Below are 67,413 nucleotides of genomic sequence, written 5' to 3'. Positions count from 1 at the left end.
TCAGCTGTTTGGCACGGCAAGCCTGGGAGGGAGGAGAAGCGGAGCTGCGGCGCACTCCTGGGCAGAGACAGAGCGGAGGTGAGCTGGGGCAGATGGGCCGCAGCAATTAAGGGGGGAGGCGCAGAGGAACCGCTCCCTGCCCCAGCTCACCACCGCTCCGCCTCCGCCTCCCACGAGCACACCACTCAGCTCCGCTTCTCCTCCCTCCCAGGCTTGCCGTGCCAAACAGCTGATTGGCGCGGCAAGCCTGAGAGGGAGGTGGGAGAAGCGGAGCTGCAGCGCACTCGTGGGAGGAGGCGGAACGGAGTTGAGCTGGGGCGGAGGGGCCCTGGGGAGGGCCGCAGCAAGTAACGGGGGGCGCAGAGGAACCACTCCCCACTCTAGCTCATCTCCGCCTCCTCCCCTGAGCGTGCCACCGTCACTCTGCTTCTCTCCCCCCCCTCCCCCCTTCCAGGCTTGCCGGGCCAAACAGCAGATTGGCGCGGCAAGCCTGGAAGGGAGGGAGGGAGAAGCGGAGCGGCGGCGGCGGACTCAGGGAGGAGGCGGATGCAAAGCGGAGGTGAGCTGGGGCGGGGAGCGGTTCCTCTCCTTACCCTGATATAACGTGGCCTCACCTATAACACGGTGAGATTTTTTGGCTCCCGGGGACCGCATTATATCGGGGTAGAGGTGTATTGTGTTATTTTGACAAATAAAATATGCAGAATTTTAAAATATTGTGCACAGAATTTTTATTTTGGGGTGAAGAATTCCCCCAGGAGTAAAATATGACAGAACAGTATTATTGTTTTTTTTTTTTTTTTTTTAAACGAAGCATCAGTAAATTTCTGATTTAATATCGGTATTTTGCTCCGAACAGCATGTTACTGGCATGCCACCAATTACATAATCCTTTGGAATGTTTGCTTCATTTAGGGCAATTGGAATACTTCCAAAATTTTGTTTCTAAAATCCCGAATGAAGGATTGTGTCTCTTGATACCAGCTTGTTTTTCTTTCATTATTTAAATTGAGACCTGGAAACACTTTAAAAAATATCTAGCTAGTTTACTAGATCCAAACATCTCAGAGAAGATACTTCAATGTTCTACATTTTAGTACTGCTTGCAAATCTGCAAAGCAAACACCCAGCCTATCATTACCACCAATCCACAGTGTATACTCTGCAAGAGAAGTCATACCCAGCCATTCCCGGTTCTAAGGTATTCAGGGTACCAGTTGGTTAAAGCCTGTTCCTGCCCAGCTCCCCCCCAAGACTGAGTGTCTTTGTCTAGGTAAATATATTCTATCTTTATATCCTATAGTATATAGTGTAAACATTTCATAAAACCACATAAGAGTGGAAAATGTGAGACTACAGTCTGCATGCAAGCCTTAGTACTGATCAATGACAGGTACAACATATTACTATCAGAGCACATGCTAGGTATAACACCTTGAGAGAGCCATCAATTACAACACTGGAAAGAAAAAAAGAAAAATATAAATTTAAAATACTAATATGCACCTTAACCACTATTATGGGCACTTCACTAAAATGCAAGGAAAAACTGAGAGGAATCCCTGGCAACCCTAAGAAGAGAGACTGGGGATTTAGCTAACTGTTTTTGTTTGCAGCAAGACTACTAGATTTACCTAGTGTAAAATACATCTACAATTGAACAAAAACAAAATTTAGAACTGTAATAATGGAAAGCCAGCTCAAAACCGATGGTACTGAGTCTCTTCATAAAAAGAGAAATTGTTTCAGACTAAAATTAGAACTTTTATTTAAAGACAGGCATGACAGCAGGACGGCAAAGTAGAGTACAACACTCCTGACAAATACTTTGACACATACTGAATAGAAAATCATCCAGAAATACCTTTTCCAATCCATCTCATATTGATTATGTGCTTATATGGGCCCTTCACCATATTATCTGAACACTTACATAGTATTTAAAAATAGGAGTAACAACCCCCTCCCCTCTCTTCCTTCCCAGTCTGTAAAAAAAATAGCTCAATTAACTTTTTAAATGTTTGCTTGTGAGTTCAGTGGAAGAGCTGTAAAAGTTCTGTCTCCACATTTACAAACTTCCACCTATTGGTCAACACTTTTATTCTTCCAGTGGAATGTAGCTATCATGCAAGGTCATCATAGAAAAGGCAATCTCTCAGGGAGAGGGGAGAGAGCACCACTCCCATGAAGAGCTTTGAAATTTAGGACAGATAACGTCTCTATTCAATGGGGAGACGGTGCAGAGAATGGACCACTGAAGTGATCCGTTTGTGACAATTTGCGTTGCTAAGCACCCCCAAGATAAAACAGAATCATAACTTAACACCTTTGGCCAAAATACTTAGCAAATGAATGACAATCAGAATTTAAAGTCCTCAATTAGATGTCTGAACAATTAGCGTAGTCATACTTAATTAAGAACCGTGAAAGTGGGGCTACGTTACTGTGCAGAATAATATTTCAAATAAATTAAGCATGAAAATAAAAATATGAGACACTAGTAAGGACAAGTCCGTTGTGTTTTTGTTTTTTTAAATCTATAAAGGACTCATCCACACATGATGCACACTCATATATGATGAAGTCATAGACTATCCTATGGTAACCTTCTCCAAAATTGTTTAAATGTGATTGCATAACCCAAATATGTGCGTGCGTGTGTGTGTATGGGGGGGGGGTGTTTGCTATATGGACAGAAACGCCTTGTTTAGACTAGAAAAAGTAGGCCCCACAATTTATCAGTGGAACCACTCTAACACATGCCGTTAACAATGACATAAACTGTAGTGTAGACAGGACTTATGCATTTTTACCCATGTATCATCTAACCCTTGGAATGGAGAAAGAAAGGTTACTTATCTTATAGTAACTGGAGTACAAGATGTGTAGTCCCTATGGGTAGTCACTGTGGGTGTGAATGCACTCTGTACACCAGGGACCAGAAACTCTTCAACAGCAGTGTTCATTGGTCTGCACTTGTGCCTTCAACAGAGGGCATAAAGGGCAGCACAGACCAACTGCCTCTCCAGCTGTGATTCTAACATGGATCCCAGAAGGACCTGAGCAAAGGAAGGCAGTCTTGAATATTCATAGGGACCACACATCTCAAAGAACTCTAGTTACTATAAGTTAAGTAACCTTCCTTTCTTCTTCAAGTGCTAGTCCCTATGGGTATTCACTTTGGGTGACTCCAAGCAGTGCTCGTTAAGGAGGAGGGCACAAGGAAGTTTGTTACATCACAGAGTGCAGGATTGCTGTGCTAAAGGAAGCATTTCACAGCCAAAGTTTGGACCAGAGCATAGTGCCTGGTGAAGGTGAATACAGAGCCCCAAGTAGCTGCTCTGCATATCTCTGAGAGCAGGATTCCCTGTCATGAGAATACTGACAGCACTTGGACTCTCATAGAACGGGCCCTGACAGCTTGAGGAGAATGGACTTTCATATGATCATAGCACAGAATGATGCAGGAGGAAATCCACTTAGAGACTATTTGGGAAGAGACAGCCTTTTCCTTCACCCTTTCAGCAACAGTGATAAACAAACCTTGGGGACTTCCAAAAAAGGTGCCATTCTGTGCAGGTAGAAGGCTAGAGCCCTACACAAGTCCAAGGAACAGAGTCAAGTCCCCTGCATGCTCAGGTTTTTGAAGGCGAACAGTCTAGGTAAGGAGAAACTCAGAAGGTATTTTAGGTATGAACTTTGGATGTAGTTACAAAGAAAACTAATTCTAGTGAAAAATTGTATAAGTCAGGTCCGCTATAAGGAACCCAAGCTCCCCAACCCTTCTAGCAGTAACTGGCATCAAGAAAACGACATTTGAGGAACGTGCAGGAAGGAACAGAAAGCCAGAGTTCAAACGGTCATCTCATGAGAGCAGAGAGGATGAGGCTCAGATCCTAGGCAGGGACTGGTTTTGCAATTGGAGAGAATGTCCTTATGATATCCTTCAGGAATTTTGCAGTAATAGGATGAGTAAAGACTGAGGAGCCTTCCGCCACTGGGTGGGAAGAGCTAAGAGCTGCCACATGTACCCACTGGGACCTGACAGACAAGCCACATGTCTTTAACAAGAAAAGATACTCCAGAACAAGAGGAATGCCCGACCCCTCTGATGAGTAGCCATTTGACATGTCCGGGACCTATTTGTCCATTGTAATAGTGTGCCACATCAGAAGGAAATGGACCACATGGCCTCTGAAGGGGACAGCAGCAGACATTGTGGAGACTGGCTGTCAACCCTCAGGTGCTACGACACAAGAAGCAGCTGAGACTGTAAACTTGAGGATGTGGTGCAGGGTGCCTATGCAGCTGGATCCTCTGTCATTTCCTTGGGGGTTCACACATCCTCTGTTGGAAGAAGATGGTGGTTGATGTCAAGGCAGAAAGGAGACCTGGAGTTAGGGTGACCAGATCATCACACTAAAATATCGGGATGCATTGGGGTGCCATCAGCCCCTCCCAGTCAATCCCCACTCTGCCCCCTCCCCGCTCGGGCCCCCACCCCCACGCCCTTCCTCATCCCCCGGCCTGCCGCTGGCTTGCTGCGTCCCTCCTCAGTCCCCCACCACCGCTCGCCTCCCCGCCCGCTCGCCTCTTCACTCCCTCGCCCGCCACTCACCCCTACGGCACTGACTTCTTCTCTGCTGGGTGGGTGCTCGCCCAGCCCCCGCCTTTTCCCGCCCCTGCATCAACCTTGCCCCGCCCCCATTCCCCCCCCTTCCCCCCCCTTCCCCCCAGTCCCCCCCCCTGCCCTGCCTCTTTTCCGCCTCCTCTCCCAAGAGCGCCGCGTCCCCGCTCCTCCCCCCTCCCTCCTGGAAAGCGCTAAGCGCCGCCAAACAGCTGTTAGGCGGCGGGAAGCACTGGAGGGAGGGAAGAGGGGGGACGCAGTGCACTGGGGGGAGAGGGGGAGAAAGAGGCGAGGAGGGGGGAGCTTGGCTGCAATTTTTCCTCATGGGTGCTCCAGCCCCGGAGCACCCACGGGGTCAGCACCTCCCTCCCGCTCGCCTCCTTAGCTGAATATCGGGACAAATGGCGTCCCAATCGTACATTGATCGGGACGCGGGACAAAGGGTTAAATATCGGGACATCCAGTCACCCTACGTGGAATATTTGCTACAGGGTGCCGAAGAATAAGTACCCAGAGAGCAGAGAATATGCAGCGACTTGTTGGTTTTATCCCTAATGAGATTGTGACCTTCAAAGGGAAGGCCCTCAAGGGTGGTTTGGACATCCCTGCGGAACCCCAAGGCCAGAAGCCATGATACCCATCTCATGACTATGGATTGTGACACTGCATCAAAGGACACCTGGAGACAAGAACTTGACACTAGCTTTCTCTCATCCAGGATGGCCTGGAACTAAGGTCTGTTTTCCTGAAGGAGCTTGCTATAATTCAAGAAGTCATACTTAGACACCGAAGTTGGTAGTTTGCTATTCAGAATGCTAAACTAAGCTGACAAAAACATCTTTCTTCCAAAGAGGCCAAGTCCTTTGGTATTTTTATTCAGTGAAGTGGATTTGGGTTGAGGTAGCTGGCTTCTTTTTGTAACTGCTTGGACCACCAAGGAATTGGAGGTAGGTGGGAAAAGAGAAATTCCATGCCTTTGGGGGGAGCAAAGTAACATTTCTTAGCTCTCTTTGGGGCACAGGTTGCAGTAGTATGCAAGATAACTCTGGCAGGTTCCATGATGGCCATGTCAATCTGGACTACCAATTAAAATGGAGACGTAGCCTGGAGGATGTGCAAGAGCATGTGGGCTGGATCCTGGAACTCCTCTAGTGGTATTCGGAGAGCATCTGTGATTCTCCTGAGGTGATCCTGGTACTGTTTATAATAATCTGGGGATAAAGGAGATGCTGGTGATAGCGCCTCATGTGGAGATCACAAAGAGTTTCACTGGTGGATCCAGCTGCTCCTCCTCCATCAGCTGCTCCCTTGGTGACTATGGTTCTTCGTCTAGTGGTAACCACTACTGGATGCAGAATATAGGGTCCTCATATTCAGGTGCCTGGAAGTATGGTTCCCAGGGACCTCAACAGAGATATATGATGGGGTGTAGGGGTACTGATGTGGACCCCCACAAGGAGTACCATTAGTCCCAGGACAACAAATGCTGTTGGCGAGGACATGAGGGAAAGCGAGTGCATTTGGAAGCATTCTGGGGTGATGGCTCTTTGTCGGGTAGCTGGAGGGACAGTCAGTACAAGCTCATTTTTGTTTGATGAACAGAATTCTTCATGTTCCAATGGTGGGGCTGGTGGCGTAGTGGGATGGTTCCTACCAATCAGGAGCAAGGACAAGCAGGAAGTGGAGAGGATCAGGCTGACCTCTTGCTCCAGCTGGTTCACAGTATTGGCAAATGAATGGAGAGTCGATGGGGTGGAGACCTCCTGGAGCAGGATCAGTTCAGAGAAAATCAGAGATGTCAGGTCTGCATATATAGCTAAATCTTCCAGAAGATGACAGGGCCTTGGGCTGATTGATGTCTTTGGCTTTGTCTACACGATTGGTGCTGTATTAGAGGAGGAGGATCTGTAAGTGGCTGGCACCACTGAAATGAAGGAGTGGGGGAGAATCCCTTCTGACTTTATGCAGCACAGGCGTTGTTAATGATCCTTCAATGTGTAGCATTGGGGCACTGGAAGCTCCCAGTACCATCAACACTGCCTTTTTAGTACAAGCTCTGAGTGCACCTGTTCCAGGGTGCAAAGTCTCAGGCGGTGCTAGAGGAAGAGGTGAGGGGCTTGTCCCACTCATGCTTCTGCCTCATGGAGCCCCTGTTCTTGGTGAATGACTTTGAACCACTGGTACCAGATGGCAGTGGAACACTGCCCAGTGACTCCAAACAGGTTGAAGAGGAGCAGGAGGGTTCAGGATACAAGCAGGGTCTCATGGAGAGCTACATGAAGTGTTTTCAGAGCCTGAGTTCATAAGACTACCTGGTACATGGAGGGAAAGAGCAAGAGATGCCACACCTCAAGGGCATGTGAACCTCCCCAAGGCAATACAGGCAGTTGTCATGCAAGTTGCTCACCAGGAAGACCCGGGGCAGGCCAGGCAAAGCTTAAAGCATGGTACCTCGGGCATAATAGATAAACAAGACAAAGGGGAGGTAATGGAGGAGGACCCTCAATCCTCCAGTAATTAGCACTAAAACTAGACTAAACTATCTCAGCTAAAATATTGTAGGTTCTAGGTAGGAGAATGAAGAAGAGGAGAATGGACACAGAAGGTTCTGGAGAGGTGGTCATTCTGTGCTGCCCCTTCTGCCCTCATTTGAAAGCATAAGGAGGTGCAAGGTGCAAACCAACAGACACTGCTAATGAAGAGTTTCTGGTCATAGGCACACAGAGCATTCATAGTGAATACCCAAAAGGATCAGCACTCGAAGAAGTGACAAGTCATTGGCGTAGACTACATACCGACACTTTTACCATCCTATCATGTAGACTGCTCTGAGCCACTATAGCCACCGGGGCGGTCAGATGATGGGGAAAATTGCAGTGAGATTGTGTTAACATACAGGGGAGCAAGGTTTGTAGAGTATAATGTAGTGGGATTCTGGCACGTAAGGAGGGAGCAACCATGTTAGGGGAGATGCAAGTACAGGAAATGAAGAAACCAGGGAAGCACTAGAACATTATTGCTTTCTCCACCCACCAGATCTCAAAGTTTGCTGAGGAAGTAAGTCACTCTGCACTGAGACTTTGCACGTCTCTTTACTCCTGGGGGAATTCTGCACCAAATATTTTGTACACAATATTTTAAAATTCTGCAAAATTCTGCATATTTTATTTGTCGAATAACACAATATAATCATGCCAGTTTCAATTATTTGGTAATTTATTTCAAAATACCTGTCAGCAAGTATATCTGTAACAATACAGACAACATAAAAGATTCAGGACATGTTTTTTGACAAATAGATTCCTTACTAGGCATATTAAAACTGAACTTGATGCATCTTTGTTGATAGTTATCTTCTGTTTCAGTGAAATTACATATTTCATTTAAACAAACTCATTATATAAAAATATGCTGTATAAAAGTACAGTGGAACCCTGATTATCCAATCTAATTGGGATCGGGGCCAGATTGGATAACCAAAAATCCAGATAAACTGGAGAATGGGCAACTGGGGCTCCCACCATCAGGCGTGGACGGCAGGGGCTCCGGCTGTCACAAATTCTGCATGAAAAAATAAAATTCTGCAGAGAACATTAATTCTGTGCAAATTCTGCATTGTGCAGTGGCACAGAATTCCAGCAGGAGCATCTGTTGGATGGAGAAAACAAGGAAACACTAACCAAACCCTGCCTTTTTCTCGTGTTGTACCCCAGCGCTCCTTATATACTACCCCCATCATTCCCTACCCCCAAACTCCAAGCACCTCTGCTACCTTGACAAATTCTTTACCCTCAAACCCAAAACCTCTCAATCCATCACTTGCTGCCATTGCCTCCATAAAAATCCTTGTCCATTTTCCCCCATGCCCACAACTTTCATATACAAACCTTATACCTTGAATTTTTAAGGTAGTAAAAACTCATTATATACTTGCACAGTGAAGCAACGTATGCTTATCTTAATATGTCTTGCTGAGGTCATAATTAAACCTTTGCATTTCTTTGTGATTTGGAGAAACTGGATGTGTGCTTTCTGGGTAGTTATATATGGGAAGTGAAAGTCTGTTGTGGAAGTAAAGAATCTAACGCTTTGTTTACAAAAGAATTTCCTATTAATGTTATTACACATTCAGCTGAACCCATGTTAGCAACAGTGGGAGCTTAAGCAAAGACAAGGCTCTAGCAGCTTTAATTAACATAGCAGTAAAGCCAATCGAAGCCACTGGAGCCTTGTCTACTAGGGAACCCCAACTGTGCCAATACCAGTTGGCATCAGCAGGAATTCCTTTGTTAGAGTTTTTGAAGGTTTGGGACTGGTGAGACTAGAGCAATAAATTACATGAACTGAAGCTGCTCTGGGTGTTAGTGTAGCCTAACTGGTGATTTCCTGGATTTTTTGTGACTGCGTTGAAAGGAAATGCACTTTAGTAAGCTTATGCTCAAACAAATCTGTTAGTCTTTAAGGTGCCACCGGACTCCTCGTTGTTTTTGTGGATACAAACTAACATGGCTACCCCGACTTTAGTAACATTCTCTCTCTAAAACAATTAAGTGCACGTGTGGGTGTGTGTCGGCATATCAATCAGGATTAAAACTTAGTTCAACATGTTATCTGTCAATGCAAGAAAGAAAAAAAGTTGCTATAATATGGCTTAACCACAATCATGTTTAAATGTGGTTAATTTTGTAGGCAGGTCCCAAATATTTGTTTTTTTCTACACTCTGTTTAGAATGCACATCAACAACATTAGCAAAGAGTGGGTTCTAGCACCATTACGCATACATAACGTAAAAGACCACTATGCCCACCCAAGACTTATAATTTTTATTCTTTCATTACCACTGTTGCAGCAATACCAGCTGGCAGCATTAATATAAACTAACCAACCTTTTAAACACTGACTGTGTCATCTAACTGCCCAGAACTTCCTAAGTGTCTTCAATATTGTACATGGACTACTCTATGAAAATTGCTCATTGCTTACAAGTGGTGTCAGCAGTTGGCTTGGTTTTGTTTACTCTCTAGCCATATGGTTTGTATAAGACAAATACTCTTCAAGAATCAATGCTGTACTGTCTTTATCTCCCTTCTTTATTACAAACTGAGCTGATGTATGATGGGGCTATTGTGAATCAAACACTGAACATGCCAATCCTATTATGTATTCATCTCATCTTGTTCACAGGAGTCCTCCCTATTAGTAAAGATACAATTTTTGAATTAGACAAACTCTGTAGCGCTTCTCTATAGACACTACCTACACCAATGGGAAGGATTCACCCATTAGCATAAGAAGAATTGTTCCGTCAACCTAGCACTGTCTATACCGGGGATTAGGTCGGCATAGCTACATCTCTCAGCGATGTGTACTTTCACACCAGAGAGACGTAGCTATACTCATGTAAAATCCTAATGTAGACTAGACTTAAGTTTGAAACTTTGCATGTATAGAGCCCTTATTTAGAAGTAGCACCTTGTTAAGTTTAGGTGATGAAATGGGAAATATTAAAGTAAGGTAAGTAACTAAAAAAATCACCTTTATTATGCTCAGTGGCCTTCTAAGATTTTTAGCATGGCTCAACAAAGCCCTATCAACTTTTAAGCATCATACAGAGGCCTTGTCTACAACAGAAGAGTTAGGACCCAAAATTCACTTTTGGGTAGCAACAGTGGAAGTTGTAGTTACTTTGGTCAGGGCTCAAGAGTTTTTAAATCTACATTTTGTCTAATCCTGCTATGTGTTCTCTGACCAGTTTGATAAACACAAGAATTGCCACTAGGACAGTTTGCTTAAGGGAGATTGTACGTATCCACTGAAGCACACAACAAGTTCCTCTGAAGACTGATGGAACATCAGGGACAAGAGAAACCTGTGATTGCAAAAATGGCAGATTCTGAGGTTTCATCATGGTTGTCTACAATTCCTGATTCATTCTGCAGTGTTTTGTACATTCTAATCTTCTGTTAATAACATAAAGAACTGTTCTTCATTAGTTACACCAGTGCAATTTTTATAAACAGATTTAAAATTGATCTAGTTACACCAGAGTAAATCCCTAATATAGACACACTTGAATCAGTTTAAACCTTGTTTATATCAGTTTAGCTTAAATTGACTTAAGCTAAACAGATGTAAGATTGAAAACTGTTTAAGTGAATCTATACTAGGGGTTTGAATATGTGGGTGTACCTTGTCTAATGTAGACCAGCCCCAATTTTCTTTTTCACTGGCAAAGATTAAGGTGCCCCAATATGTTCTTAACCTATATGGAAGATGTCTGCAGCCAAATAGCAGCAAAGATGGTAATAACAGCTCTTCTGCTCTGTTAATTTCAATGAGGTGTGAACATCAAAACCAAATTGGAACTATTTAAATGCAAACACAATCAGTCACAAGCATTTTGTGTGTCTCAAAAAAACAAAACACAAGAAACATCAATTTAATATTATATATTAAGGCACTGTTAAGGTTGCAAAGTGGAAATCAAAAATATATATTGAATGTGGGCAAGTTAATGTCACTAATGTTAATACCCATTTCCCTACTTGTGTGTATTTATATCTGTAATTTTAAGATTTCATTAGCAGTTTTTTTATTTTAATTAACATGAAGTAAGCACACTGAAAGCCATAAGTAGCATCATATACACCTCTACCCCGATATAATGCTGTCCTCGGGAGCCAAAAAAATCTTACTGCGTTATAGGTGAAAACACGTTATATCAAACTTGCTTTGATCTGCTGGAGTGTGCAGCCCCGTCCCCCCGGAACATTGCTTTACCACGTTATATCCGAATTCATGTTATATCGGGTCGCATTGGATTGGGGTAGAGGTGTACTGTGAAGATTCAGGACATTGCTCCTTTATTGCCTAAATTTTCCAACACAGATGGTAGTCATGTCACTTAATGCACTACTGGAAGGCAATCAGGACTTGCCTATATTAGAAAAGTTGCACCAGTTTAATTAAGGCTATTAAAAACTGATCTCGTTAATACAGTGCAACTCATTAATACAGATATACTTAAACTTGTTTGACCCTTACTAAGCAAATTAAGTTAAAATAATTTAAAGTGAGGGTTAAATCAGTTTAAGTACAGCTATACTAGAGATCTGCACTAATTTAATTCACTTGATTTCAATTTTTTTAAGACAATGTAGACCAGCCTCCAACTGCATAGTAATAGCTGCAGTAAAAAAAAAACATGAATGGAATATGTTAATTTGTATATATTTCTACACTTTGTATAAAGAATCTAAATGTTAACATGACAGCCTCCACCAAATAATTTGCATAAACCAAACTGAAGAGAGATTCACTAAAGAAACCAACAGCTTGCAAATAATTTGTAAAGAACATGGAGCTAATATCTGTGTCAAAGGAACCACAAATTTTATGTGGGGAAAAAAGTTCAAATTGTGCTTTATCCAAATATTTGGAGTGTGTATCTATAAAAAATAGCCTACAGTATTCTATAATTCTTACTGCTACCAACCCATCAGTACACTTGGAGAACTGAGGTGAGCCAACCAACATCTTTTTAAAAATATGAAAAATATCTTTCTGTGCTTCTGAACACTAGAGCAACTTGTTATTTTAAAGTTAGAGAATTAAGATAGGCTGTTTTGTTAGCTCTTTTTCAAACTGCATGTAAAAATATTAACCTTTTTATTTAAGGGTGGAAGGAGAAGCTAACATCTTTTACACACACACCAGAATTCAACCACTATTTTAAATCAGCTTACAGACTCAGTGGTCTGGGTGACTTAGGGGACTGATAATGGGATACAGAGCCTTTCACTGCCAGGTCACTAGTTCAAGTCCAGTCCAGATTGACAGCAAACAATTCACTGTTTGGCGGACTCCAGGGTTTACTTCAACCAATTAACCTGTGTTAAAACTACAACTGTCTACTCTAGGATTTTAACACACATTAGCTAACCCTTGTTAAAAATGCAAGCCACAGTATACCAAGTTTACCACAAATATTTTAATTATAGCTATGCCAATTGACAACAGCATTGTAAGTAGGAGAAATATGGAAATGAGAGATGAAGTTTAGAGAATACTGAAGTGTTAGGCCCTGTCTACATGGGAAAGTTGCACTGGTTTAACTTACGATTTGTCTACACAAGAAAGTTTTACCAGTTATAATTATACTGGTATAGTTAAACAGATATAGTAAAATTGATATAACTCCCTGTGTGAACATTTACTCGAGAATAAAAACTTTATGTCACTTAGAAAGAGGCTTTAAGTTAAATAAACCTGGGAACACACACTTTTTCCAGAATAAAAATATCCACACTTGGAGTTATACCGGTTTAAGTTCACAGCTCAGTAGCTATGAGTATAACTTTCCATCACAGACCACCCTTTAAATAATTTTTAAATCAGTTTAATTAAAGTGGAGTAATCCTCTTTGCTTTCATTTTAGTGTAAGGGTATGTCTACACTACCCGCCGGACCGGCAGGTAGTGATCGATCTATTGGGGATTTATGGATCGCTTCTCGTCTAGACGCGATAAATCGATCCCCGAACGTGCTCCCCGTCAACTCCGGAACTCCACCAGGGCGAGAGGCGGAAGCGAAGTCGACGGGGGAGTGGCGGCCGTCAATCGCACGCCGTGAGGACGCGAAGTAAGTCAATCTAAGTCACGTCAACTTCTCGACTTCAGCTATGCTATTCTTGTAGCTGAAGTTGCATATCTTAGATCGATCTTCCCCGCCCCCCCAGTGTAGACCAGGCCTAAGAGTCGCTTATTTCAGTTTATCTTAAACCTGTTCCCAACAGTCTTAAACTGAACCAGAAAGGACTGCTCTAAAACCAGAATAAGAGCATCCACACAGTGGTTTCTATCTGTTTAAAAATATTGATTTAAATTCCCATTTTTAATTAAATCAGTGCAACTTTGTGTGCACAAGCCTTCAATAAGCGTTTTGACAATGGGATAAAGAAGAAATGGCAGATATTTGAAGTGTCATAAAGAAATAAACCACTCAATCTGGTGAATGCCCAGACAATGGGACAGACTGAGATATATCTGATGGCAACGCATGAAAGTTGTCCAAATTTTTCATGGCTATTCTTGGAAAGAATCAGATTTGAGACTAAATACAGAAAGAGTGGACAAACTGAGGAATAATCCTAAAGTTCTGTTTTAATGAGTCAAAATTAAAAACACTGACTACAAGAAAGGGTTTCTGCAAAGTGGCATTTTGGAATACCCAGCATAATTATTACTTCTATAGCACCAGTGACCACAGAGGTGTATTATACAAAATGTAGTAGAGACCAGGGATTCTCAACATTTCATAGCAGATCATGTATTAACAGAAAGATTATACTGGGGACCACTTTTTCTCCTGTGTCAGGACTGTGCAGAATATCTCCCTTTCACAATTTGCAGTTGCACAATGTTTATGCATTAATACAATATCAGAAAAATATTATGAACAATTCAATCAATTTTTAGCTGTCTTTCATGTGACACAGCAGCTGGAAAAATAGAAGAGCCTGCACCACATGATCTGTCAGTTTTCCGTAAGTCAGCCATGGTCCACGGACCACTTTTAGACACAGTAATTTAAACAAAATAATTTAGGCATGTTCTTACTCAGAGAGAATCTCATGCTCTAAATTGATGGATAAACTACCTAGGATAATATTCAAAAGTAGGATGTAAACATTATTTCTCTCCTTCAGAAAGGACTTTTCTCCATTACAAACTTTATTCTTCCATTGGGAATGAAAGAACCTAAGCCTTGAGACAGAACTGAAGTATATACCAATAAGGACTGTTATGAACCGACAGTCTTGTCTACATTTGTGCTGGAACTACATGCTAATATGAGGTCCCTGGGCAATATACACTAATGAACAGTGCTATAAATTGTTTCACAAAACTATGCTAAGCTGCATTTAAAGTGAGTTGAGATAGATGAAAATTGGTAAAAATGCCTGCACCCACTCTACATTGGCATTTCCAGTTTTACTGACACAACTGCTAGACTAAATGCGAGACAACTGCTAAAAATTCTAAGTGTAGATAGGCCCCTGTAGAGTAGGAGTCATTTTTTATGCTGATGGCAGAAACTGTGTTAATACCTGCTAACAAGAATCATAGTTAAACACTGTTCTTGATAACATGGTTGCCATTTACGTATAGATGGTACCAGAGATAAAACATGAGCTGAAATGAACTATAGCCCAATTCTTGAAAGAAAAGACAAACTTTAAAAACCTGTTAGTGTTCAGTTTCTTACACCAGCCTACTACTGAACTAAAGCATGTAGAGACAGACACACAAAATAGACAATCTCTGTCTCATTTGCAGAACATCACCAAATTATACGGTTGATTGCAAAATTCTAAAAGTTATGCCTAATCATGAGACATTTTTCTTCCTAGGATAATTCAGCAGCAGACAATCAGATGTTCCTCACAGAACAGGGCAGGTAGTTCAGATATATGACAATTTTTTTATTTCTTTTGGCTCTTGTATTTCATGTCACTCAGAAGCAAAACAACCAACAGTTTAGAATCAGGGATTGTTCGTGTGCACGTGAAAAAATAATGATTTAAAGCACTGGTAGATGCAGGATTAGGTCTGAAAGAGCAACTGCTCTGCACACGCAGACCCAGGCATCAAGCCTCACTGACTTCAGTAGGGTTCCGCATGCTCAAAGCAACTTGCATGACCAGGACTTGGGAGGGGGCTGCAATACTATAGCTCAGAGGTGGGCAAACTATCCAGCCCTCCAGACATTTTAATCTGGCCCTCGAGCTCCAGCTGGGGAGCAGGGTCCAGAACTTGCCCTGCTCCGCACAGCTCCTGGAAGCAGCAGTATGTCCCCTCTCTGGCTCCTATGCGTAGGGTCAGGCAGGGGGCTCCACACGCTGCCCCCGCCCCAAGCGCTGCCCCTGCAGCTGCCATTGGCCGGGAACTGCAGCCAATGGGAGCTACAGGGGCGGTGCCTGTGGATGGGGCCAGAGTGGGGACACGTCACTGCTTCTGAGAGCTGCTTGAGGTAAGCAACGCCTGGAACCTATGCCCCGGGCCCGCTCCTGCACCCCAACCCACTGCCCCAGCCCTGATCCCCTTCCCGCCCTCCAAACCCCTCAGTCCCAGCCCGGAGCAGCCTCCTGCACCCCAACCCCTCATCCCCAGCCCCACCCCAAAGCCTGCACCCCCAGCCAGAGCCCTCACCCCCTCCCGCACCCCAACCCCCAATTTCATGAGCATTCATGGCCCGCCATACAATTTCCATACCCAGATGTGGCCCTCAGGCCAAAAAGTTTGCCCACCCCTGCTAAAACTACATCAATGTAGTTGCACTAGTGCAAACCCCTTGTGAAGACATACTACACTGGTGCAGCTTACCCAGATTTCAAACACAGGTAAGCCAGTGCAAGTCACTTTTTACACCATTGCACAAAAAGGTAGTCAAATCCTTAAAACGACAGATGACATATCCCCAAGATTAAAACCACTAGTCTGAACCTTAAAGTGAACATACAGGTTGGTGGCAGGCTTTAAAAAGCCTGGCCAGTAAAAATTGATTTACCCAAGGGGGAAAAACAAAGAATTGTGCTTTCAGGCTTTATAATTTTTGCCTGAAAAATTGAGTTTTAAAGCATTACAATAAAGAAAGCAATTTTCTTCTTATTACACCATGTTACATCTGTAAATTTGACCAGTACATTCAAGTATCTGTTCTTGGGGCCTGATCCTCCAAATATTCCCAAACACATGCTTACTTCAGCACTTATCCAAATGAACCCATTGGGAATATACAAAGACAACACAACTGGTGCATTCAGACTAGAGGATTAGGTCCATAATTACTATTTAAACCTTTCCATACATCTCCTTCAAAGTCACTCCTCAACTAGCAGTGATCAACACATTCATTACTTGCTATTTCAATACTTCTTTAGCTTTTACACAAATGTTTCAATACTACACTTCGAGATGAAGAAACTCATTTTTACTGTTTAAATGTCAAACTACTATCTCCTAGAGCAGTGGTTCTCAAACTTTTGTACTGGTGACCCCTTTCACATAGCAAGCCACTGAGTGCAACCCCCCATATAAAATATACAAAAAAGTGTTTTTAATGAACACTATTATAAATGCTGGAGGTGAAGTGGGGTTTGGGGTGAGGGGTCACGAGCTGTCAGCCTCCATGTAATAACCTCGTGACCCCTTCAGGGGTTTCGACCCCCAGTTTGAGAACCCCTGTCCTAGAGCTTCAGGGACAGATGCAGAACAGTATTACGCAATTCTATATGTATACTTAAGGCTGTAGAAAAATTACAATTCCTTTCTATTATTCTGAGAAGCAGTATGTTATGAGATTTATGTTGGATGGTCCTTCACTTTATATACAAGCAGAACATAACTGAATTTGTATTAACCTAGTTCAACAATTTACATAAAGGCATTCCCAAATGCATACATATATACCCACACAGATGAGATTTGTACAGTACATAGGTATCTGAGCACCCTAAAACTCCTAGAAACACACACACTAATAATGAAGGATCTATTTGCCTGTCCACCAGCCATCCCACCTAGTTTCTGGATTTTTATCTATAAATGCCCTGCAATGTCACGCGCTGTAATATATAAACAAGTTATTTTGTTATTTATCCACCACTTCAGCAAGATTAAAAAAAACAATTAAACGTTTTTTTAAATACTGTTATTACTTATACTGTATTAGCACCCAAAATGTGCTAGCAACAGATATACAAAGAATGAAGTACCAGAACAATTTATATGAGGGGTTGAAGATTATGAACTATTCACCTACTGAAATTATCACAAGGACAACTAACTGCACACTGCCCTTACAAAGTGGTTTGTATGATGTTTTGAAACTTGTACATAAGAATTAAAAATTTGGTTGGTTTGATCTTAAAGACATTCAAATCTCAAAATTCACTGTATGCTAACTAAACACCTATTTAAGATAATGTCATTCTAGAGGTTTATCCTGATTGTGTATAATGTTTGCCCAAAAGTGAACCCAAATCATTCCTGCTAATATATAAATATCTTTTGGCAAATCTGAGTTGGAAAGCAACCAGGAAGTTGGGCAGTATAGAAAAAGAAGATTGTATCAAGAGTGGAGCTACACCACCCCAAAGGCCCAGAGATATTACACGATGGGCAGAGTCAAAGTTTACATCCTGGGAAAATCTGCACCCTACACCAGCTCGTCCCTGTGACAGGAAACGCTCTCCAGATTTTTCCTTCCAACGCTTTTCTTTCCCCCGTTCCCGCCCCGTCAAAGCTGTTTGAAGCAAACTGAGACGGGGTTAATTCACACATGGCACCAACTGCTAAACACGTTTCCTCTTCCCTCCAGTGACCCCTCCCAGCTTCACCGAAAAAAAGGCAGGAAATCCCTAACTCCCGCCCCCCCGCGCACTCCCAGAGGGAAATCCCAAACCCCTCCCCGCTGCCCGAGAGGAAACCCCCACACATGCATACCGGCCCCAGCGCATGGGAAAGCCTCCCCCACACGCCCCCAGCCCCTTGTCCCCCCACCCCGGGCCGTGGCTCCTCACACGCCCCCAGCGCCCTCCCGCAGCTCGGGCAGCCCGATTCCCCACGCGGCCCCGCCGCCCCCGGGCTCCACGTGGGTCCCCAGCCCGCGGGGCCTGGATAGGCCGGGGATCCTCCGCCCGGCCCGGCGGCTCCCAGCCCCCGCGGGCCCCCGTGAGTCAGAGCCCCCGGCCTGGCAGAGCGGCGCGGCCCATCCCCGGCCTCTCACCTGCTTGTTTCTCGGGTAGGGCTTCGAGGCGCCCAGGTGGTACCGCCGGGTCCGAATCTTCCCCCCTCCGCTGCCGCCGCCGCCGCCTCCCCCGCCCGAGGCCATGCTGGGATCCGGCCCCCCGGCGCAGAGCGGGCCCGGCCCCCGCTCGCTCCCCCTTCCCCCCGCGGCCTGGCCGCGCCGCGCGCTCCCTCCTCCCCTCTGTGCTGTCACTGTCACTATGGAGATGCCCCCGCCACGCGCCGCAAGGCCTGTCTCGCGGACTCCGGGGCCTCACGCGCTTGCTGCTGGCTGCCGGCTCCGTCCCGCCCGCGCCGCGGCCGACTCCGTGCACCCCTCCCCCCCGTCCGACCAACCACACAGCGCCCGCCCGGGCAGGTTGCGTCACTAACTCGCGCACAACGGGATGCGTCATCCTGCTGCGTCTTACCCAGCGGCGAGTGCTCCCCACCTCAAACGCTCATGGGAAGTGTAGTTTCGGGAAGTGGCAGGGGCTGTAGGCGCTGCCGCTAGGGGAAGGGCAGCTAGAGAGCGAGCCAGGTTCTGGCCAGGGGTGTTTTTTTCCCAGCTCCAATCGCAGCTTGCATTGAGCAAAAACTCCTCCCAGGCAAATACGCAGAACCCCAGCATCGTGTGATTTTTTTTAAGGCGATCGCATGGTTTATTTAGCGTTTTTAGAGGCTTAGGCTGGCAATGGTGCGGTGTAAGTTCAGGTTACGCAAGCACATACTCTGGTGGATGATTTCCACTCTGCAGCGATCAAAAAGATTTGAAGCAATATAATCAGAAAATGTGGTAAAGAAAAGTAACATCTGCCACTGGATCCATAACTGCTTTGGTCCATAAACCAATGAGGGCCAGATTCTGGTTGGCTGTTATGAAAGCCCACAGTGCAAGTGGAGGGACAGAGTTGTTTTGTTGTGTTGCAGGGAAGAGCAATGAGCATGGAGAAGCACATGATATGCCAACGGAGATAAGTCCTTTATAGATGATTTGTAAGTGACACACAAGAGTCAGAACTATTTCTAGGTGAAGTCAGACCAACAACATGTCTAGCAAAAATGTACCCACTACAGTTAAATAAGTGTTAATATAAACAAACACACAAAAAGGGCCAAACCTTAGCTGCTTAAAACAAGTCAATGAAGTGATGCTGATTTATACCAGATGATGATCTGCCCCATTATATTTATAAATTTATGCCAAGTATGCAGTAAAATATAAAAATGCCCTTCCAGATAGATTTATAGAGAAGATGTTGCCCCACAAATTGCCTTCATTGATCCCTGGAGAAGAAACAGTCAATCATTCGTGACATGCCTATTTATTCTTTCTGTCTGGTTCTCTTTCTCATTACGGAGAGCAGTTCACAAATATAGGATGGACTTCTTTACAAAATGGCCTGAATCTTAATCAATAAGGAACAAAAAGGCTGTGCCAGTCACTGAAGTTTTACTGAACTTATTCTTCACCAGATTTGGGGTTCTAGATGATTGGCACACCGATCAAGGGAAAAAATATGAATCAAAAGTATTTCAACAGGTTTATGAGATTCTAGGAATCCATAAGACTCACACCACAATCGTGTGGGAAGGTGGAATGGGTCAAAAAAGGTTAAGCAGGCTACCTTTTCAGAACAGCATCAAACAGACTGTAACCAGCATCTCTCATTATTTTTGATGGCCTATAAGATACCAATCATTTAAAGTACAAAAAGAACCCCAGTTCACCTCATGTTTGGACAAACTAGGGACCCCAGGAAATCTCCTGTAGAGTTTCTGGGAAGGAGCAAAGGAATTTGGATCATTTGAACTATATAGATATTCCACAGCCCCAAACTGAAAAAGCACACATTTCCTTGGGAAAATTTGAAACCATTTGAAAATGAAAAAAAGACTTCAACCATACAGTTCATAGGGGGAAACTTTTTTTGGGGGGGAAGGGGGGAGAGACAATCCGATTCCACATTCTTAGTGGAAGGAAAGGTAGGAGCGCTAAAACTGATTAACTTTGGGAGGGATTCTGTACAGTATTGACAAGAATAAATGAAGTGGTGAATAGCAAAACAGGTGGATCCCAGGACTAAGCCCAAAATTACCCAGAAGGTTCATCTGAGAAGATACCAGAGAGTCAGAATTCCAACTTGGCTACCCCAGAAACTGAGAACACTGTTTAGTTGAGGCTGAAAGACCAATGGATGCCCTGTTAAAACAGAATGGGCAAAGTCCTTCATTGTTGTCCCAGCCCACAGACTTCACAGAAACAATGGACACACCACAGGAGTCAATGAAAAGCAGCCCTTCCAAACTGCTGAAAGAAAATCAATCAGGGAGCGACAGGCTTTAAATAAATTTGGATGGGAATAAAATTAAGTCAGGAGGAATGGCATGGAAAGTCCTGACAGGAAGAATACTATGTAAATCATTTAACCCTTATTAGAGGCAGTGCTGGTAGACTAGAATGAGCTGAAGAGAATGGGACAAGAAGCCAAGTGAGGGAGACTGAGGCAGGGTTGCTTGGGACAGTGGGAAGAGTTGTTCATTGTCTGTTAGCAGACTCCACAGAAACAGTGGAAATACTACAGTAGTTTGCCTGTGGCATGCACCAAGCATGCCCATTATGAGTTCCCATCACAGCCCCAGACTGTCGTGCACAAGTATAAAATCGAGTTGACATAAAAACTGTGTTACATCAACATTTTCTAATTTGGACACCAACATTTAGGGACTTATGCACCTCCCCATCCCTTTTGTAGAGCAGTGATCTCTCCCTTCTCCCTTCTCCCACTACATATCTCATCTTCTCCTTCCCTGCATCAATTCCTTCTTCCCAATTGCCCTTCTCCTTCCTAAATTATTCACAGTCTCTATCCTCCGCCCCCATCCATCTGGCTCCAACCTACCCCAAAGTCTTTAACCTTCCAAAATCCACTCACCCCCAACCACTTATGGGGTCTCATTCACTATTTGCAGGACACCAATAGATTTCTGATCAAGGAGTAGAAATTTTGGTGAGACTTTTTCACTAGCCTTCATGGAGGAACTGACCATCTGTTCCTTCCTCAGCCAGGATGGTGAGCCACAGGTGTCTGTGCTCCACTTCTAGATCCAGAGATCCTGTTTTTAATTCCTCCAGCTTGGGGTGCAGAAGCCTGTAACTCTTTTGCACCAGTAAATCCCAGTTGGAGCATGATCAGGCCAGTCCTTGCTCCCAGCTTGCAGATTGGATGGTAAGGCCAAATCCAAGATACCAAGGGGGAAGTGACAGAAGCTACTAGTTAAATACTTTGCATAGTTGCTTTATAAACCTAAATGAGAACTGGGACTGTTTCAGCCCCAGGATGGACACTCAACAGCAGGGATCAGCAATCTGCAGGAGATAAAATCTTACATCCACTACTTAGATTCAGGATTCTTGAGGGACAGCTGCATAGGTGGTTGGAGAAACTACACAGTTATGTTATAGCACTTCTCCTGAATCAAGCCCTTAGTGGGTGCTAGTATAAGTTAATAAATAATAAAATGAAATAATTTTGGGGGCAAGGATTGTCTCTGACAATGTGTTTATACAGTGCCTAGCACTGCTCTTGGGAAGGATGAGAAGGAAAGGAAGGGTGGTTGGGGCCATTCCCCCTTTATATCATGGGAACCCTCTGCAAGAGAATGGGAGAGGGGGGCAAATGGCCCAATGGGCACCACCCTCTAGAAGCTCGTGGTGTAGGTGCCTTGATATTAACTATGTGCATCTGCGGAAGCTACACCCTTTATGAAGGAACTGCTCGCTTCCTTCCTCCTCCACCTGGCTCTGCCCACTTCCCAGTCCCAAAGCTCCCTCTTCCCACCATGTTCTCAGTTCCAGGGCAGGGGACCCTATGTAGTTTTTTAGGGGCTCTGGGGCAATGGCTTCACGGGCTCTTGAAGTGGCACTTCCCTGTCCTGGAGCCGAGTGCTGAACATGGGGGGCAAGACAGGGGAAAGGTACATTCTACAGAAGCCCCAACCCAAAACAGCCCTAGCCTCATCCTCATACCACCTGGGAACACCCCCAGCCCCTCTCTCCAACCCAAGAGGCACAGGACAGTTTTACAGCCAGTTTGTGACTCAGGGAATGGAAAAGGAGGAGCAGCAGCACTCAAGGACTGGAGAGCCTGAGTAAACAGCTAATCAGCTCAGACCCCCAGAGCCAAGGCCTCCTGGCCCAGGGAACGAGCAGGGATGACTGGATAACAGGGAAAGGACACCCCTCCCCCCCCGTCCCCCAGCCTCTGGCAGGGCTGGAATGGGGGAGAGGGAACCACAGAACCATTGGTCCCTGTGGGGCCGAGATGCTCCCTTCTCTGGCAGTGGATGGAATGCGGTGTCCTGTGAGGTATCAAAGGCTGGAGCATTTTAGTAGGGCCGAGCCTGAGAGGGGCAAAATATTCTTCAGACCTTAGACCAGGTTGACTACTTCAGGGGTTCCCAAACTTTTTTCCCTGATGCCCACCTGTACAACTGCAATAGGCACTGGCCCACTATTAACACTTCTTGAGGAAAATTATTAATTTTAATGATTACTTACATATATATTTCACAGGAAATAAACAATGTACGTTTCCTTTTCATTTTAACGTAAATGATTGTATGCCCGAGCAATATGCACTCAAATAAATGCTTAAAAATCTTTGAAACCCCGTTATAGTAAAACTACATGTTAAAAAAAATGTTGAGAGCAAAGTGTGGTGTTCAAACAGGGAAAACTCAATTTGGTATAAAACTGGAAATAAGCAAAACAACGGTTTTAACAAAACTGTTTTAAAAAAACACATTGTGTTGTCCAACTTTGAACACTATATTACATTTTCAATTTTTTTAAGTGTAAAATCTAAATTTCTGTGCTTTATAAGTAAAGACCTAACCCTACTCTCTGCTAATTAAAAAATAATCAAATATTGTAAATAAATATATAAAATAACTTACAGACCAGGAGTCTTCTTAATGGGATGGAAGTGCCTGCTTCTCCTTGTACAGTTTTTCCAGCTGGGGACACACGTTAGTGAGGCTCAACCAGATCTCATCTTCAATTTTCAGCCCCTTGCTGACTCCACCCTTGAGTGCAGCCCCATATGCTTTCCCTGCACAGGCTCTGTCAGGCAGGGCAAGTGGATGGGGCTGTGTGTTCTGGAGCTGCGCTGAGGGGCCAGGGTTGGGAGGGGAATAGAAAGATGCAGTTTGGGGGGGCAATGCCCCTACAAGCCCTCCCCCCCACCCAGTCTCTGCCCCTAACTTGATTGGAGAATGCAGTTTTGCTAGTGGACCACCCAGGATTGTGTTGTAGCCCACCTTTGGGCCACAGTCCACAATTTGGGAAGCCCTGGACTACGTGACTCACATTGGGGGCACTGGCCCCAAGTGAGAATCATGCATGGGCAGGGGGACAGCAGGGCACAATTGTACCAGGGTTTAGCAATGGCATGTAGCTACTGTATCTGGGGCTTACAAACTTCATAGAGGTTGGACCCCAAATTCGGTAGCTTACATGTCAGAGGTGTAGGGGGTCACTGCTACCAATGTACAAAATTCAAGCCACACACTCTAGAGCTCAACACCACAGGCAAATTATACCAATAAAGTGAGTTCAGTTTCCAGAGCTGCAAAGGTCTTGAAATCCTTACCAAACCTTCTCCATCAAGCTTCGAGGGGCCTACACATACATCACTTCCCCCTCCCCCGCCCCACCCCACCCCCTCAGTTCCCCTTGAGTCCATCAATTACTCTCCCTTCTCCCCACACACATCCATCAACTCTCCCTCCCACCCTCATCCACTCTCCCTCCAGGCCACCAGTTCCTCTTTCAGTCCCCTCTTCAAGGGGTTCCCAAACTGTAGGTCTGGATGCAAAGCTGGTCACTTCACACTATGAACTGACTGGGCAAGCTCTTCCTGGGAGTTCTTAATAGCAAGGAGGAAGGTACTGGTGATGGCACTCTATGTTGCTGCGCCCCCTGCCATACAGGAGGCTCTTTGTGTTATGGGTCCTGTTCCACTCTCACAGCTTAACAGGTCTATGAGAGAATTTATACTGGAAGATGCCTATCTGCCTCGCAGAGGCAGGGCTGGGAGAGCATCCAGCAGCAGGTAAGAGAAAGAAGCAGCAGTAGAAATTTCTGGTCAGCGCTCAGAAAAGCCAATAGTGGCATAGGGCACGCGGAGTAGTTGAGTGGAAAGATGGAGACACCGCACTGTGGGTGGACTGTGCACTCATTGTGTTACTGTTGCATTCTTTAGCAGCCTGTTCTTCTCATCTGCTACTATTGGTCTGTACAGAAACAGCACAATAAGTGAAGTCTGCAAACTCCCACCAGTCAGACCCTTAAAGGAGGGAAAGCTATTTGAACCCCTTCTGGTTACACAATTGGCCCATTGCTTGCCATTTAGGCAGCCCTCCCAGATTTTGTTTTGGCCACTTTATTTTTAACAAATTATCAGAAAACTAAAAACTGTATCAAACTGAAGCTCTGAAATCAAGTCATAACACTAAATTTAAGCCCACTGCACTTCAGAACCAAATTCACCATTAGCTATAGTACAAGGGATTAGCTATCATTGATTAGGTGTTTGCATTATTTAAAAAAAAAAAAAAATGCATTGATTCAACCACCATTGTATTTATCAGTTATTAAAAATGTGTAATGATACAGTACATGGTTTACAAACCTCACTTACGTTATGAATCATAATAGTGACTAAACAAGCTAGAATGATGACCTTCCCACCAACCTAACAAAACAAGCATGTCATATTGCTGGTGCCAGGATCAGATGTGAAAGTGAGGTCCTGATTACTTGTGATAGTTAAAAGACTCTATGGCATCTTCCATAGCCTTAATACTGGCAAAAATCAGTAATGACAGTAGTTTCTTTTCACGTGGCTCCTTAAGAACTTTATTCTTCAGTTTCAGGCTCAAACTACACGCACAGTGAAGGGATCCCTGTACCTGCAACATACTTTATTGTCCTTAAGAATTAAAGTCCTATATATAGGTAGTGAAGTCTTTCAGTTGGACTCCTCCGATTCAGAGTCCAACTGAAAGAAATGGAGGAACATACACCTTCTTCCAGCTCCCCCAACACACAGGGTGTGAATATGAGAACAGTTAAGTCCTGATGGAGTCTCTGTATACACCCCTCCCTTTGCACGTTACAACTGAACTTGGCACAGAGTTTGAACGTAAGGAACCCTAACTAAAATTAACAGAAATCTGAGTTGGTACAACTTACTTGCATGCCAAAGGGCCAGAAAAGGGAAATGCAGTGAGGAAAGCAAGATACAGAAGAATGAGTTTTCACAGTAGAATTGAGGATACATAATATGGTATATATTGGGCTCTCTGTACATAAGTAAATGTCAGATGACAAGGATATTTTCAAAGGTTTCCTTGAACCTTTGGACACTATGCAAATAGAAGTGGACTGCTGATAGACATATTAAATAGGAGGACAGACGTGCCAGATGCCAACTGCCCCATCTGCACATCATTGCAGAAGTTAAGGATGATTTAAACTAGTTAAAGGCAGTTTATTAAAAAACTGAAACCATAATGGAGCAAGTGGCTGCCCAACTGCAATTCTTCAGTGTCAGGAGGCTGCAGGAGAGCCATGGGAATGAATGCTCCATTCTCAAGTACGGGAGTCCCCAAGACTGATGGTTGCTAGCTAATTGAGCCAACAGTATCTTCAGAATATCTTCACATCTATATTTATTTTTCAGGTATTTCATTGGTACTAGATCTAGTGTTCACTCTAACTATAGCCATTCTATAGCATGGTGTCAGTTCCAAAGTAGAAGTTAGAAAGTTATGGAAACAAGGAGACCATTTGGATTTTGCAAGCCCAAAAGAGAATGTGTACCAACTACTTACATGTGAAGAAGTGAAATTCCCCACTGACAGGTTTGCAGAAACGAGATTTTATTTACACAAGCAAGTCTATCTTGAGATTCTATTCAACTCTTTACATTTCTAGAATATTTACATGATTTCAAGATGCTTCATGAGTAGAGTGATGAACAAAAATTACAAAGGCTGTCAAAAGCTTAGCAAAACAACCACCCATCCTTGTGCTTTAAAACGTATGGTCTAGAGTAATGTAGAAGAAATGTAATGTTAGCACCTTGGTCATAACGATCATGCTATATATTCATGTAAGACACTTTTAGAAAGCATTAGGGATTTCAGAGGTGACCGTATCCAGAGGCTGCCAATGACAATTCATGAGTGAGTCATAGAGTTCTTCACTTCTCTCCATAAATTCTCTGTTCATTTCATCAACATCCAGATGGAGCTGTGGATCTGTAAAAATAAACCCAGTAAATAAAAAAAAAAATTGGCCCAGCACAAAAAGACCTACACAGGCACACAAAAAAGTAATGGCAAGAGCTTCATATGTGACATGCGGTTATTGTTATTCATTACACCAATCTTTCCACCCCAAAAAACCACCACCAAAAAACCCTCTGCAAACTGGACTTTAAAATAAACCCCCTACACAACATTAAATTACATTAATGCTTAGGGTTAAACTACAGAGATTACATTACTACTTTGTGAAAAATTAAATTCTATTAAAACAAACTTGCACAGACTTGTTGAAGGTATTAACCTAAATTATAAATCCATTGCTACAAATTTGTGAAATATCACTACCCCTACATTTAAAAAGGAGAGAAAATGCATGCCAGGATATGCTTTCCTAATATCCCAGTATCCAACATACACTTATTTCTCAGGCACAAGGGTGAAAAGTTGCTGAAGGACTTAGGTTCAAAATCTTACTTTGATGTCTGGTCAGGTTCAGACAGACAATCATGATAAATAGCAATTCAAGCAGGGAAAGAACCCTCTGGCATAAGCTAGCATGCCATTATGGTTAGATAAATGATAGGGCATCCCACTTTGTTTGGGACAATGGGGGGAAAAGAGTTCTGTACAAAATGTAACAGATCTCTTTTGCTTTTTAGCATATGATTCTGTTAAGCAGTATGGATATTAAACATGCTGTAAAACATTTAAGAAACCTGTTTTCTACTGAGATATTTTTAAAACAGAGTCAAGGTGTAAAGAGCTGGAGAAATTATGAGATGGAAATTAGCACATCGATGAAAATTAGCAGAGTGGGACAAAAGACTATTTTATCTTCATGTAAGAGCAAGTTAGAAGAAAGTCATTTGTTTTAAAAAGACTGCCAAGTCTGAAAACTCCTAATTTTACATACAACGTAAGTTACGTTACATTCCCAACTTGCTGACCTCTGTGCCAGTATTTAGAATAGCTCATTTGGAAATGAAAATGGAATATTTGTACAGATTTTTTTTCCATGAACTAGCACTACTTTGTCAGCAGTTCTGTATAGAAATTTTATAAAGCCAGACATTATTAGGACCAAACAATCGAAGTATGATAGCATTAGCGTTACCTTCAGTTATTAGTTCATCATTGCTTTCAGCCACAATTGGGGTCTCCTGAAATAAACAAGAATATGTTTGTGTTAGTTTTATAGAAGTGTAATCATTATTAATTCCAGGTTCTTCAGAAATTTTTACATTCCATTATCCGAAAAAAAGGATTTTCAATGTATTCATGCATCTTCAAGGAAAGTCTTAAAAGGTGTAAAAAATGTTTTTTTTTTCAACCTCAATCCATTCCCTTTCTAAAAAAATAGACATTCAGGAGAAAGGCAATTTTATAGTTTAGTGTGGCTTAGAACAACTAGAGAATTAAATTATGTGCATTATGGACAGACTGTTATTAGGATACAAAGTTATACAGATAATGTTAGTCACATTTGGCAAAAAAAAAAAATGCAAGAACAAATGGTACACATTTAGAGGATTATAGAGGTTTAATGCTAGAGAAGTGTATCATGTAAAGGCTTGGATTTTCAATCTGCCATTTAGTCCTTATTTTACACATTATCATAGGCTTTAAGCATGGTTTCCATGTTAAAACTAAAGGGGGGAAATGACATACTGCTCTGTTATAAATTATTAAACTCATTATGTAATTTAAGATTTTGGCAAGAACTTATCTTCAATGTAAATTCAGTAACATCAATACCTCAAATACAGCTGGAGTCACAATTGAGTTTCTTATAGCAGAATCTCCAACAGCTTGCATGTTGTCATAGGAAGGATAGCTATAGTTGTAATCAGCATAAGGATCATAACCCCACTGTGAGTAGTAGTTCTGATAATCTTGATAATAATCATTATAGTTATAGGACTGATACCGCTGGAATTCTGCTTTCATTCTAAAAACATTTAAAAGTGTATAATTAGAATTTAAGAACTGGATGTAAGACTGGTTTTAGTTTAAAATTAAACAATTCAGTAAGTCTTTGTACATCAAATTATGAAGGTGAACATTTCTCGGGAAAAAAAAGTTGCCAGAAATGAAAGGGTGGGGAAAATCACTGCACAGTACTTTTCATCTGTGTTTATACAGAAGTAAATGGTCTCACCTCTGCCAATACCAATAGTAATTACTATCCTGGGTAAAATCCAAATCCATGAAACTACTACTACTTCTATCCATTTACTTTAAAGTAAGTTTCAGTGTCAGCATAAACACAGTTTCTGCAGCTAAAGCCTAGTGCTCTGCTATAGATTGGTTAAGTAGCACTTGTCAGACAGCTATCAAGTACAGCTGCTTTAAAGCTACATTCATTCCCCCCCCCCCCCACCCCACACACACAGTTCCTCACATCATCTTGTCAATTGCAGGAAATGGGCCATTTTCATTACCACTACAAACAGTTCTTTTTCTCTCCTGCTGATAATAGCTCACCTTAACGGATCACTCTCCTTATAGTGTGTATGGTAACACCCATTGTTTCATGTTGTGTGTGTGTGTGTGTGTGTGTCTCTCTGTCTATCTTCCTACTGTATTTTCCATTGCATGCATCCGATGAAGTGGGCTGTAACCCACAAAAGCTTATGCTCAAATAAATTTGTTAGTCTCTAAGGTGCAACAAGTACTCCTGTTCTTTTTGCGAATACAGACCAACACGGCCGCAACTCTGAAACCATTCTTTTATTTAGCCCTTTGTTTTGTGTGGCTAATTACTAAATCTTTGTTCGGGGGAGGGGAAGAGGAGAGAGGAGAAACGAAACAAAAAATCCCAAAGAAATCCCAGATTATATTTTAAGGAGCATCTGACACTTGGGATTTTTTCCTCTTTTTTAAAAAAAACAAAAAAAACCAAAACAAAACCCAAACTACTGCTCACACACATTTCCCTCCTCCCCCAAACACACTCCGCCTGAACTTGTTTTGCGTAGAGACTGGTTTGGCATTCAGCAGCTGCCAGAGTTTATTTCCCATCTGAAGTTGTAATCCTGTTTATAAAAGTACTTGTGGCACCTTAGAGACTAACAAATTTATTAGAGCATAAGTTTTCGTGGGCTACAGCCCACTTCTTCGGATGCATATAGAGTGAAACATATTGAGGAGATATATATGTATTACACACACACACACACACACACACACACACACACACACACACAGCATGAACAGGTGGGAGTTGTCTTACCAACTCTGAGAGGCCAATTAAGTAAGTTTTCTTCACTTACTTAATTGGCCTCTCAGAGTTGGTAAGACAACTCCCACCTGTTCATGCTCTCTGTGTGTGTGAGAAATACATATATATCTCCTCAATATGTTTCACTCTATATGCATCCGAAGAAGTGGGCTGTAGCCCATGAAAGCTTATGCTCTAATAAATTTGTTAGTCTCTAAGGTGCCACAAGTACTCCTGTTCTTTTTGCGGATACAGACTAACACGGCTGCTACTCTGAATCCTGTTTATGACAATCATTGCCACAATAATTTATGAAGTCAGAGAAGTGGGGAATAAGCAGCAAAAGCACAAACTCTAAAAAGGAGCCAGATTCATTTACTAATAGAGAGTGAAGGAAGAAATGTAAAATAGTTGTTTGACAATTTTTTCTTCAAAAAAATTAGAAAACTCCCTAATTTAGATTCATCTGATACTCATTCATCATTATACAATATACAATGAAGTCAGATGGACTGATTGCACATTCCAGAGACATATCAGATTTTCAATATTTAATACCCAATGCTAAATGTGGCCCTGTACAGGCAGACTCCTGTACTTGTAGTGCCCCCCATTTACTTTGATAGTTCTCCACACAGACACAGAAAAGCCACTTGTATGGTCTGCCCCTTAACCAAGAAAGCAAAACTAAAATAAACCAAAATAAAGTAAAACCTCTAGTTTAAATCTAAATTTGAAACAGATTAAATGTTAGCTGGGTAATGTCTTCCATATATTTTTTTTTTTTTTTTGTAAAAGGCACAGAAGTCAACCAGTCTGTCATTACTAAATTAGAAATATAAATCACTATAGGACCTACACATAAGTGCCTTTGTCATGAAAGCTGCACCCACACTTTAATGACAGTTACTAGCATAACAAGAGAATGGGATAATACTTAAAAAAACTGAACCAAGTTATCTTTTCTCAGTTATTACACAGAGGAACAATCAAGTTATTTTTACCAAATGGAAAAGGACGAAATTAGCAAAGAAAGGCATTGAAGGTTTTGAAAGGACCTTATAAAGAATAAAGAGTTTGGTTTTTTAAGTATCCAACACTGATCCTGTTTTGGAATGTGAAAGACTTAAACATTCCCCACATCACAGGATCGCCAAAAAGGAGAAATAGACGTTTTGTTCATAACCTGACAGTTTGAAGACAATGGTATCTAGCTCTCAGACCAGCTTTGGGTAGTGCCAACTTGAATTAGAAGATTTATCTCCTTTAAAGGGAAAAAGGTAATATTTACAAGGTCTGGGTATACCTAGAAAAGAGAGCTTCATTTTTGGATATTTTCACTGACTAACAGGAATACAAGGCAAGGTAATTTAAGTATGTTTAGGAAGTTTCATCCTCTTTGTTACATGCTATTTCACCCATGTACTGGATGAGAGTGTATGTCAATTTGATATCAACCTACCCAAACCTAACTGGTAAAAGCGGTGATTGCCTCAAAAAGTGTATATAACTGATTAAGAGTTTAGGAGGCAGAACAAGGAACCTTTTAAGGGTGGTTCAGAGTCCTCACTTGCATGTTAATAACTTCAAAGTCAGGAATCTTTGGACAACATTGATGGAAGTTGGTGTATTTTCTGTATATCGCATTTGGGATCTGGTTTTGGCTTTTGTACTATAGACTTTTTGTTCTCCCTGCTTAAGAGTGCTCCTTCACTTCACCAGATCACTGTAAAATAAACCCTGTGCTATTTTCATTGGAAAAAAATTTTTATTTACTCTGTAAGGTCCTGATCCTGAAATCACTTATGATGTGCTTAAGTTTGCTATTATGAATAGGCACATTGATTTCAATGGGACTATTCACAGTAGTAAAGTTAAGCACATGCTCACTTAGGTGCTTTTGAAAAAAAAAAAATTTACCCCAGGATTCTGGCCAGGCTCTAGGTACTTCATGGTTACCAGACAGGAAAAGCAGATAGAGAAGCACTAACTAGAAGAAATGCAAAACTAGATCCTTTATGTCATGAAATATGGGTTGACACCACCATTACAGTAGATGAGATATGCTTTGACAAGGTGAAGCTACCAGTGTTTAATGACTACCTTTAATTCCTGTATCAGTACAAGACTGATTCATTACCTTTTAGAAATTCCTATACTCAGTCGGATTCGTTTTCCACCTAGACCTGGTGCATTTTGGCAGTCTTGCAGTGCTCTCATCTGATCACCTTGTTCACCAAATCTGACAAAGCCATACCCCCTGCAAATTCCAAAATGTAGACATTGTAGTAATTCCAGTATACACACCAATAACATTATAACAGAGTTAATAAGTTTAGTGTTTTCTTCGGCAGACAAAACCCTTATTTAGCATTGTAGCTACTATGGCTTACAGTACATATTTGCTTTCTACCTTTTTTCTTTTGTTTTTAAACACCCGTGCTAAATGCTTTTTCTCAGAGCTCAAAGTTGTGTCAAAAAGCAAATACTGACAGCTGATTGCAGTTAGATTAAAAGAAGCTTGCTCTATTAATGGTGGTTCTCAACAAAAGAATAAATAATTAAAAATAACAGTTACCTGTGTATCTAGGCAGACTCCATATTAATGGAGTATATGGCAACTGATTTACCCACATCCTCAATTAGTGTTAACCAAGAGCTATCAATTTACAATACTTAGCATTTTAAGAAGAAAAGTTCACTTTCTCAGTATTTTGTGTTTCTTGCACACAAAGTGTACTGTGATCTTAATAGGGAACCAGCAACAAAGAGTTATAGTCCCAGCCCTGCCACTGATTCATTGGGTGGCCTTGGGCAAGTCACAAACTCTCTCTGGGACCTTTTTACTGCTGGTACAAGCAGGTTCAATTCCACTGACTTCAGTTTGTGGCTCCTTGTCTATTTTCCCCATCCATCAAATGGGGATAATACTTAGCCCTCAGTACAGCTCTTGATTATGCATTAGGTGCACTGCTGGGCATGAGCAGAGCCCCAGTAATTCAGTGTACATCTCCTTTGCCTCCCCAGGTAAATTTTTTGGCATGCAAATATGTGCACAGTGAAATCACAATTTAGCCTATTACATATGCAATCCAGACAAAGACTTGAAATAGCACAAGGGATTTTCCTCAAATACTGCTTTGTTCTTAGACTTTAACCTCTGTTCTACCTTCTCTTTGCCCCGGGGGGGGAGGAGGGGAAAGAGAGAGGAGACGACGACACCACAGAAACAGGATACAGATTTAAGTCTGACCAAGTGGTTTACAAACAACAACAACAGTCTACAGTCCTTTTATAAGCAGCATTTTGATTGTGTAAAAATTACCTGGAGTATCCCAGTAGATCTGTGGCTATTTTGCAGTCAATGCATGTAGGGTACCTTTTCACAAAGTAGTCATAGAGCTGAAAATCATCCACTTCAGGAGTTAGCTCTCCTACAACTATTGAGAAATCTGGTCTAAAAAGGATTGAAAAGAAATAATTAGATTGCAAAAATACTGAAATCTTAAGAGACTGGTCAGAAAGCTGTTAGTTATTGCATATAACAAATAACTATGGGACTAATCCTGCAAACACTGTGGTCTTCTATAGCACTACACACTGTAGTGATCGTTGCACTTGGCAGTGTACATGTCTGCAGGATCAGTCCAAATCTTGTAGTACAACCACTGTGGCGCAATATTCTCGAAGATAATGAGTCCAGCCTACTTCTCTAGCTAAACAGGCTTTATTTCTGCTTTGAGAGCAGATGTCCAAGTCAATCCACCTTTTACTACAAAAAAAAAAAAAAAAAATCTCCACACCCTCTGGTTGGATTTTAGTATCTCTTAGTAAGAGGAAAGAAGAGGAGCAATAAAAATACCAGCAACAAATGAATAAATGCATATTGATGGATCTCAAAGTACTAAGTAAAAAGGTAACCCAAAAAAATATACACTATTGGTGTCACTCACATCTCAGCAAAGATTTGACAGCAGAGTGGTGTAATGAAATCTCATTACAAAGACTATTACTTTTACAAAATATACTAGCATAAACAATACTTGGCACTTACATAAGAACCTCCATTTAAGACTCTCAAAGTATTCACTCACTGCTCACTATTGATTTAGATGGATTGTTATGGACAGGGGCTAGTTCTTCTGGTCTGTTTCAAGAGCTTTTTACCTGATTGGAAGATTAACAACACTAACATAGTCTGTTCTTCCTGCTTTTATTTTGTTCTTTTTCTTTCGTTTTTTCTGTGGTCCTCTCCACCAGCTATAGGTTTGCAGGGACTCTCTTTTCTTTCCCATTGTATCCTGCTGGGATGAAAAAAAGCTTTATAGTACTTAGTCTCATTTAAATTCCTCCCACCCACTCCCCATCACCACAGGTGATTTCCCCATATTCACCTTGCCCTTGAAAGAAGCCTGGGGTCCCATCTCTCCCTCCGCCTCCCATGAGGGAAAGCAGCCTCTGGGGAAAACGCCTGGCAAAAATAACAGAGCCAAAGGATTGTATGAACAGCCATATTCCCCTGACTTGTCAATCTGGCTAAAGGATTGAAAGCTTCCTCTTGGAATTAAAAAAAAGTAAAATAAAATAAAGCAGTTATCCCTTAGATGCTGGCCAATCCTAAATGTTAATCACTTTAAGGACCGGACTGCGCCTAAATGTTCTGTAGGACTTGCCAGAGCAGTGTTTCTCAATGATAGGTCTGTGGACCAGCGCTAGTCCCTGAAATCTTCCTGACACAGTTTAGGAAGGCAGCAAGCTGGTCGCTGGCATCAAAAAGGTTGAGAAACACTGTGCTAGAGCACTCTAGTAGCATTTTTTTGGGTGACTGAAAGGCACAGCTAGGTCATCACTCTTGCCTAAAATGAGCCTCAACTGGCCCTGCCTCCCTTTTGCTGGGAGCTCTTCCCTTCCTGCTGCTGTGAGACACCTCTCCTCACAGCTAGCTGTCAGTCACTCGCTCAGGCCAAGAACCAAGAGGAGGTTGGTAGATGGGATGCAAGGGGAAAGCAGACGAGGGACAGATAGACTCTAGTTTGGAGCCCAGGGGAACTCATGCCCAGATGCAGGGCAAAGAAGAAACAGACAGAGAGCATGCCTCACTCAAAAAAGAGGAAGGAGGTAGGACAACTACAGAGAAGAGAAGGAGGGAGATGGTTGTAGAGTTAACGCAGGTCACGTTCCTCACCTTAGAATCTTAAGAATGAGGATTCTCATCCTTAGGGCTCCAAGAGTTAATACATTTGGTATTTCTCAATACATTTTACTTACTAGAAGTAGAACATTAATGTCTGTGTGAGTGCTTGCATATATCCTGCTCAGAGAGTGTTACAGGCAAGCCCCTCCATGAGAACTCACTTTTAAACAATGGAAAGTCCAATGCTTCATGTCAGGTCCCACAACCTGCTTCAGTTGATATAATTAGGTTTCCAGAGCAGGGGAGAGTAATTAATTAGCAAATTACCTGAAGGAAGCACAGGGCTAGAATTCACCTACTCAGAGAAACTATTTTAGTTTTATATTTGCTAAGAATTCTGGATATGGTTTAGAATCCCTCCTAAGCACTGTGGACCTGGACTTGTTCTCACCAGATGATCTTACCTGGTTTGCCACTGTTTAGAAGTTTTCTTCACAAGGAATGCTGCACTGCTTCACAATTTATTCTGATCCTCTATTTAAAGAAAAAGAAGAGGAGAGAAGCTTTTATGAAAAGTAATTCAACTTAAACTAAAAAAATTTGCTGCTGCACAGCTGAGAACTTGTTCACCTTCTTTTAAATCTGATTTAAGAGATTTAACTTGGGGAATTTTGAAAGGTTCCAGAGCTTAGACTTGCATTGCAAAAGCCTAACCATAATACACTTATGTAGACCACTGCTATTGGCAACCACTGACCACTTGTGGATCAAATCATCATTGCATCATATTGTGACACAGCCTGACTTGGGGATAACCTGGAATGAGCACACATATCCTTTCTATTTACCAAGACCAGTAATTATCTTTCAACTTCTCTATTCTAGAGGACAGATGTGAGTTTTTGTTCTTATTCCACCACTGCCTCAAGGTTTTTTTATATTTGGCCCACACCTTACTATTATTTTAAATATATGTTTGGTTGGTGGGGGATATAAGGTCAGCTTAGAAGTGAAGAAAGATCTATCATCCAAAAGATTAAAAAGATAGCTAGCTCATTTTTATGGGCCTTTGAGGTTTCCTTGGTTCTTCCTCTCTTTGGGCCAAACTTAAAGATGCCTTGGTTGTTGGTGTAAGTTACAAATCAATAAGAGAGTGCAGAGTGGTACATATGGAAGAGGCAGCTGTAGCGGTAAAAGCAACAAGACGGTATAAGGTAAAGAAAAGGGAGAATTTTGCCCTCCTGTATCTTTCCTAGCTACCCCCCTTCTGCCAGCTTGGTATGCAAATTTCACCCTCTTACTGACTTGTAATTTACACAGCCATTTAGCACCTCTGAATTTAGCCTCTCATTATTATTTGTATTACAATAGCGGCCAAAGGCCCATGCTAGGGCTACAGCTTTGTACAGTCATTTCATTAGTTTCAATGCCTTTTCCCCTTAGCTCACTCACTTGCTCTATACAATTTTTAAGGAAAATCTGAAATAGCTATTCACTATGTATTTTCTTTTAAATCATCTTGCTAGTCAAACAATGTTGGGGATAAAAGCAAGTCATTGCACACAGCCCTTTCCCTCAGCAATTTTTTTAAAACTCTTACTGAATGTAAAAATCATTTGCAAGAGTATTTTGTACACATTAATAAATGCTTGCCTGATGAAATTTCACCCCATATTATTCCACATAACAGATTTCTGTAACATATTACCCCAAAGTGGGATCTATGTAGCAAAATACATAGTACATCTTTCATTCTAATGACCATGGGAACTATTGCAAATTTAGTAAATCACAATAGTAACACAGTTTGAAAACTGTTAAAACCCCAGTACTGCAAAGACTTCGAGCTTGTCTACATATGGAGTCATTCAGGAACAGCAACTGGGCTTTAAATTCACAGCCTTCCTTAATGCAAATTAATTTTCATATATAGACAAGCCCTTAAACACACACATAACTTTGTAACAGGTAAGCAATCCCACTGACTTCAGTGGGACTATTCATGTGACTAGTCACTCACATGCTTTAATCCAGTAGTCACCAACCAGTTGATCGCAATCGACTAGTCAATCCTGGGGACTCTCCCAGTCGATCACGATCTCCGGTGGTGCAGCAGGGCTGTCACTAGGCTTGCTCCCTGCCTGCCTCAGCCCCACGCCGCTCCCGGAAGCGGCTAGCACAGCCCCACGGCCCCTTTGGTGTTGGGGGCAGGGGTCTTGGCACAATGCTCCTGCCTGCAAGTACCACCACTGCAGCTCCCATTGGCTGGGAACAGGGAACTGTGGTCAATGGGAGCTGAGGGGTCGGTGCTGGCAAAGAGGGGCAGCGCATGGAGCTACGTGCCCCCTCAGGGCCACAGAGGCATGTTGGCCCCTTCTGGGAGCAGTGTGGGGCTCGGGCAGGCAGGAAGCCTGCCTTAGCCTCGCTGCACCACAAACCGGGAGCTGCTCACGGTAAGTGCCGCCCTGCGGGAGGGCCCCACCCCAACCCAACCCCCTCCTGGAGCCAGCACCCCAACCCCCTGCCCTGACTCCCCTCCCAGAGCCAGCACCCCATACCCCCTTCTGCACCCAAACTCCCTCCCAAAGCTTGCACCCCCTGCCCCAGGCTCAGCCCAGAGCCTGCTTCCACACTACGAACCCCTCGGCCCCAGCACAGAGCCTGCACCCCCTCCCGAACCCCAACCCCCTTCCTCAGCCCAGTTAAAGTGAGTGAGGATGGGGGAGAGCGAGCGACTGAGAGGGGGGGATGGAGTCAGCAGGGCAGGGCCTCGGGGAAGGGGTAGATCCTGGGCTGCCCTTAAATTCAAAAGGTGATCTTGGGCATAAAAAGATTGGAGACCACTGCTTTAATCTTTTCAGGATCAGCACTTCATTTTGAATTTCAGCAATTAATTTTTTAACAATATGGGAGACTTTACAACAGCACTCTACTATTAACTCTTTCCTGATAGAGATGGATGTCATTTTGCACAAATTATGAAGTGCACATATTAGCAAAATGTGCATCAGCAAGGTTTTACTATAGTTCTGCTATTTAAAGAGACAGAGCCAACAGAATTCCACTTTTGTATAAAAAAATAAAATTCTAATACTAGGCCTTTAGATTAAAAACTGTCCAATTTACTTTTGACCACTTATGTGGTTTGTTTTTGGACTTACCACTCTGTGTGCACATTTAATGCAAGCTGCAGCACAATAAAAAAGCAATTTGACCGCAGAAAAATTGTATCAGAAAAAAAAGTGATGCAATAATATCTTGATCACAGTTATCATGGTCTTCTATACGAAACAATATTTTTGGTATTTTATTCTCTGAGCTTGATAGTTGACATTTGATCTTTTCACTGTAATTCAAACAAATTTAAAAAAAGTTAGAGGTATGCACATTGATAGGATACATTACTTTTTCATACTAACTTTACCATTTAGTTATTAAGGTCCCAATCCTGGAAAGACTTGCATGCTTAACTTCAAATATTTGACTCCAATAAGGCTACTCAATGGGACTACTCACGTTTAACCTTAAGCATGCATGTAAGGGCTTGTCTACACTGAAAGTTATGTCTCTTTAATTATACTCATATAGTTAAAATGACAAAAATACCCTAGGGTGAATTTAATTATATTTGTATCAAAATGCTTAGACTAGTATAACTTATTCTGGGTTGGGAAGCAAAATAAGCTATACCAGCATAAAAAGCACCTTTAAAAATGTCTAACTGCATCCAAAATATGGCTTATAACTGTATAGGTAGAACATTTCACCCACTGACAGTCCTATCAGTAAAACTTTTTTAGTGTAGACCAGGCCTAACTTTTTCAGGCAGTAGCATGAAGAAAGATTTGTAAAGGTAAGCTAAAAAAATAAACAAAAACCACACCATTATGCGACTATTGGTGCATAAATATCCTTAATTCCAATTCTTTTTTCAGACTTTATAGTAAAATGGAAAAACCATGGCCAGTGAATCAAATATCCAGAGGCGTGGTTAAGACCTCGAAGCTGTATGTCACTATACGGTAAAACAGAGGGGACACTCTCGGGCTGTGTAAGGGTGGGGACTGGTTATAGTTGATGGGGGGGGGGGGGGCTGCTGCCTGTGGTTTGCGTGTGACGGGGTTTGTGTTGCGTGGCAAAGGCGCAGAGCGCCCCCCGGGGAGGGGGGTTTAAAGGGGCGGGGGGGGGGGGGGGGGGGGGGGGGGGGGATTTTTTCACCCGCTGACCCAGGGCGGCCGTTTGACCCTGAGAGCAGCGACCCGACCCCCGATGGTCCCACGGGCGGATTCCCCCGGTGACTCTCCCCGGCCTCCTGAGGGAGCGGGGAGTCAGCGGGCGGAGCTGCCGGGGGGGAGCCGCCCGCCGGGAGAGGGGGAGGGGTGGCGGCGGCGGCTCCGGGAAAGGCCCAGGGGAAGGGGAAGGACAGACACCGCCCCGGGAGCGGGGGCGATAACCCTGGGAAGACGAGAGAAGCCCCCCCCCCGGCCTCCCCCTGCTCGCGAGGCCCTCACTTCCCCCCGACCCGCTCCCAGCACTAACGTCTCCCATCCACGGCGTCGCCATAAGGAGCAGGACGGGTCCTACTTCCGCCCCCGCCCGGGACCTCACGCTGAGGCTGCCCCCAGCAACGCCTGTTACCCCAACCCCAGGGTCCTACCGCGCCCACAGCCCGCGCACTCCCTATCCGACTCGGGGACTCCAAGGGATACACCCCGGCTAGAAAACCCGAGGGGTGGGCCGCGGGCTCGGGGGTGTCCGGGCGTTGTCAATTCCGGCTCAGGCAGTGCCTGGACAGCCTGTGCGACGGGTGGATGGAAGGACCCCAGGCGTCGTCTCCGAGCGTGGGGGAAAGAGGACCGGGGTCGCGCCGGGAGATGGAGCTAGTCGGCGGCTGTTACGAGCAGATTCTTTTCGGGTTCGCGGTGCGGCCGGGAGAGGTAACGGCGCCGGGGCAGCAGCAGCTGCTGCTGCTGCTGCTGGTGGTGGTGGTGGTGGCGGCCCTCCCGTCACCCAGGGGCCCGGGTGTCCCAGTAACTTACCGCGGAAGTGCGCGCGCCCAATGCTGCCCGCCTCCACGCGGGCTTTAAGCAGGGTGGCTCCGCGCGCGCGCGCCGCCGATGGGTTCCCCCTGCTGGACGCTCGTGGCCGGTGCGGTGAGCGGCGCGAGCTGTGAGCCGGGTGTGGCTGCTCGCAGCTGATCTGATCAGCGGCGGGGCCCGGCTTGCAGCAGGGGATGCCGGGAGTCCTGCCTGCTGCACACGACGGGCAGCCAACACTGCGCCTCCCTCTCGCTGCACGTCGCCAGCTCCATGTCAGCCCTCCCTGCCCCTGGACCCAACCACATGCTGGTGCAACTCCGCATGCCTGGGGGCCTTGTCCCCTGCGGGGCTCTAAAAGCAGGCGCCTTTGCAGCCCGAGTTAACCGGCTGCAATGGGCATAGCCACACTCTCTTTGGCCCAGCCACCTCTAGAGGGGCACAGAGTGCCACGCTTTTTATGATTATTATTTAGTACGTTTATTGTGGTCCTTAATACCTAACAACCAACCCAGAATCAGGCCCTGTTTTGCTGGGCATTGCCCAGACATAGAACACTAGATGGTCTGTGATCTGAAGCGTTTACACTCTATCTAGAAAAGACAGATACAGCGGGGTGGAAGGCATAAAACATATCTGCAGAATAAACTATGTGATTGCAGCTAATGGCACATTAGTTCCACAATTTACCACCTCTGCTTCAACTACCCAGGGAAGCATCAAGGCTGCATAGTAAGGGTGGAGAGGGGAATGTCAAGAATATAGAATTGTAGAAGTGTAGTTTGGAAGGGCCCTCAGTAGGTCAGCTTGTCCAGTCCTCTGCACTCAAGGCAGGACAAAGTAATAACTAGACCGTTCCTGACAGGTGTTTGTCTAACCTGTTCTTAAAAACCTCCATTGACAAAGATCCCACAACCGTTTTTCTTAATGTCCAGCCTAAAGCTCTCTTGCTACAATTTAAGCCCATTGCTTCTTGTCCTGGCCTCAGAGGTTAAGGAAAACAGTTTTTCACCTCCTCCTTGTAACAACCTTTTATGTACTTGAAAACTGTTATTTACAAACCCCCGCCCCCCGTCTTCTTTTCTCCAAACTAAACAAACCCAGTTTTTCCAATCTTTCCTCGCAGGTCATGGTTTTTAGACCTTTAATCATTTTTGTTATTCTCCGCTGGACTTTCTCCAATTTGTCCACTTTTTTCCTGAAATGTATCTCCCTGAACTGGACACAATACTCCAGTTGAGGTATTATCAGCACCAAGTAGATTGGAAGAATCACTTCTAATGTCTTGCTTACAACAATCCTGCTGATACATCCCAGAATGATGTTTGCTTTTTTTGCAACAGTGTTACACTGTTGGCTTGTGATCCACTAAATAACCCCTAGATTCGTTTCCGCAGTACTCCTTCCTAGGCAGTCATTGCCAAAGTGCTGAAGGAGAAAGGGCAGGACTGACTTGGATTTTCCTAAGAGCCTCGACTTGTCTCTTTCTTCTAGAAGCCATAGAACCTCTTTCCACAAAGCACCAATCCACCCCCATCACCAGTCACAAGCGAAGCTCTGGAGACCGGAGAGTTGTTAGGTTGATGGTGTCATTCTAATCATACAGTGACCACTAGGAAACTTCCTTCACAGGGTCCCATTAGATTTGTAACAGAATATAACGGTTTTGTATGTTTGGCAAAATGACCATGGCTAGTTTTTGCTATTTTAAAAATTAGTCTTATACTATGATATTGACAATCTAATCATAGACAAGTTAAAACATCACACTGGGTGTGTTTCTAAAAAGGTTCATTCGTTTTATATTTTGTTTTCAGAACTGGACGCCTATCCCTGACTTTACCCATCATGCCCACACTGCCTCATTATCAGCAGTAGCTGTGAATAACAGATATGTAGTCACTGGTAGCAGAGATGAAACAATCCAAATATATGACATGAAAAAGAAGATAGAACATGGGGCATTGCTGCATCATAATGGTAAGGGAACTTTTCTTTTTAGAGGTATTAATTACATGATTTACTGGTGGGGGTGTTTCTGTAACAGAGAACTGTCAATTTTTAATGGGGCCTCAGTTGAGATACATTTGAAATGAATTAAGGAATTATCAGATGCACATAAATAAATAAATGTGACTTACTTTAGAGAGCGAGGGATCAGATAGAATTCAAAATTGTATGCTACAACAGACAAGGACAATAGAGGGGCATCAGTGATTTAAATATGGTAGTTAAACTTATTTTCATGAAGGAATATATAGTAAGTAAGCCAGGTTTCATCTAACAAGCAGAACAAAAGGCTGGCATGTTTGGATGTTAGAGGCAGGCTGTTCTTTCACAGATAGAGAGGCATTGCTGCATGTTTTGTGCATGCATTATTCTTGCAAATAATGTATGAGGTGTACTTATAATGTTGTAATTCCTAGACAGGTATTATGTAAAAAGGTATCTGTTATAGGTGTGATGCAAAATGACAACAATTTAAGTGACTTTCATTTTGCACTTCAAAATACAATTTCATATGTGTGCCTTTATTGGAAGTTATGCAATTAAGTTTTAAAATATTAGCATGTCTTTAAGTGAATATCTTGCGTTTTATATAAAACTATTTTTTGTGTAGTATTTTTATTCAGGGTATCATAATGTAGATTAATAGTGCTGATCTTGTTCTGTAGGCACGATAACTTGCCTGGAGTTCTATGGAAATGCACACTTATTGAGTGGAGCAGAAGATGGATTAATTTGTATTTGGGACACAAAGAGATGGGAATGTCTGAAATCCATTAAAGCACATAAGTGAGTCTTCTGAACTGCTTCTTTTTAGATATTTTTGGTTATTTATGTGACAAAGAAAATACGATTAACTTTTTGTTGTTGACTTTATTAGGGGGCATGTGACATCTCTTTCTATTCACCCTTCTGGAAAATTAGCTTTGTCAGTAGGAACAGACAAAACATTAAGGTGAGTCAAAACTGGCTGAAAATCTTACTTAGTGAAATTTACTACTAAGTCCTCTTATTGAATTATAAGCAGGATTATATATTGGGACTAGACTGTGAAGCAAGGATCAGGGAAGCATCTGTGACGCTGCTGTCAGTTAACCTATGCAACAGTGTATGTTTTCACACTTGCAGGATTCCTGGTCTGTCAAAATGTACCTTTGAATTTCACTTCGTTTTATACTAGGCAGAGATTATGGTTGGGATAAGGGTCACTCTAGAATCTAGACAGAGTACATCTGTGCCTTAGCCTACACTTAAGTTAGGTCATCATAGCTATGTCAGTCAGGGATGTAAAAAAACCCCGCACACCTCTGACCGACATAGCTAAGCCAACCTAACCCCCAGCGTCGATGCAGCTATGGTTATGGTAGAGGGCTTCCGTTGACATAGCAACCATCATTCAGGGAGGAGGTGTTCCATCAGTCTAGTCTGCATCGGGATAGCTCAGTGGTTTGAGCATTGGCCTGCAAAACGCAGGGTTGTGAGTTCAATCCTTGGGGGGGTCATTTAGGGATCTGGGGCAAAAATCTGTTTGGGGATTGGTCCTGCTTTGAGCAGGGGGTTGGACTAGATGACCTCCTGAGGTCCCTTCCAATCCTGATATTCTATGATCTATGAATACTAGGGGGTCATGCTGGCATAGTTATGGTGATGTAGCTATACCGGTGAAGTCTCCATAGTGTAGCTGTACCTAGCACTTTGAAATTTCCTCTTAGCTCCATTGAAATATTAAAGAGTTAATATTCATCCTGTTGACTCTGTAGTATACAAAACTGGCCTTTTAACACAAAGGAGTAGGGAAGCCCACCTTTATCAAACTGCTAGATTGATGTCTTCTGTTAGCCTCAAGACTGATGTCGGTTGCAGGTGGAACAAGTGCCAACCTTTCAGAGAAGAATACAAAGCTAAGAGATTGGTGTTGGGAGGAGGACTGGATGGCCTGCTCTAGACGGGAGTGCAGACTTACATTTTTTAAAATAGCAACAGCATTTTAAAGTATTTCTTTTAAAGAACAGTGCCAGTGGCAGTCTCGGGCACATGCTGCCACCCCCTTCCCCCGCCCCGTTGTGCACCAGCGGCAGTCCCGGGCCGCGCTGCCCCTCCTCCCCCTGCCTTCCCCCGAGCACCAGCGGTGGTCCTGGGCTGTGTGCCCACCCCTCCCCCCCCAGCACCAGCAGGGTCCCCGGCCACGTGCTGTCCCCCTACACACACACAGCAGCGGCGGTCCTAGAGCACCTGCGGTGCCCCCGAAGCCCCCCCTCCAGAGCACCCAAGATTTAGTCAGGGGTATATAGTACAAGTCATGGACAGGTCTGTGACCTGTCCATGACTTTTACTAAAAATACCCGTGACTAAAACATAGCCTTACCAATGGTTAGTAAATGGTACTTTAATTTCTCTGTGCTATTTTAAGTGATGAATATTCAACCCCTTTTTGGTATTTTGCAGAACATGGAATCTTGTAGAAGGACGATCTGCCTTCATCAAAAATCTGAAGCAAAGTGAGTGTGTCAATCTAATCTGCAAAATATTTATTAAAACTAAAATCAGATGAGTTCCTTTTATGTATGTGCATGTTTGTTTAAAAGGTACACTGGGGTAGCCTTTGGTTTGCAAATGTTTGACTTTTTAATTATGGTAATTCCATCTGCTCTACCTTATACTAAATATCAAAAGCACATATCCTCAATACAGAAATTGCCATGGACAGGCTATAGTAATACTATGGCAGAAATCTTATTTCTTTCCTCAAATACACATTGTTAGGCTAAAAATCATTTTTTTTAATTCTGTACCTCTTTTAATTATAACACTTTAGATTATCAAAACTGAAAAATTTAAAAAATTATTTTGCTATTTATTCTGGTAGTAGTAGTAGTAGTATTTGTATTACTTTACTTTCTGCATTTATTTCAGCTTGGACATTGAAAATAGACTAGACAGTTTCTAAAGATTTTCACTTTTAGATTCTTATGCACTAACATGAATTTGGGTTACAAAGACTACAGAAAAATGTTAGTTTTAAATATAACTCTTTATTGGAAGTTTCTATTTTTAGTTCTTTGGAACATTGATTTTTGGTAGGGTTTTGTAAAAGCTTGTTTTTACAAAACCTAAATTTTGGAACCCAACAATGTCTTTAAAAATCTGTTTTGCTACTACTAGATTTATTCCAGTAGATATGAAGATTTGATATGATTTCCCCTTCCGGGTGGTAATATAATCTTCTATCCTGAAAACACACATGCATATGCTTACATTTACTACTATGAGCATCATTGAAGTCAATAGTACTACTCCTGATAATAAATTAAGTATTGGCATAAATATTTGCAGGATTGGGGTCATATACATTGCATGTTAAAGATTCCAGAGTGAAGATGTCAAGAATGAGATTCAGAGTTTTTAAATTATTATTATGGCAAAACTTATGGTCTTTCTGGTTGTTTTTTACTTAAAATTGTTCAGATGCACACATAGTTAAATGGTCTCCCAGTGGAGAGAAGTATGTGGTGGTCATAACTAATAAAGTGGATGTCTACAAACTTGAAACAGCATCTGTCAGTGGTGCCATCACAACTGAGAAGAGAATTTCTTCAGTTAGATTTATAACAGTAAGTACATAAAAGAAGGGGGTGGGAAACTAAATTGTTTGAATTACTTTAGCCTCATCTGCATTTTCTTCTCTTCGTCTTCAAGGATTCTGTTCTTGCTATTGCCGGAGATGATGAAGTTATAAGACTGTACGATTGTGACTCACAAAAGTGCCTTTGTGAATTTAAAGCTCATGAAAACAGGTATTTTATATTTGTCCTGGTAAATTGTTTTAAAATTTATGGCAGTGCTGAATACACACTACTGCCTGGTTAGTGGCGACATTGAGAACATCTTGGCTTAATACAGTTTATTTTTATTTTTAAAATAGAAAGTAAACTGCCTTGTTTCTGATGTACTGAGTTGCAAATTCAATACAGATTTGTGCATTCTCACTGAGTGTGAGTGTACACCTATTGTTATATGAAACATGAAGGAATCCCTGTGTGAGATTTATTTTAATACCTCCCCACTGGATATATATGATGATCTTTTTATATATGTTAAATACAGTTTGTTGTGTGTATGTGATTTTAAATTGTCGTGGATGTATTCTAAAGAGATATGGATTTATACCTCCAGATTATGATTTTTTTATCCATAAAATAGTTACAGCACAGGCACAAGAATTGCATAATGACCTATTTTGCCCCATCAGTGTGCCTCAAATCAGTTCTTGAGGAACTACTTTTTAAGAATTTCAGGTTTCATTTCTAATCTATCCTCGGCACGAGGGTGCCAAACGGTACTTAGCATTTTTTTATCTTGTTCCCAGAATCTCAACTTACTCTTTTTTGTTTTTGTTTTTAATTAAAATTTCAAGCCTTTGTGGTTGAGGAGAGAACCTTGAAAACAAGCAAAACAAATTAAACCGATGCAGAGATGTTTGCCTGCATCTGCAGAGAACTGGAAATTATAGCTCGGAGAGGTGTGAACTGTTCTGTTCATCTAAATGGTCTTAGCTCAGATGCCCAATGATGATAATTTAATCATCTATATTGTTCAATATTTCACTAATGGTCAAAGCATGTAAGGAAGGAGAGGGAGGTGTGTTTGAAGTATAAATTGCCAAGAAAGGATGGAGACAGCGGAAAAAGAGGTGGAACAAATTGCATTGGAGGAATATGCTTCTGTTCTAAAACACAGTGGGTATGTTTACACTGCATGTGGGAGTGAGTCTTGCAGCTCAGGTCCACAGATCTATGCTAGCGGGGCTCGCACTAGCGCATTAAACATAGCTGTGTAGAGGTAGCTTTGACATGGCAGCTCAGGGTCTCAAGTCCACCTCAACCCTCAAGTTTGAGAACCCGATCTCCAGCCCAAACCATAATGTCTATGCAGGTATTTTGACAAACATGTACCAGAACTTAGTTGCTTTGGTAGTGTCTGCACCTTTTCCATGGTCTTCCCCACAAAGCAGTCATAAGTCTTGCTCAACACCAGGTACTAACTCAAACAGTTGTCCATCAATGCTAATTTTTAGATTGGATATTTTTCTAAAAGATGTGTTCTAGGAATTATTTTGGGTAAAGTTATGGCCTTTGTTATATAAGTGGTCAGACTAGATCACAATGGTCCCTTCTGGCCTTAGAATCTATGAATAGAAATAGAAAAAAATGGCATAAAGAGTCTCTTATTTCTTTCCTGAATCCACATAAGCATTGACTAGCAGGCTGTTACCAATTTATAATCTTGCAGTGGTATCCAAATGGACACCTATGTAAAATAGCACAGTTGGACTCCATCCAGGCCAGTAGAAAGGGAATCTTATATGTTCCCCTTTATCATTAAAGAACTATCTAGTACTCTGTCTTAATTTAGGTGCCAATTCAGCAAAGCACTTAATCATATGCTAAAGTGCTGTTGATATCAGTGGGTGTTCAGCATGTGCTTAAAATTAAGGTTTCCTGAATCAGGGTCCTAACAGTCCTCAACATGTATTTTTCAAAGGCACATATTGCTCCCAATGGCAGAATACAAAACAGATTAGTCCTGTGTATGAGCTGTATCTTACGTGCCTAAATCAAAAACATTCACATAAAGCATCCATAGTTTGTGGCTCTCTAAATGACGTGTAGAATGTTCTCTCTTCATTTTTAAATTCTGACAACTTCTTAGCATTTGTCCTTATTGTTTGAAGCCACCTGTCATGGTATTAAGTATCCAGGTATTATATTTTGTTCTAGAATAAAAGACATCTACAGTTTTGAAAACCAAGGACTACAGGTTATTGTTACTGCATCCAGTGATGGATACATTAAATTGTGGAGTCTTGAACTCGATAAGGTTAGTACATTAACAACTCATGGAAAAATTCTGGAGAACTAATTTGCAGGTTAACATTAGGTTTTAAAAAGCATGCTGTGACAGGTTCCCCCTGGGGTACCTCCTGGAACTGGGGTACCACAGAGCCCCCCTGACCCACTAGCCTGGGGTCCCTTTACACAGTATTGCTGTGACAAGCTCTCTCCAGGCTCCAGCCTGCACTTTCACCAGAACACATACGAGTAGGGACACACCCAGCTGCAGATGCTGTGATCAGCCCTGCATGGAAAGGCTCCAGCTAGGAAACTTCCCAGCTACTCAGGCATGCACCCCCTCTGGAGTGTAAACCCAAAATTATTCCGTCTTGCACTATGCAGGGAACTGTATAGTGTAAGCTCATGAAATTCGCCCCCTCCCTCAATGGGGAGAGGAATATACAACAGCTTTATGCCCCGAGTTATGACTCCCACACACTGCTTTTAGATACAGCAAAATAGTTTATTGACAGCAAAAGATAGATTTTAAGTGATTATAAGGGATAATAAACAGATCAAAGCAGATTACCTAGCAAATAAACGAAAATGCAAACTAAGCTTAATATACTAACGAGATTGGATATGAATAGCAAATTCTCACCCTAAGTGATAATACAAGCAGGCTGCAAATTCTTAGGAGGCAAGTTGCACTTGTTTATAGCTTGGAATTCCAAAGATGTTCTATTCACAGGCTAAAAATCCCTTTATCCTGGGTCCAACACTTCCCCCAACTCAGTCTTTGTTTCTTAGGTGTTTCCAGGAGTCTTCTTGGGTTGGGAGTCAGTGAAGAACCAAGATGATGTCACTCCCCTGCTTTATATAGCTTTTGCATATGGTGGGAACCCTTTGTTTCACAATTTGGTTCCCATGCCAGTTATGGAAAAATACTGATATCCCAAGGTGGAGGACCAGCACCAGGTGACCTGGTCACATGTTCCTGTCATAGCAGCCATTACTTGGATGCTGTTTGTAGCATCCTCAGGAAGCATCCCCAGGTGGAGATAAGCTTCTCCTAAAGCCTGTTGTTTCTTCCTAATGGCTCATTAACCTGAATGGGCCCTTCCCAGCCAGCCATCTAGACTGAAAGCATTTTGCCTAGTAGGCATTGCCCAGGAATGGCTACATGTGAAATAGATACATAGTCAATATTCGTAACTTCAGGTACAAAAATGATACATGCATACAAATAGGATAATTATATTCAGCAAATTATAACTTTTCCAATGATACCTCACATGACTTATCTTGCGTAAAATCATGATGATGTCATAATCATATAATAATAATATCACTGCGAAGAATATGGGGTGCAGTGTCACACATGCATTTACAAATTATTTTTAAATATTGAATAAACCTGTTTGCAATCTAGAAATCCTGAATTTCCTCCACACCATGTTTATCAGAAATTTTTTATATATATGCACTTAGATCTTTTGGCTATCAATTCCTCTTACCATAACTTCAAAAACTTTTAATTTTTAGTGGTGATTTAAAAAAAAAAAATATGAAATTCTCAAGTCACTTCACCCCTCCATCTTGTGCAAGGTTATACTCTCCCTGATATCTAACTGGCCACACTTACAGCTTCCTAATCAATCTCTTATGCTTTGGTGGTTACTATAATGTTTGTAATGTTGGTGACTAACACTACTCTTTAAAAACACAAAGTGTATTATTTATTTTTTGTGTTCAAGAGGGGAAAAATACAGTCCTGATTGAAAAAAATCGAAGATGGTGATACATTAGGCATTTCAATTTTATACTGAGCACTTTTATTTCAGTATTTATTCCAAACATTTTATTTTTTAATGAAGCAGGAAAAAAAAATCACTTCAGAATGTGTCTTTTTCATTTTTATCCCAATGCCTTTTTCCATGATGCAAAAGATGAACAGTTTTAGTAACTATAGTTAGCCAAGGTTTATAAATTATTCATTCTTCATTGAAATGTGATAGGCCTAGTCCTCACTACAATTTTTAACCAAGTTTGTAGCCAATTACTGCCTTGGTTGGCTCTAATTGTGGGTTATGTCCTCACTTTTGTATCATTGTTGTTATTACAGTAGTATTTAAGGACCTCAAAGAGGGCCTCATTGTGTTAGGCACTGTACAAATGACACAAAGACAATCCCTGATCCAAGAAGTTCACATTCCAAGATTTAAACATTATTGTTAAAGCTCAGCAACCATGGCAGCTAACAGTGTTTGTTTGGCTTCAGCCAGAGACCTAGGCTGGCACATGGTTGTTTTACTGTTACTGGTTCAGGACGCTTTCCCCCCCCAAAGTGCTGCTGTCCTAAACATGTTTACATAACTGGTGTGCCTGCTCCTTCCTCCTCCCAGCTCTCTGTGTGGTAGGACATTCCAAAGTGCAATGCTTCATGGGCTGCTATTGCTATTCTGTGTGTTCTCAGGACACACTTTGTTTTGATGAGATATTATAGAATGTTTGCCCAGATTTTCCCAAAGCACACTGATACAAACACAGTTAAGCAGTATGGTAGATGTAGATACACGAATGTGGTTGTGATTGCAGAAAAGCTGCTGTGTGCACATAAACTGAACCACGTTACTTGTAACCAGTTATAACCCTGTATTTGATTAAATAAATGGGGGGTGGGATATATTTCAGTCATGTTAGCTTAACACCACTGAGCCTCATTAAGTTGCAGACTAGCTAGCTTTGTTGTAGCCAAGATTCACCCAGGCTACAGCCAGCCAACTAATGTTTTCAGTTGTGTTGAGCTCTCTCAGTTGAACCAAGGTGATTAAAAAACACACCCGTCTTGCCCCTCAAGATGTACCCTTAAGGCAGCCATGACTCTGACAGCATTACAAAACCACAGTTAACAGTTGTGGTGTGGAGATATAAGGCCTTAAAAGTAGATGTACAGGTTAAGTGACTTAAACTATATTGAAATAACCTTTTAATGAATCTGTTTCTATATTTTCCTCAGATCCAGGATAGACCATCTTTGCTATGTGAAGTCAATACCAAAGCCAGGCTTACATGTCTAGCAGTATGGCTAGACAGGACTTCAGAAACCAAAGAGAACCCTGACAATGCTACAACCTCTTCTTATGGTAACAGAGGTCGATCTTGATTATTTTATGTTGAAAATAATTCCTATTTAAGTGCTATTAATATAGTGAGAAAATAGAAAATACGAGAGCAGGTGGGAGTTTTTGGGCTCAACATTCTATCTCCACCGGGGACCAGATGCCATGTTAATTTTGCAGTCTCCTGAGATTTACAGTGCAAATGATATTCCTGCAATCTCTGATGCAAATGAATGGCTCATTGTCCTTGTCACACCTGGTTCAATCTGCAGTTGAGCTATAGAGGTGTTGGCCTTTCTCTTTTGTCTGTTTACAGCAGGGGTTCTCAAACTGGGGGTCACAAGGTTATTACACGGGGGCGTTGCGAGCTGTCAGCCTCCACCCCAAACCCCACTTTGCCTCCAGCATTTATAATGGGGTTAAATATGTAAAGAAGTGTTTTTAATTTAAAAGGGGGGGTCGCACACAAAGGCTTGCTATGTCAAAGGGGTCACCAGTACAAAAGTTTGAGAACCACTGGTTTACAGACTCCAAATCATAATATCGGAATATCCATAATTTCACATACAGCATTATTACACACATTTCACAGTGATATTAATGACCAGCGGGTTATTGGTTTTCCAGTGATATATTACAAGACACCTTTTAAATGAATATTATAACAAGTGTGTGAAGTTCATTGAGCTGGTCAGGCCAGCTGAGATTTACTGTTATATACTAGGGAGGCCCTGGCCATCTGGCATTGGGGTGCTCGGAGGGTCACAGCTAGTCTGACCAAAATCTTAATTCTCTGCAGTCTTCTCTAAGTACCTTTAAGTAAGAATTAGTGTGGTAATATTTATGTAAATAAAATGCTCAGGCTTTTAGGATACTGTTTTTGACTGGCAGATGCTGTGCATGAGTCCTTAAACCTGTTGGGTCAGATTTTCAAAATTAAACATATGCAGTTTTGTGTACCTAATAGGTCACTTGCATGTCAGGTATGTATGCATAAAGTAGGTATGGACAGATGTATTTACCCATTGTATGGGCCTAACTTAGAAAATCTAGCCCAGTATTTTTTTCTCGGCAATCATGCTTGACCATCTAAAATATATTTACTTGCTCGCTTGATGTTTGGACACTGCATACCATGGCACTCTCATCTCTTCCACTAAAATAGATTATAGAGCTCATGCTGTTTCAATTTCTTTTTAAAATGGTGGGAAATAAATTTGTACTTCATGCCATCAGAGATTCCAAATATTGAACTTAAAAACTCATGATGAATAACTTTCTCCTTTGTTTCAGTAAATGAAGATGAACAGCCATTGATAACTAGGAAAAAGAAAGTTTGTTGGACTGATAATAGTGATAAATCAGCAAAGGGAGATAGGCAAGTGATGCCCAAGAAACAAAAATCAGAAGATGCACAGCAAAAGAAGAAAATGAAACTATAGAGCTCAAAATGAATGTAACTTCTTTACCATTCAAATAATAAGCTGATATTAGTAAATTTCGGTATCACTGTAAGCATTTTTTACACCTCTCACTTCTACTCAAGGCATTTTTTGCCATCTCAACAGGGGACATATCTCTGAAACTATTTAATTTGGGGAGTAGAAAATGTTTCTACATTGATAAATGACATGACATTCAGAATTTTGGAAGGTGGCAAATCTGATGGTACTAACTTCTCTTGAATTATACCATTCAGAAGTAAACACATAATGTAGTATATCTAATGTATATTTTAATTATGTCAAGTATAGTATAAAAATTCTCTTTGAGCAGTTCTGAAATTCAGTTTAAAACTACAAAAATTGCTGCAGTTCTGTATTAATATACTTGGATTTTCTGGTTTTAATCATTAAAACTTGAAAATAGGTTTCAGTGAAATATACAATGAAAATGTCTGCAATTAACCATTTCTACAATGTTAAATTGTTTGCAACAGGACTGGCAGCCCATAAAGATCTTCCACAGTGTTTGGGCACTTGTATCTAGGAGGACTTAATTTTGGAGGGGGCTAGATTTTTATATAATTCAGGGTAAGCTGTGTTTTAAATACACCTACTAGGCTGGATTTTTGTACTAAAAAAATGTGCCTGCCTTTATCACTTTAAGGGTTATTTTTAGACAATCTTAATATATACTCCATGATGTCAGAAAAATAGAACTACCAAAAATATCCTTCATATATTCACAAAAAGAAAACTTGTGTTTAACCCTTGAGACAGCAATGAAAAGAGGGTGTAAAAGCAAACAGTATATTTTTTGCCTTCTAATATTTCAAGTCTTTAATTTTAAAAAGACCTGTCTGTGTCCATAAATTCAACTCTGTTTATGTCCTCTTTTTCCAGGAGTTGGTTTACATGATTGAAACAAACACTTTGGTAACTTTTATGCAGGCATTTTACAAGTATTTACATTTACTCTTGAGCTGTTGAAATGCCAGTGTTAATAAGAAGTGGGCTAGAACAACTTTAAGATGTTCTATATGTTTTAAATCTTTATGTTCAAAGAAATCTAATATAAATTAGTTAAGTTGGAAAAGTTTATATTCATTTCTTTCCTTCTCCTTTTCTCCCCTAAAAATGTTTATCAAGTCTGTGCTCTGAGATTTATTGTGTAAAACGGACAAAGAGTAGTATTTATTATGTACGTAAAGTTGCCTCCTTGATGAACCATTATACCATTGTGCTAAGTGTTCGTACTGGGCATAATTCCACCTATCTTTAAAGGAAAATGAGCAGAGAATGTTCAGTAGTCAAAATAAGAATCATGGCTGACAATAGGCACTAAAGCAGAAATGTTCTGTACTCCAGTGGTTCTCAACCAGGAGTCCGGGGATCCCTGGGGGCCACGAGCCGGTTTCAGGGCACCGCCAAGCAGGGCCAGTGTTAGACTTGCTGGGGTCCAGGGCAGAAAGCCGAAGTCCCATCGCATGGGACTGAAGCCTGGGGCTCTGAGTCCCACCACCTGGGGCTGAAGCCGAAGCCTGAGCAATGTAGCTTTGCCGGGGCCCCAGGCAATTGTCCTGCTTGCTACCCACTAACCCCGGCCCTGGCTTTTATATGCAGAAAACCAGTTATTGTGGCACAGGTGGGCTGTGGAGCAGTAGCGTAGCTGGGGGGGGAGCAGGGGTAGTGGCCGCTACCCCACTAAGCATGTTGTCAAAAAGTGGCGCCTTAGGGGTTAACATGGCGCCAGTGGAGCCCACGCTCCGCTCTGAAGCTTGGTGCTGCGGGCGCTGGGCTCCTACAGCAAGGCAGGCTTTGCGGGCAGCAGCCAACCTTCTTCCCCCGCCCCGCCCCTCCCTGCCACCGATCAGCTGTCTCCCAGCAGGAGGGAGCAGCTGATCGGTGGCAGGGAGGGGAGGGGGAAGAGCTGAGCTCCAGCAAGCTGGCCGCTCCTGGGAGGAAGAGAGGTGGGGGCCCAGCTCCAGCAATACTTGGGGTCGGGTGTCCCCCCCCCCCCCCCCCCCCCACACCTTCCCCGAGTGTCCCCTGGCCCCGGAGCAGAGTGTCCCTGTGTGTGGCTCCATGTTGCCTCCCGGCAACAACTGCTGCCGCAGGGTCCTAGTGTCCCCCATCTCCACTGCCAAGGCAGACTGACTCTGAGCCTCAGCCTGCCCTTCCCGCTCAGACCCTTCCCTTTTCCCGCAGGACCCTCCAGCAGCACAGGGGGGCCCCCCGCACGCAGTCACTGCTCCCCCATGCTGGGCAAGGAGGCAGCCCCATCCTTCACCCCCAGTGAGGCTACAGTCAGGGGCAGCAGCAGGGGAGGAGGCGCATGCAGCGCCCCCCGGCACCCACCATGGGGTAGGCGAAGGAGATTCCTGGACCTGAGAGGGGCCCTAGGAGCACATGCAGTGACCGTGTGCTGCTGGGGGGGGGGGCAGGAAAGCGGGGCTCCTCCCCCAGAGCTTGCTGCTGCCAGCAGGGAAAGGGCTGGGGGGAGTCCTCTCTGGCCCCGTCCTAGAGCAGCCTGCCTACACCCCAAACTCATCCCCAGCCCTGCCCCACCCCAGAGTCCACACCCCCAGTCAGCGCTTTCACCCCTCCACCGCACCCTCTGCCCGAGCCCTGAGCCCCTCCAGCACCCCAAACACCTTATCCCTAGTCCCAGCCAGAGCCCTCACCCCTACTCTCGCCCTGAGCCCCTCCCACACTCCAAACCCCTCATCTGCAGCCACACTCGACAGCCCTCACCCCTGCACCCCATCCCTCTGCACCCCTCCCATCCCCAAACTCCCAGAGCCTGCACCAATCCCCTACCCCAGCCCACTCCTGGGTCTGCTGCGCCCAGACTCCAGCCGCGCGCCATGCAGGGAAGGAGAGCCTGGCGCGAGCAATCTGCTTCTCCTTTGGAGCTTTTAATTTAAAAAAGGCGGAAATCTGGTGGCTCCAGACAATACGGAGTTTTTTTTTCACATGGGGGGGTAAGCTCCCAGTCCTTCCCCCCCCCCCCGCCTCAGAGGCTGCCTGCTCCGCTTTGGGGGCTTTCCCCTTACAGCGCTCACCTGCCAGGAGGTTGCAATTTGAGGCTGGGGCTTTGGAGAGATGGACCCCTGGTGGTATCGCCCCCCCACACACACACCCCAGCTGGTCTCAGCTGATCCCTTTGCTACAGTGTGTGCACAGGCCAGGGAGTGGGGGCTGCAGGGGCTGGGCCAGCTTCACAATGCTTAGCTTGGGTGCCTCTCCCGAGCTGGCAGAGGGGTTTGCAGAGTGGGGGGGGGGCGCCTCCTCCCCCCCGCTTGGACCCAGCCTTGGGCTTGTGACACAGCAAATCTGGCATGGGGGGGGGGGTATGGTGCGTGGGGGGAGGAAAGCCCTTGGTATCGGGCAGTAGCTTCCATCACATAATCAAATGTGGTAGAAACGTCATCTGTACACTTGTAACACTTACCACTACAGCATTAGTCAGTCTGAATCCCTTGCAAGAGCCAAGAGGCCCACATTTTTTTTAAACATTTTGTCTTCGCCCTTTTTTAAATGCAAAATAACACACGTACTTATAAAACAATATCATTCTTGTGTTTTTATTTTAAGTACAAAATAAATATGTATAACGAATTTAAAAGTATGTAATTAGTAATTTGATATGTCGGGTGGCGCCTTTTTTTAATGTGTTCGCTTCCCCTGATGTTAGAACCTGGCTATGCCCCTGCTGTGGAGTTTTTATAGCATATTGGTGGGGGCCTCAGAAAGAAAAAGGTTGAGAACCCCTGTTCTATATATAAAAATTTGATGAACTTGAATATAGAGGATCAGATTAGTATTGAAGGGGTAGGAAAACTCAACAAAATGGATGGGGCCACACTGGTAAAGGAATGCAGTGTATCTTGGGGGGGGACATAAAATAAAACCTGTAAAGTATTTTAGCACAGCAGCCTGACTCTGGCTGAGCACTAAAGGGTCCTCTGACACAAAAACAAAACAAACATCTTCTGGACTCTGCTAGGATCATTCACTTTATGGTGGCAATGTGCTCTTGGAATAGGTATCTAAGTTAAGCTTTTGTAATTTTTCCCCTTATTTAGTTGAACTCAACCCTGTCTGTCTTAATTTGATTTTTAAATCTGGTTTATATTGATTTAGCTTAGCTTCACAGGGGCAGTTTAAAGTCACACCTTTATTTAAATTTGCACAACTCTGGATATACATTAAGGCCTAAAATAGTTTTTTAGAAGCTTCTGGTTTTATACATAGCTTCTACCTATATAAAATAAGCCTGATCCAGTTGAGGGTGCAGTGTGAGATATATCCAATCAAACTTTTAACTGATTGCTAGCTGCTAGGCCATTTTAGTGGCAGATATTGAGAGATTTGTATGTTCTTTTAGAACTATATTTTGTATAGTATTTTCAGATGTCTATTTTTATTTCTATTTAATATGTCTATGGGTTGAGGTGATGGATACCATTTATACATGTAGACTAGTAGATAGCAGTTGTGGATTTTTAAATATGTAGGATGAATTTTCACAAACACTGCAATACATGGAAATATGCAGATTAATCTCTACCCAAAAAATAAAGCATATACATTTTTAAGAATGTGGATCAAAAACTTAAGAGTTTCTTGGCTAAGACCCTAATCCTGCCAAGACTTTTGCACTTGCTTTCTGCACATGAGTAGACCTATTGTCTTCAGTGGAATTGCTTGCGTGTAAAACTTTGCAGGATGTAGGCCTAAAGAACTATATGACGTTAGCCCCCTTCCATAAATGTCTCCACAGCCAATTCTGTGGCCCCAGGTGCAAGTATACTCATGCTGACTATAGCCTGCTTCTGACTCTAATATTAGTTAAAAGGTTCAGTGCTGTACAGTGTTGGTTTGGGACTGCTCACCTTTTTCCTTTGAAACCGGAAATGTGGTGTGCACTCTGAATTCCTATTCAACATCTTTCAGGTTCTTTGAACCCTGTAGTACCATTGAATTGAAGAAAGTGAGAAGATAGTTTAAGCACTTGTTCAGGTGGTTTTGTTTAAATCTTAGTTGTTTGTAAGAAATTTTTTTCTATATTCTTTGTATGACTTTGGGGATATATTTTACCTCACAGTACACAAGGTGTTGGCAGGAAATGTTAGTGCAAAACACTTCCTTCACCAAATGTGTCCATTTTGCCAGTGTTGCATACTTACTATAGTGGAAGAAGCTGTTGCATTTACTACAGTTGTGAATGTATTTGATGAGGGCCAGAAGGATCCTCTGTAAATGGACTTTCATGCTAATTACTAGACAGAAGAAACATATTGGAAAAAACTACTAATCAATAACATCTGAAATGTACATGTTACACTTCGATAAGAACTGAGCTGCAATGGAATAATACTGTTAACTAGATATGATCCCAGTAATCAAGTTATTGTCTGGATCTGAATTTCCTAAGAATTTGTGGGTGAGGTTTGGCTCTGGTGTTTCTTCTTAGGCCTATCTCTAGTTTTTACCTCTCTAATTGCAGAGGAGTATATAAACTATAAATCATTTTATGCTAACTATAGGCCTGAAGTTGGATATTGGACACAATTTCCGTAAGTCAGGATTCAGTTATTACAGTGGCTGTTATCCTAGTTAAGTCTGAAATGCATCTCTCTATTGTCAACTGCAGTCTCTCTTTTTATTTTTGTACTATTAAATAGTTACTGATAACATTCTCAAACACCTTTTGGGAGTTGAAAAGAAATGTTTTTCATGTTTTTTTTAGGTGAGAGGTGATGTTTAAAAAACAACAACAAAAACCTTTCACCAAAATCTATTCAGCCTTTTTTTTTTTTTTGAGCGAGAGAGAGGTGTATGCAGTGACAGACCAACCATTTTCTTCCATGTACTCCTGTCAGATATTTTTAGCAAGTGTAATTCAGCAATAACTAGTGTGGGGGCTGAAGATATTTGTGTGTTTTAAAAAAAAAAAAGGTTCTGCAAGGTAAACAACACTTCTTAGCTGAAACATATGTTCCACACTGTACATTGATAGCATGTTCTTATCACAATAAGTACAGTCTATATGAAATCTATAGTAAAGACCTTTTGCTGTCTTGCTGGGCAAATCCAGGAGAGAAGCCTCTGATAAGACAGACATGCTGAGAAGAGATCGGAAGCACCAGGCACAATGACCCATGATCTGTTTATCACAACTGCACCCATTGTGGCTGGTTGGTTTGTGACTGAGCTAAAACATGTAAAAAATTGACATACCCAGTCAGAAAGATTCTTGATGCATGCTCTGTCTCTCTTCCTTTGTAAAACCTGTGGGAGCTGGTGAAGAAGGAAATTTATGAGGTTCCCCTTGAACAGTTTCTCTCACAATGTCCTCTTAGAAGGATGATGAGAGTTGGTATCCCTGCTCTTTGCAGGTCTTCAAAACAGCTGGATCTCCAGGGATCTGTAGATTCCAAGGATCACAGGAGGCTCTGTGCCTCCACTAAGCTGTCTGCCCCGGCTATTCCTCCCCATCCCTGGCTTCTTGGCAGCATGGCTGTAATGGAGCTGCCCTACCAGGAATAATGCCGTAGTCACAGTTGCCCCTTGTCACACTATTAAGGGAGATCCCTGCCATGGAGTTGTCGTCTCAGGAGACAGCGGGGGAAACTGAGCAACTGACTGACTAGCGGAACAGTGAAACAGTGCTGTCAAAAATACAAATATGAGAGGCAACTTTTTTTTCCCTTTCATCTCTGTAGGAATCAGGTGTTAACTTGTAACCGGAGCAGGGACAAGCCAGGGGACCAGACATGTAATGTGTAACTTGCTGCTGTGGTTTAAAGGGTGGCTGTTAACGAAATACGAGACACACACATATCTAAATAAGCAGCCCTAATTAATGACTTGCATTCTGTATCTGCATGTGCTGAGAGTCTCTATTTCTAAGGGCCCAAGCCTGCTTGCTGGGAATTCCCTGTGTTTGACAGCAGAGGCGCTTAGGCTGTGCGAGGAACGAGGGTAGGGGTGGCAGGTTTGTAGAAATTTTGGTGGTGCCCAGAACCCGTGCCCCCAAACTCCACCCCCCACCTGCCTAAGGCTCTGGGAGGGAGTGTGGGTGGAGGGAGGAAGTCTGGGGTGCAGGGCCTGGGCAGGGGATTGGGGTGCAGGCTCTGGAAGGGAGTTTGGGTGCAGAGGGGGTGAGAGGTTGGCATCTGGGAGGGAGTTTGGGTGGGGAAGGGGGTCTGGGGTGCAGGCTCTGGGATGGAGTTTGGTTGCTGGGTGCAGGCTCCGGGCTGGGGCAGCGGGTGCGGATGCAGGAAGGGGTGAGGGGTGCAGGCTCCGGGAGGGAGTTTGGGGGCAGGAGGTGGTGTGTGGGAAGGGGGTGGGTGTGCAGGCTCTGGGATGGAGTTTGGGGGTGGGAGGGGATGTGGAGGGAGGGGGTGAGGGCTATGGGGTGGGGCTGGGGATGAGGGGTTCATGATGCAGGAGGGGGCTCAGGGCTGGGGTACAGGGTTAGTGTGCAGGGGGATGAGGGCTCTGGCTGGGGATGAGGGGTTTGGGAAGGGCTCAGGGCTAGGGCAGAGGTATGGGGGGGGTGAGGGCTTGGGCTGGGGATGAGGGGTTTGGGATGTGGGAGGGGCTCAGGGCAGGGTTGCAGGGGGGTGAAGGCGCTGGCTGGGGGTGCAGGCTCTGGGGTGGGGCAGGGCTGGGGATGAGTTTGGGGTGCAGGCAGGCTGCCCCAGGGCTGAGGCCAGAGAGGACGACGCCCCCAGCCCTCTCCACGCCGGCAGCACACTCACCCTGCACCACTGTCACTGCACATGCTCCTAGGGCCCCTCACAGGTCCAGGAAGTCCCCTCGCCTGGGGGGGGGGGGGCTGAAATCACATGTGCGCCTCCTCCCCTGCTGCTGCCCCTCACTGTAGCCTCACTGGGGGTGGGGAGTATGGGGCAGGCGCGGTGACTGCGGGCAGGGGGGGGCTCCCTGTGCTGGTGGAGGGTCCTGCCAGAAAAAGGAAGGATCCGAGGCAGAAGCGCAGGGGCCGGGCAGACAAGTTGGGGGGGCACTAGGACCCTGCGGGGGCAGTTCATGCCAGGACCCAGAAGAGCGGAGTCAGTGTGGAGCTGCAGGGGAGAAGGACCCCAGGGAGGTAAGTGGGGGCTGGGGACGCTCGGGGTAGGTGCAGGGGGAGAGACCCAACCCCAAACATTGGTGGAGCCGGGCCCCCAGGCCCTGAATATTGCTGGAGCACGGGCACCACGGGCCCAAATAACTCGCTGCCCCTGAATGAGGGGGTCAAGGCCGCCCCTTCTCTGAGCTGTCCCAGGGACTGTGGGAAAGGAGCCCTGGCATAAGATGCAATCGCCCCGCTAGACACATACGGGCCCCGGCCCCGCCTCACGGGGAGGAAATACATGGACGAGGCGCTCAGCTGCTGGGGGGAGGGGCGGGAAGGGGAGCCAAGTCCGCCCGTCCCCTGGGCAGCGAGGGCGGGAAACCCCGAGCTACGGGCTGCTTAGCCGCCCTGCTACTGCGGGCGCGGCTCTGATTGGCTGCTCCGCGCCGGGAAGGTTCGGGGGTGGAAGGTCGGGACTCCCCGTGCTAAGGTTTCCGCTGCAGCGCGGCTCCAGGCCGGGGAGGGCAGGTCAGTGCGGCGGGGGACAGGGCGCCTCGTGGCCGCGGGCCTGCAGGGTACTGGTCTGCAGCCCAACACGCCCGGCCCTGGGGCTCCCTGGGTGGGGGAAGAGAGGGGGCAAGTACCTGGCTTTGTACCTCTCGCTTGGTGCTGAGCCGAGCTGTACGCGGGCAGTGGGGCGGGGGTTGAGCTAGGCTGTGCTAGGGGGGAGGAGGTGCCAGTATTCGGGAGTGAGGTGTTTTCTGTGTCTTGCAGTTGGGGACCCCAGACTCTGGAGATGGTGACGTTCCCCTCTGGTCATGGCTGGTTCCTCGCCCTGCTAGGGCAGGACTGTTCTCTGTTTGCTTCGGGAACTGCTTTCCTGTAGTCACTCTGCATCCCTCTGGGGTGATCGCAGGGGTCTGTCAACCCATCTTACAGAACCGAGCCTGAACCAGCTCCCACCTCTGAGTTTCCCCAGACTGGGGGGAGGTTTGGCTCCAGATTTGTGGCTGGCACCTGTGTGCGTACTGGGCTGAACCCAAACCTAGATCTAGACACCCCTGAGCCTGGAGAAAGTTCAGATCCAGATCTGATCATGGCAACATGGCCCAGTCTCTGGCTTTTCAGGGAAGTTCTGGGCTAGAGCTATTGTTGGACGATGAGGTTTTTTTACCCCTTATGTTGTCATTATAGGGACTTGCTTAAGATGCTTGACACAGAAACATTACCAATGGCCTCTAAGGAGCAGCTTCAGTGCATCTGTCTCAAACCATTACACACTGAACCACCTTCCTAACAGGTTGCTTCTCCTTGGGCTTCAGGTTCAATGTTCATCAAACCCATTTAAAATCTATTTTTATATTCTGTACTTAATGTGTGTGATATCCTTTCACTTAGTCCAGAACTGTTAATTCATATGGGATGTTTCTCCCTCACACTTGCATCCAGATACACTAGTATCATGATATATGCTTTCATGTTCTTAGGATTTTAAGTTTGTGGTGTATGTTTGTGCTTGTTTCTCAATGATTGCCAATAATTGTCTAAAAACAGAGCCGTATAGGGAAGTTTGCATTACTGTTGCCCAACCTTTAGTCATGATACATAATCTATACATTATACATATAGGACTTCGTTTCAAGTGTTATCAAGCTAATACCTTTGTGAGCATTAAAGTAAGTTAAAAATAAATTTAAATTGTATAAAAACTGTGTAAAGGAAGGAGGGGATGAAAAGAATTAATATAACTCTGATTTCCTTGTTATGTTCCCAGAATGGGTTTGGACTGGGTCGGTTTTGGCTATGCAGCATTGGTTACATCAGGTGGAATAATTGGCTACGCAAAAGCAGGTATAGTATTGATAAATTCTCAAACTCTCTGGTGCATAATTGAATCAGATGTTGGGAAATGGAACCAGCCCCCCCACGCCAAAGCAAAATATCAAGTTTTCTGCACAGTGTAACTTCTTATAAAAACAGGCTATCTAAATATTCATGCTGTTCTTAACTTTGACAGTTTAAGGCTTATGCAGAACTTTCACTGTAATTGGGAGTGGAGGGCTGTATTATTTGAGTTGGTGTTCTTTTGTGATAAGCTCACAATCAGGCATACCAGTCGTCTCCTGATGGCCTTTATGTTCTTTGGGTGAATCGCAGTAAGCTTACTTCAGAAAGGCTTTATTGCTGATGTCTTGAATATCAATGACCTACTTATATATTTTCAGAGAACATATAAAAAGGTTATTTGTTAGTAGTTTTTAATTTTGTTTTTTATAATTGATACTAGCACCATCTTGTACACTACAAATGGTCCCCTATCACTTCTACAAATGGTACATTTAGAAGAGTAACTGCAAGTATTTACAAAAAGAACAGGAGTACTTGTGGCACCTTAGAGACTAACAAATTTATTATAGCATATGCTTTCGTGGACTACAACCCACTTCTTCGGATGCATAAATTTGTTAGTCTCTAAGGTGCCACAAGTACTCCTGTTCTTTTTGCGGATACAGACTAACACGGCTGCTACTCTGAAACCTGCAAGTATTTAGAGAGCTCACCTTTCCATTTTAACCTTTCTGTAAGTAGTGTGACTTGTTTGTGCTGTGTCAGAATTATTTAGCAATATTTCTTTGCAGAGCTGCATTGAATATACTTGCACTTGGAACTTTATTCCCTGATCTGCTTGCTCCAGTTCTGCTTTTCTTGGTTTTCATTCCTTCATACAGAACTGTGGATCATCAGCTGTAAAATTCTTGCAATGGGAGGCCTCAATTCATGTGGAAACCCTCATTCAATTTTTAGGATAGACCCATGTTTAATATGGACTGAGGAGTTTGCTGTTACCCGAGGACCTGCTCCTATATCACTGAATTCAGTGGGAGTTTTGCCCACAAATGTGAATAAATTGGAGCTCCAGAGAGCTTGTTAATGTGCTTCTACTAGCTTGTTTCATCCTGTAGATGACCAGTCAGGATGGAAGTAATGAACAACATTTGGAACTTACACTGACCTTTTGATCAGTATTTCTCAGAGCACTTTACAAAATGGTAAGCATTATTATCCTCTGTTTCCAGATGAGGAAACTGAGACCCAGAATTTAAGTGACCTGTTCGAGGTCATGTGGTAATTCAGTGGCAAAGCCAGAAATGGAACCCAGGTCTCCTGACTCCCAATCTGAGAGGAAAGAGGATTTTTTTTTTTAAGGGGAGGAGTAAAAGCAAGTGAGGTGACTTGACAGGGGAATGAGAGACTGCTAATAACAGAGACCTGTCTGTGCCAGTAAAAGTACAGGACAGCATGTTAAAAATAAAGGAAGAGTAGCTGAGTAAATGGCCCTGTCCATCATTATATTCACTATATTCTATAGCCATCTACTTCTAACTTAAACCTGAAAATGTTCAACCAGTCAGATCACCAGAGGTGAAAGTAAGCTGGTACGGTACGGCGTACCGGCAAGAGCCAGTATGCCGTGCCGGACCGCACCGGCTTCCGCGGCTGGGATTTAAAGGGCTTGGAGCTCCCTGCCGCTTCGGGGAGCCCAGAGCCCTTTAAATCCCCCCCGCAGCTCCGGCAGCCGGGCTGGGGCCGGGATTTAAAGGGCTCAGAGCTCCCGCAGCTGCGTGGAGCCCAGAGCTCTTTGAATCCTGCCCGCAGCTCCGGCGGCTGGGCCGGGGCCAGAATTTAAAGGGCTCGGGGCTCCCCGCAGCGGCGGGAGCTCCGGGCCCTTTAAATCCCAGCCCCAGCCCGGCAAGGCTCGGGGCTCCCCGCAGTCGCGGGAGCTCCAGGCCCTTTAATTTGCCCCTGAGCCCCGGGGGCTCCCAGCCACCTCTGCAGCTGGGAGCCCCGGGTTGATTTAAAGGCCCTGGGGCTCCCAGCCACAGCCGGTGCCCCAGGGCCTTTAAACCTTGAGAGGCCCCGCCCCCCTCAGGACTCCGGTAAGTCCTGTAAGTTACTTTCACCCCTGCAGATCACTGACCATTCTGATATCCTTGCAAAAAAGAGAGGCCTTATATAATGATGTCACCATTGACAGAGTGGGCTCTTTAATCATTTTTTTTCTTTTTTTAAAAATGTTCTGTCTAAATTACTTCTACTGTATATTCCTGGGTGAAGATTCTTATGATCTTGCAATATTACATTCATATGTCAAATCTATTATTGTAGTGCAAATCTAGGGAGCATTCTCTTTCTTCATCTCTTATAGACTGTGCTCCTACCTGACTGTTCATATATTCAGAATGTCCAAATGTGTATGTAATAACTTAAGGTTTTGTTTGGCTTCATCACAAGTACTGAAACATATCTTGCCTATGTTGTATTCAATGGGGGTGCTCCAAAACCAATCTGCAGGCATGCCAGGGAAATCTTGGCATCATGCCGCCTAACCCGCTCCCCGCCTCCCACCACCTGCCCAGTTGTGTCATGGAATGGGGCGGGGGGAAAGCAGGTACCATGTGTGAGTAGTTGTGGGCATGGGCATCTCATTACTGTAAATCATTGAGGCAAAATTCAGGTATGTCGTGGCCATTCTGCAGAAAATCAGTTATGCCACATTTGCAGGAGAAACTGTAGCTACGCTGCTGAGGCTGCTGAACTGGATGGGAATAGAGTAGCCACTTGCTAATGTGCATGTCTTTTCCTTACACAAATGAGTATGTCCTGCACCTTCTCTCTCTCCATCCCCTGCTTTATCCTAAATGTGGGATCTGAACCAATAGTGCAGCTGATGTGTTGATGACTAAAGAATGATCAGCTTCCTACAGCACTAAGTGCTCATCATTCTGGTACACTTGGAGTAAAGACTTTTATCATACTGGCCTGACGATTTCAGATCATTTTAATGGTGACCTGCAAATGGAACAGACGGAATGCTATCGCCATTAGCAATAGGTGTGGAATGCTCCTCTTAGCATGGTTGATGAAGGCATTCAGCACTCATTAAAGGTGATGACATTTTGTCAATTCCATTTACAGGTTATCTACAAATCACTGAGGACAGGACTGGAAATAGCATCTATCTTCTGTCAATAGTGCAGGGTTATCTTTTGCACTAAGGACCAGATCTAAAGCCCACTCAAGTCCATGGAATAGTTTTTTCCATTGTCTTCAATGGTTTTGGATTTGGGCCTTATGTGTGTTTAACCTTGAATTTAACTTCTATTGTTGGTGCCTTCTAGCCCTTCTTGGTAAATTGTCTAATCGTCTTGCCTGGCTAGTTTAAACTCCCTTTTTCTAATCTCAGGCCATTACTATGTGAGATCTGTACCACCCAACATAGTTAATCCCTTTATTTCATGCTAGTACCTCACAAGAGCTTCTGGAAACTTTTTTTGGGGGGGGGGGGGAGGAGGAGAGGAGTTTTTACCCATCAAAGGTCATGTCTGATGCTTTTATTCTAGTGACTCTTTTTGTGTTTGTAATTTATCAATGACTTATTTGCATGTTAAAGAACTAAATGCTGTAATGTTACCTGCAACTAATCTAGAGTTATTTGGTACTTTGTTAGGATCTGTATAATGACTTTCTTAATAAAAGCCAACCTATTCAAATATTAACATCCTCTCACATTTGATCTAAATTCTAGTCTACCTTATAACAGTGAACAGACATGATTATTTTGTTTGACTGCTTGGTTAATAGACCAAGTTTATGTCTGATCTTCTAATAAATGCAGTATGTTTGATTTATTCAAGGTAGTGTCCCATCTCTAGCTGCTGGTCTTCTCTTCGGGAGCTTAGCTGGACTGGGTGCTTACCAGCTGTCTCAGAATCCAAAAAATGTGTGGCTTTCTCTGAGTGAGTCTACTTTAAAATATCTATGTAAAACAAACTTACTGTTATGTTAATAACACTTCAAGGGTGTATATTATGGTGCAGCAGTAGTGTGCACCATAGTTAAGATTGTGCTCCAAAGTTCAATTTTAACAGGGCATTTAAAACCTTTCTTTTGTAAAACTCTCACTGAAATGGCAAAAAGCAATGCATAGAATATAAACTTAGAGCACTATTTGAATTTTTCATGATGGTTTCATGAAAAATGAATTGATAGAGAGAATGAGAGCTTTTAAAAATTATTCCCTTTGGTGTGTCTCCCCCACTCCCTCCCAGCTAGGCTGTCTCACTTTTCTTTGTTCTCCTTTTGAAATAAATTTAAATCACTCCAGGCTCTGGCTTTTAGCCACATTGGTGTCTTCATGTACTGATTCCTAGAATATCAATTATACTGTACATCAGGTGTGTTTGTCTGTAGAGCATTGTCTGACATTTTAGCCTTAATGGAAAACATATGCCAAGCCAAACCTGCCAAATTTCAGTTTGAAAAAAATCTGCTGTGGGTATGAATGGTCATCACTTCCAGAAAGAGTGAAAGAGAAACCCCCATCAAATGCTGCCTATAGCCTAGAGAGGAAAGAGGAGACTGGGAGGGAGTTCAACTTTCACCTCTTCTACGTGCTGTTTAAATTCCTCTGCAATTCACTATCCCTATTATTGACTACAGCCATGAACCCCTACCTAGAAGACAGTTAAGAAAGAGCTGTTGACACCACCTTTTTTCCCCCCCAGCCCCTTTTCTTTGTAAAATAATTTAATAATTTATGGTTTCAGAGTAGCAGCCGTGTTAGTCTGTATCCGCAAAAAGAACAGGAGTACTTGTGGCACCTTAGATACTAACAAATTTATTAGAGCATAAGCTTTCGTGGGCTACAGCCCACTTCTTCGGATGCATATAGAGAAGTGGGCTGTAGCCCACGAAAGCTTATGCTCTAATAAATTTGTT

At 43.3% G+C, this 67,413-nt stretch overlaps 3 protein-coding genes across 9 annotated transcripts in view; 1 reads left to right on the top strand and 2 right to left on the bottom strand.

The window, feature by feature from the left end:
• Positions 1 to 18,521, bottom strand: part of NUP153 (nucleoporin 153) — a 65,650-nt gene extending 47,129 nt beyond the window's left edge. For both annotated transcript variants that reach the window (XM_024200764.1, XM_024200765.1), the window contains exon 1: positions 18,417 to 18,521. In XM_024200764.1, the coding sequence (XP_024056532.1) occupies positions 18,417 to 18,521 (105 nt within the window). The remainder of the gene's footprint in view (positions 1 to 18,416) is intronic.
• A 7,824-nt stretch (positions 18,522 to 26,345) lies between these two features.
• On the bottom strand, positions 26,346 to 40,213 carry LOC112107175 (tRNA selenocysteine 1-associated protein 1-like). 5 transcript variants are annotated; one of them, XM_024200771.2, is made up of 10 exons: positions 40,146 to 40,213; positions 38,268 to 38,452; positions 35,571 to 35,640; positions 34,367 to 34,443; positions 34,140 to 34,276; positions 33,298 to 33,429; positions 32,113 to 32,232; positions 28,508 to 28,700; positions 27,867 to 27,912; positions 26,346 to 26,743 (listed from the first exon to the last, which is right to left on the bottom strand). In XM_024200771.2, the coding sequence occupies exons 4-10, from the start codon at positions 34,394 to 34,396 to the stop codon at positions 26,607 to 26,609; spliced, it is 795 nt and encodes a 264-aa protein (XP_024056539.1). In that variant the 5' UTR covers positions 34,397 to 34,443; positions 35,571 to 35,640; positions 38,268 to 38,452; positions 40,146 to 40,213; the 3' UTR covers positions 26,346 to 26,606. The 5 variants fall into 5 exon arrangements, with proteins under 5 accessions (XP_024056539.1, XP_024056538.1, XP_024056540.1 ...); XM_024200770.1 differs by lacking the exon at positions 40,146 to 40,213 and adding an exon at positions 39,646 to 39,738; XM_024200772.1 differs by lacking the exon at positions 40,146 to 40,213 and adding an exon at positions 39,646 to 39,738 and having other exon boundaries at positions 34,140 to 34,273.
• On the top strand, positions 39,939 to 54,125 carry PAK1IP1 (PAK1 interacting protein 1). 2 transcript variants are annotated; one of them, XM_024200766.3, is made up of 10 exons: positions 39,939 to 40,043; positions 41,960 to 42,122; positions 42,818 to 42,938; positions 43,030 to 43,104; positions 44,595 to 44,647; positions 45,615 to 45,760; positions 45,846 to 45,943; positions 47,927 to 48,026; positions 51,000 to 51,126; positions 52,396 to 54,125. In XM_024200766.3, exons 1-10 carry the CDS (start codon positions 39,981 to 39,983, stop codon positions 52,542 to 52,544), a joined length of 1,095 nt encoding a protein of 364 aa, XP_024056534.1. In that variant the 5' UTR covers positions 39,939 to 39,980; the 3' UTR covers positions 52,545 to 54,125. The 2 variants fall into 2 exon arrangements, with proteins under 2 accessions (XP_024056534.1, XP_024056536.1); XM_024200768.3 differs by having other exon boundaries at positions 39,946 to 40,043; positions 51,000 to 51,135.
• The last annotated feature ends 13,288 nt before the right edge of the window (positions 54,126 to 67,413 follow it).

Source organism: Terrapene carolina, unplaced genomic scaffold (genome assembly GCF_002925995.2).
Source record: "Terrapene carolina triunguis isolate 2854851 unplaced genomic scaffold, T_m_triunguis-2.0 Scaffold58, whole genome shotgun sequence".
NCBI lineage: Eukaryota > Metazoa > Chordata > Testudines > Emydidae > Terrapene > Terrapene triunguis.
This window is presented reverse-complemented; position numbering and strand designations above follow the sequence as displayed.

Coding starts and splice junctions, on each gene's coding strand:
- LOC112107175 (XM_024200771.2), bottom strand. CDS start 34,396: ATGGGACCCCAGGCTTCTTTCAAGGGCAAG. Junction 28,701..32,112: donor AGTATAGGAATTTCTAAAAG/GTAATGAATCAG, acceptor AAATGTTTTTAG/AATGAAAGCAGAATTCCAGC. Junction 27,913..28,507: donor TGACTCCAGCTGTATTTGAG/GTATTGATGTTA, acceptor TGTTTATTTCAG/GAGACCCCAATTGTGGCTGA.
- PAK1IP1 (XM_024200768.3), top strand. CDS start 39,981: ATGGAGCTAGTCGGCGGCTGTTACGAGCAGATTCTTTTCGGGTTCGCG. Junction 42,939..43,029: donor AAATCCATTAAAGCACATAA/GTGAGTCTTCTG, acceptor TGACTTTATTAG/GGGGCATGTGACATCTCTTT. Junction 51,136..52,395: donor CTCTTCTTATGGTAACAGAG/GTCGATCTTGAT, acceptor CCTTTGTTTCAG/TAAATGAAGATGAACAGCCA.